Here is a 55822-nt window from a genome sequence, read left to right as displayed (position 1 = left end):
TCCCATGGGATAGAAACTAGGTAATGCTCAAACAGTGAATTAGAGCTCATATAGGGCATTAAAAATATTTTTTTTGTTGTCTGGAAGCATCCATAGATTTTCTTCAGTTGTAATCCATGTTGTTGAAACTAAGTGACTTGACTCAGAAATCTACACATGTCAGTTTATAACCACTGATGAAAGGAATGGAGAATTTTTGTTGACTGGACCAGAATAAAAGGAGAGTCCTACATCATTGTAACAGATGTTTGTGAACTTCCATACATTACACACAGTTTGCTTGAATGTGATCTATTAGAATCTTAAAAGAATCAAGCACCTTGAAGAGAGAGACCATGTTTTTTCATAATAGCTTGGCCCATAATAACTTGTTGCCTAGTAACAGAGTTGAAAGTGACCATTATTCATTGATCCTGCTGATTAATACTTTGGACACTCCTCCCCTACTCCCTCCACAAAATATTAATAAGGGTACCCAAATTGGTGAAAGATAAATTTGCAACCTGCCTACTCTCTTCTATAACTTAATTACTCGTCAGGAACCCTTTGTCAGTGGACCCTGCTATTTTACAATTTTACCCTTTTGAATAAGCCCCCCTCTCAAAATAAAAGACATACAATAGGTTCCCATCAAGCGGGATGATCTTCCTGCAACACCCTAGTCTGTCAACCTGTAGGGGGCATTTCTGAGCTCTGTTTCCCAGGAGCCCATCTCTAGGAAGGGAGCTTTAGACCTGTGTTCCCAAAGCCCCAAATCTTACACAATGATCGGTAGAAAACGGCAATGTAGCTCAGGTGCGTTGTCACAGCATATGTTATTTACAGCCCACAGTTAAAACCACTCAAATGTATCACCTACGATATATAGAAGAAGAAGAGTTTGGATTTGATATCCCGCTTTATCACTACCCTAAGGAGTCTCAAAGCGGCTAACAATCTCCTTTCCCTTCCTCCCCCACAGCAAACACTCTGTGAGGTGAGTGAGGCTGAGAGACTTCAGAGAAGTGTGACTAGCCCAAGGTCACCCAGCAGCTGCATGTGGAGGAGCAGGGAATCGAACCCGGTTCACCAGATTACGAGTCTACCACTCTTAACCACTACACCACACTGGTTCTCATCTCATAGCCTAATCTGGATGATGATACATCCCTCACACAGACTGTGAGTGGCTGGCATGACTTGCTTACAGACAGCTCCCCCAACTTAAAAAGAGCTGCTCACAAGCAACCAGTAGCACCCTAGCCTGTTTTGCCACCTGAGGCAAAACGGTAAGGATGCCTTCCCTCTCCACTTCAGCCCCACCCCACCATCTCGTTTTTTTGGGGGGGAGCTGTGCAGCAGTGGCTTCCGGTGAGATCTTATGGAGCTCTCTCAAATGTTCCGTGAGCTCTTGCAAGAGTTCTCTGAGATCACACAATATCTCACTAGAAGCCGCCACAGCTTCTCTGGCAGAAGCACGGCTGGGTGTTCATAGGAGCACTGGCTCATTGGATTCTGCCACCAGAGGCAGCTACTTCAGTCCACGTCATGCCAGCAGCTACAGGCTATGTAACAGAGAGTCAGACACAAGGACCCAGTAGCAGACCCAGCCGCTAACTCACCATGCCAACATCAGGGGTTCATTAACCTGCTCACCTTCAAATACAATAGATTTTTATTTATAAAGTATTCCTAATGTCCAATACTGAGATGAAAGTCAACCAGGTCTGTGTGTTGAGCACGCTGCATTATGGAAGTGAGTTGTGGGCAACTTACAACCATCAGGAGCGACACCTCAACGCCTTCAACATGTCCTGTATCAGGAGGGTTTGGAGTATCACTATCACATGGCAGGACAGAATTCCAAACAAAGATGTGTTCTCCCAAGCCTATATTTTCAGTATGTTTGCGTTCCTATCTCAACAATGTCTACACTGGCATGGTCATGTTCACAGAATGGAAGATGGCAGGATCCCCAAGGAAGCTGTCAGGCCAACTCTGTGTTACAAAGATGACTGCAAACATGACATGAAGGCTGGCAACATCAACCCTGTCATGCTGGAATCCCTTGCAGACAACCACAGAGCCCGGAGACAGGCAGAGGAGCAATGACCACTGGGAGAAGCACAGAGAAAAGAAATGCAGCAGCAGCTGGATGGCTTCATCTGCCCCAGCTGCAACAAAAGAGGTCTCTCCCGCATTGGCCTCTACAGCCACAGCAGGCGCTGCAACCTTCCAACAGCTTAACCTCACCTGCAAAGGCGTACTCCTCCAGTCTCCCAAGACAGATGGATGCCAACAACAACAACCACCCTCTCACAAAACATCAAGGCAGTGTTCAACAATGTAAAAATCTCTAAATGCAACACAAAACAATCACTAACTGCTGCTCGATAAAACTTTTAAGCTCCATAGGACTATCGGCATAAAAGGTCTTCAAGAAATGCAAATTAAAAGTGAGGATACCTGCTGAATCTGTGCTGGAAGTGTGTTCCACAGCATGGGTCCAGTGACACTAAATACTCGACTTCAGCAATGCTTATTTAGAAGTACATCACTGCAAACAATGCACAAAGTAAGCAAGCTGAAACAGTTTCATTTCCCCCTGCCGCTGTTTTTCTTATGTTTTTGCCTGGTACTCATCACGAAGTAGGCAAAAGGGCATGAGGGAGCTATTGAGTTGGTGTAAATTTAAATATAGATAGAAATAATGGAAATCACTTCCTGCATTTCAGCACTAATCTTTCACCTACATAATATACTTTTATCTCAGTCCAAAGGTAGAAGGCTTCTCATTATCCATAGCAACTCATGCTTCTCCTTTTTCTCTCATTTTAAATTCCTGATGCATCTGTCTTCTTGGTTTATATTAGGATATAGCAAGCCCCAGCCCACCTTTATCAGGATGCTCTTGGAAGAGATCACACGGCTGTCTCTCAAAAGAACTCCAGATCCACCATTGCGCTAACCAGAGATTTTTCACTGCATTGCCAAAGCTGTGCGGTCTAGTATAGATTCTGTTTCACCTTTGACAAGTCCTAAATCCATTCAAGGCACCCTGGCTCAGTTTGGGATTGGTCTGAATGAATCTGGTGCATGCACCCTTAGAATCCACTGCTAATGCCAGCAGGAAAAAAAATGGTACTGTTATTTGGGCACCAATGGGTCTTTAATGGCTTCTGTTTTGCTCATTCAGTTGTTCAAAATAGGCTCTAATGGAGGGTTACTTAAGGTTTCTCAGCAGCACAGCTTCTTAAAAGACAGTTCCTTTTCTAGACATTCCGGAGACTAAAAGTAGAGAGTCTTTTTTGTGAAAAGGCACTCAACAATACAAATGGCAAAATGCACAAAAGCTTTGGAAATTAAACAATTTAATTAATGGTTCTAAGTGTCATAGTTTATTTCATTTCTCTCACTCTTTCTCAATGTGTTTCTGATCTGCTCTGTATGTACAACAGCATTTCCTTCAGCAATGTCAGAAAAAAGATGGTTAGCTATTTTAACATTAATTTAAATGCTGAATTTCAAAAGGGAGCAGTACAGAGCTGAATCATGTCACATATGCACCATTTTTAAAATGTAGCTAATTCTAATAGATCTCATAATTTAGACATCACTGTTATATTTCCATTTTCCATCCCAGTCTTGATCATCTTCATCTTCCTCAATGGGAGATGTTTCAAGCTGAGGGAGTGGCTCTATATCACTCTGGAGAGAATAAGTGCGGAAAAGATCTGATATGGGCTCATCAATGTAAGTTTCGCTCTGTGCACTTTTGATTGAGGTAGTTTCTCTGTTCCCATTGGACTGAATGCTCCTCCTATCTGTATGAGGACTCCTCCCTGAGTGTTGACTCCTATCCTGAAACACACAAAAATGCACAATGCCTATATATGTTTTATATTCCCAGTTAATGTTGCTGGTCCATCCAATTGGTTGCCAAAAAGGTACTACATCTTATATGTTCGTAGGAGTCCCCATGCCCATGCATAGTTGCAGAAAGCCATAACTCCACAAACTTGCAATTTAGCTGAGGAAGCTAAAATAAAGATGCTCAATTTGTCTGGCTAAAAGACCACAGGTAACCTTGAGAGGGGAGGGAATTTCTGAAAGCTACCATCTTTTTCACACTTACTTAGAAATGACTCCTGTTGACACAATGGCTAATCTGTGCCTTACTAATTGCATATTACTCCAAATCTCTTGGGTTCTCTTTGGGCACTGTGGAGTAAGCAGGCAGCTTGGTTCCTAAAGGCTGCTTTTATGATATTCTTCTCAGACTAGCTTGATGCCCAGAAGCATTTTCTGCCCTGAATATGTCCCCTTCCAGGCAGGGCTCAAGAATGGGTGGAGGTGGAAGAAGGGGAAACCAGTAAACTAACCACAATGGGTGGGGAAGCGGTCATGCTACAGATGATTTTGGACTCCAGTTCTCATTAGCCCCAACCAGCATGACCAGTCATCAAGGATGATGAGAGTTGGAGTGCAGCAGCATCTGAATATAACTTCTAGATTGTGCTTGAGGATGTTTATGCAAAACATTCCCCTGTATTTATATGGGATGTTCAGATCTTGTGACATTCACTATGGTCTATCAGAAACTGTGTTAAAACAGAACAAGCGACATTCTGAACTATGAGCTGCTCTGTCTAGAACAGAGAATGAGAGAGAACATGAAAGAAGGGGTGGGGCTTGAATATGAGAAACAGGAAAGTGTGTACTATCCTATAAGGCAGAAGCCCTATTTAGGTGCTCCCGCTACATGCCAACTAAACATGTACTGTAGATGGGGAGGAGAACCATGCCCTGTGGCCCTACCCACAATATTGACATGTCCTATCGGTCCCATGTTGAGTGGGACACCTGCAAAGGAATGGCCCTGCATGTTCAGCTGTACACAGGTGTTCTACATGTTCAGAAGACCTGCAACATCAGGACTGTACAGATAGACACCTTTTGGCTGAATACACAGACATTAGGGCTAGGTTCTAATGACACAGTGATATTGAGGTCAGGACAAGCAGTGAAGTCCTGACTCATAAATTCAGCCCATGCATTTAGTCACATTTGGATGTGACCATGCTATTTCAAGAACTGTTAGTCCAAGTGTTTCCAAGAGTATTTCATGTGCACAGGAGGGAGGAGTTATCAGGCTGCGGCAGCTGGCTGGCAGCAGCAAGGTCAGACCAATATGCTTTGCAGCCCAAGGCAAAGGATAAGAGGACACCTACCCATTCCCATTCCATGCACAGGGGCTGGTTGTGCTGGCAGCTAAATCTTACTTTCTGAGTGATAGGACTGTATTTTCCCCTGCACACACATTGCACTTGTACATCTTCTCTCCACCCACAGCATCAACTGACCTTAGCACTTCATTTTACCTGATGGTGAATGGTACGGCCAGCCTTGGGCAGAATACTAATATTGAACATCATGATCACAGGGACAATGGGAAACAATGATGCTGGTATTTATAGGCTTCAGAACATTATGTGACTACAGGTGTTAGCCCCCTGGTCTTCCAAAATGCACGGAAAATTAAATGTGAGGTCCCAGGGAGAAGATACTATTTCTAAAGCAAGAGTGAGGAAACCCAAGCCTGTGGGCTAAGTAGGACCCACTATGCCTCCCCATTTGGCCCATAAAGCTGTATTAGCCAAACCACACCCACCTGCACAGGAGAAGGGTGGGTTGAAAATCAGCTGGTTGTTGCCTCAGGCATATTACTCCCACCCTGGTTAAATTTTTGAGTCAGATTCAGCCTGGGCTGACAGACCATAGAGAGGCTGCTGTCAGGGCATCCCCCCCCCAAAAAAATTACACTACCGGTAGTTAACAGGGATCCCTGTAGGGTTGCGAGACTCAATAGAGGACAGGACTTCTGTGCCTTTAATTGCCCTGCTCTCTTTTGAGTCTGGAAACCTTAAAGAGAAACCAGCAGGCCCTTTGCTTGGAAATTAAACAAAGGGTCTGCTGGTTTCTCTTTAAGGTTTCCAGACTCAAAAGAGAGCAGGGCAATTAAAGGCACAGAAGTCCTGTCCTCTATTGAGTCTCGCAACCCTACAGGGATCCCTGACACTTGTGCATTTCACACAGTACTCACAATTTAGGTGTTAGTAGAGGACAAAGGGGGAGTATTTCTTCCCCTAGCAGCAAAATATTTGGGGCTGATTCCCTATGGCAGGGAACAGACAGAATGTTCTATGCTACTGGGCTTAATAATTCATCTGGAAAGATCTTTTACTGTTAAAGAAGCCCCTGAAACAAATCATTTACATATGGTAACTCCTAGTTGAAATGATCAGACTGCTTTTCTGGATTAGCATTTGTGGGGTCATTACATTAATCATGGATCTCAACCAAATATTATACCTTTTCCTCATTTAGAGTTACTTCAGCCAACACTTCCTCAGGCAGGTTAATACTAGGTTCTATTGGCACAGTCTCTTCCAAGAGTTCTGGCTCCACTGCATAGAGTACTGCGTCGTGTAAGGTTGGAAAGAACTTTGCTTTAGTAACACACTGGTCAAAAAAATCATGCTTTTCAAGGGTCCTTATTACAGTGGCTATAAGATTAAAAAGAAAGGAAGAATAATTACACAAAACAGCATGATTAAAAGACGTGGCTTTACAACAGCATTAATCATACAAACAATATCCAAAATTGCTAATTTAAAAAGTGCAGCAACTATACTCACGATGACAGGCAGCTATCAGGAGTGTGATACCAATATTCTGAAATGCATGACACAGCTGTAGAAGGGAAACAATGTATTAAAATGGGTGATGTTTTCACTCTCTAGATCAGGGGTGACTAACTCCTGTTTCTGGGGCCTGATTCCATCTCCCAAGCAAATTTTCCTGGCATGCCACCAATATTGGCAACAGCAAACATACCACCAAAACAATTTAAAGCAGAAATGGTGCAGGGGTGGGTAGATAAGTTCAAACTTCTCCACCTAATTCAGAGCCCTGATGGGGGATGCAAACTGCTCGCTTCCCAGTAGGGATGTTGGAAAATTCCAACAAAACCAGGAGTGGGAGCAGAAACTGCCAGTGTTTGCTTATTTGCCCCACATCCAGAATGGAAATCAACCCAGCAAACAATATGTAATTGATTACATTCCTTCCTCCGCTTGGCATTGTGTTTCCTCTGCAATGGGGGTGGCATAACATAGACAGCATAATTTATGCATAAATTATGTAAATTAAGTAATTTTGCTACAGGAGACAGAGAGACAAATAGTTTAGTTTTTTAGTTTAAGAAGCAATGCAGCGGAATGAAAACAGGGCAGAATGGAAAATGATGCCTTCCAACATCCCTACTTCCTAGTAATCAGAGGAATCATTTGATAACATGGTTTTGTTTTGTTTTTCTTGCTTTTGGTATTTTTTTCATGAAAGGCTGTGCACAAATAATGAAAGGCAGGTATACAAATAAATGAAGGAATGAATGGGTGATAAATGGTGGAAAGGCATAAAAAACAGAAAGGTCAAATCTGTAGCCCATTAGGTGAGCAGGAATGTGTTTACAGTCCATATGAAAACCTATGTTAGTGAAATGTATATATTGTTGGGCAATTTGCCACAGTGATATTTGTTCTTTTCTGAGTCATCTTTTCAACAAAATGACTATTGCTTTGATGATGTAACTTCTTTCAACCCCTCTTTAGTTCCTTTTGTTGTTTCCAATTCTTAAGCATTAGGACGTTCATTTTCAATGTTTCATGCTAATATGACTGTACTTGCTTTTTCAGTTTTGTGGAGGTTTTTTTTGTCTCTTCTGACTCAGTTACGGTCTTAATCTGATCTGACCACCTGTGTGGTTCTTAATGTTTGGTTTTTTTTGTTCTTTAATCCTTCCTCCCATCCTTAATCCAGACAGGCTGACATCCTAACATTTTTGGCAAACATCAATTTAGCTTGTATCTAGAAGCCCAAGTTATGCTCCCAGTTTCCCCATCATCTTTTTTTTTTGTAATTGGCATTTATACATAATTCAATTCTTAAGAAACTTATCAAACATTTGGCTACCAAGACATTTCTGCAAGCCTGAAAAACTCACCTGCTGAATGTAAGTGGGCTTGGGACTTAAATGTGTGGCAGGATCATATTGCACATCAATCCTCCTTTAAGTAACTGAAAAGCTATTTTTTAAAAAATATCCCCCCACCATTATGGGTAGGAAACTGGCTATCTGAATCATTCTAGTTTCTCCTAAGACCTAGTTTTGCCACATTGCTTGCAGCTCATCTTGCTTCTACTCTCGTATCCAGAATGCGGCAGCCAGACTGGTGACTAGGAGTGGCTGCCGAGACCACATAACACCGGTACTAAGAGACCTACATTGGCTCCCAGTACGTTTCCGAGCACAATTCAAAGTGTTGGTGCTGACCTTTAAAGCCCTAAATGGCCTCGGTCCTGTATACCTGAAGGAGCGTCTCCTCCCCCATCGTTTAGCCCGGACACTGAGATCCAGCACCGAGGGCCTTCTGGCGGTTCCCTCGTTGCGAGAAGCCAAGTTGCAGGGAACCAGGCAGAGGGCCTTCTCGGTGGTGGCGCCCGCCCTGTGGAACGCCCTCCCATTGGAGGTCAAGGAAATAAACAACTACCTGACATTTAGAAAACACCTAAAGGCAGCCCTGTTTAGGGAAGTTTTTAATCTGTGATATTTTAATGTATTTTAATCTTTGTTGGAAGCCGCCCAGAGTGGTGGGGGAAACCCAGCCAGATGGGCGGGGTATAAATAATAATAAATACGGTAATAATAATAACATGTTCATGTCCGTATATATATATATATATATATATATATATATATATATGTGTGTGTGTGTGTGTGTGTGTGTGTGTGTGTGTGTGTGTATATATATATATATATATATATATATATATATATATATATATGCCTTTGTCTTACTTTTAAAAAAAAGAGCGTGAGCGCAAGAGAGCACTGGTTTAAATTAATACTATAGCAAACTAAAAACCATTAAGCTGCAATAATTCAGGCAACTTACCTCTCGTAATAAATAGGAAGCTTGTAGATCAACAAAGTGCACCATACTGAAGTCTAAAATAATGGTGTGGATCATGTAAGTGGACGTCTCTGATTCAAGTGGGTGCAAATGAGTTGTGGATCTTGTGACAGGAGGGTCTGAGCAAAACCATAACCTGTTGAGATCTTCTTTCCTCTTTACAAACTCCTGTCCTGTTTCCCTTTCTATGTAATGAATCTCAGAAGGGTATCTGCTCTCAATTCTTGACCAGCGTATTAATGCCAAAGAAGAAGCAGATGATATCTCATTAGCTGTATGAACCCGTTTTAGAAGTTTTATTGTGTAAGGTACCTGGAAACGCAGAAGAGATGAGGTTCTAGAGCAGGGTAGGACAATACTCAGCTACATGTATGCATTTTTCCTTTCTCCTGTTAAAATACGTTTAAGAAAAGTATGTATATGGTTGTGTTACAAAGATATGTAAGTGAAAAATACTCGGAGTTGAGTGTTGATTTCATGCTCTTTATTTCAGCTCATGGTCAACAGTGAGTCCATTCCCCCCCCCCAACCTCTGGCTATATACACATTATTTACACAATAGGTCCCGCGTGATTGGCTGATTCAACTCCCCTCCTGGAGCCTGATTGGGCTGTTCCTGCGAGCCAATCAGTTGCTAATTCACTTCCTCCTGGAGCCAGATTGGGCGGCTCCTGCAGACCAATCAAGTTGCTGCCTTCTGGGATCCTACCTGCCTATTGTTCTAGGATCCAAGCTCAATACATAACAGTAAGCATAGGCTGGCTAAAGCAAGAAGAACCTTCATGCACCCAAGACTTCTGCCATTCTCAATTTAGGCTGCAATCCTCACATGAACTTCACTGAACTCACTGAGCCATGCTGCTGAGTGGATGTGCATAGGGAGGCACTGTTAATCATGCTTCTTAGTGCTATCAAAAGCATGTTAATTTTAGAAACTATCTTTGTAAAAACACTATTGCATTGAGTTTAATGTCAGGCAGCCCCAATTATTTCAATAGAAACAGTGAACTGGACGAGAAATGCTGAGCATCTGACCCTGTCCCATTTACTGTGGGGTGATTTTCAACAGGAATTCTGATCCAGGTATTGGATGGGAAAACTAATGTGGATTTTTCATTCTGACATATAGGTTTGAGTGCTGTAGGTTTGCAAAGCCACCAAAGCTCAAATGTCTAAATGCATAAAGTAAAAACCTCGGTGCATTTATAATGGGAATGGAAAACTCACTCTGTTGGCCTAAGGGAGAAGAAAGGAAGTTTTCTCCCCTTCCCTATTCCATGCACAGTATTCCTGTGCAGCATAGAGGCTTTCTGCTTGCACTGAAGCGTCAACAACGAAAAGCCTTTTCTATGGCTCACAGTGGGACCAGCTCCCACCACTACAGCAAGGGAATAGAGGTCTGCTTGCATTAGAGGCCATTAGCTCAATTACACTTGGAGAAAATCATGTAAGCACAGCATAGAATAGGCATCTCTTCTTCACATTTTCCTCCACTGAACATCCAGTTTGGCCCTAAGGAATGCCATGTTTTATATAAACTGATAAATGGAGCTTAGTTATTTTTCATTGAGTGATGCATAGATGTATACACCAGGCAGGTGTGGGCTTTTGATTTAGGCAAGGTGGAAGCAATTGTCTAAGTGACACCTGCATGGGAATTCTAAGAGAGTTCTGTGTAAAACAAACAAAGAAAGAAATCTCTCACCCTGGGTATTGGTTCAGGTGGCTCACAAACACAGGTACAATTTAAATCCTTTTTCTGTCTAACGCTAGACATACTGACTGACATCAAAGCTCTCATTTCATTTTCATCAAGTGGCACAGCCTTCAGGTCCATCTAAAATATAAATAAGGATATGTTATCAGATATGGCCAGCTTTGTCTACTGCAGAGGTTCTGAGTAGGGAGGGCAAACCTGTCAATTTCAGTTTCTCCCTGTCCCAATTTTAAATTTGCTTCTCCACATGTCCACATCTGTTTGTGATTATTTGTTGTTGTCAAAGCCCTCATTAAAATTCATAAGCATTTAGTATTGGTTCTCCTAATACACACTTCAATATACAGCTTTGCCCGATATACACATTTTTTTTGCACAGAAACATTCTCTAACAGAATACATTTTTGTATATTATTTTCACTAATATGTGTATTCTATGCACAATTTGCCCTAGTATATGCACTTTTGTGCACACTGCAGGAGAAATGGATCTCAAAATTCAGAAAAGTGCAATTTTTGAAGGATCTTTATCTGATAATAATTTGGAGGGCACCATTTACCTTATGTAAAATGTAGGATTTGAAATGTTTCATATTTGCAGTTGAAATGGAGGCACAGCACTGGAACATTTTCACCCCCTGAATCTCTATGGCCTAAAAAGAGAAATAGAATCATAGAATCATAGAGTTGGAGGAGACCACAAGGGCCATCCAGTCCAACCCCCTGCCAAGCAGGAAACACCATCAAAGCATTCCTGACAGATGGCTGTCAAGCCTCTGCTTAAAGACCTCCAAAGAAGGAGACTCCACCACACTCCTTGGCAGCAAATTCCACTGCCGAACAGCTCTTACTGTCAGGAAGTTCTTCCTAATGTTTAGGTGGAATTTTCTTTCTTGTAGTTTGAATCCGTTGCTCCGTGTCCGCTTCTCTGGAGCAGCAGAAAACAACCTTTCTCCCTCCTCTATATGACATCCTTTTATATATTTGAACATGGTTATCATATCACCCCTTAACCTTCTCTTCTCCAGGCTAAACATACCCAGCTCCCTAAGCCGTTCCTCATAAGGCATCGTTTCCAGGCCTTTGACCATTTTGGTTGCCCTCTTCTGGACACGTTCCACCTTATCAGTATCCTTCTTGAACTGTGGTGCCCAGAACTGGACACAATACTCCAGGTGAGGTCTGACCAGAGCAGAATACAGTGGTACTATTACTTCCCTTGATCTAGATGCTATACTCCTAGATCCTACTCCTTAAATAAAATTTAAGTCTTTCTTAGTGGAACCTGCAACAAAATGTTGCAGTGTGCAGTGCTCCTGTTCAGGATTCCAGCTGTGCTCTTTTTCAGAATACAGTTTACCATTCCTCTGTAGCCCCAAGAGTCCATCAGCATTCATTGCCCACTAAGTATGCAGAATCACAGCAGAACTGTTTTTGGATGTCTCTCCTCCTCCATGGATTAATTTTTATTTCCACAAACTTTTCCCAGTCCTACCAATACCTTTCTTCTGTGCATGGATGACACAATTTGGCTACATAATTCACATTTTAATTGAGATTATTTGCTAATAAACTGGCACCTTGCAAAGAAGAATAATTTGCACTTTTGGTATGATCTAATACCAGAGGAAGCCAGACATATAAAACAACATTTGGACCATGCAGAGATTGAACAGAGTATCATAACACAACATTTGTGCTACAAATCTGCTTTCATTGCTGATGTCAGGGTCACGAAGCTACAGTTGTTAATTAAATCCTGTCAGAAGGATCACTACGCTGTGTATTTTTCAGAGATGCTAGTGGGATTCCTGAAACACTGTCTTTTCAAGTATGGCTCTTCATTACGAGTCATAAAGGTGGTAATTATACACAGCACCATTCCTGAAATTAATTCAACCTGATGCATCAGCTGCTAGTGTGCTAGTGAAGGGGACTGGTTACAGCAAATAATATTTATTCCCTCCCACCCTTACCTCAGCATAGTCAGAAAAACTGCGATAAATATTGGTGTTTGGAATCTGACCCAGTGTCAACATCTTCATTCTGAAACAAAAAGTTAAGTTAGATTGCCTTCTTAAAAATTGAGTAGAGCCAAACCTTTAGCCAAGGAAAGGAACCATGACAGACACGGATAGCTATCCAACTTTGAATGTAGTTTTAAAGAATGGAATGGTCACAAGCTCCCCTTGAATTATCTTTTTTACTTTCATGTCTCTCCATGGAGAGTGGATAAGAAAGGAGCAGGTAAAATCTGATCCTAATCTTGCTGTAGCATGGAAACAGAGCATTTAGTCAAATGTGCAGTATGTCTCTCCATAAAAATACCGTGTTTCTCATATTATAAGACATGTCTTATATTTATTTTTTCCTCAAAAAAACACACTATGGCTTATTTTCAAGGGATGTCTTATTTTTTTTCCTCCTCCTCCTGCCGCGGCCGGCATTGCTGCTGCGCCTATCACTATGTCTTATTTTCGGGGTATGGCTTATATTCCTTGAATGCTTAAAAATCCTGCTATGGCTTATTTTATGGGTATGTCTTAAAATATGAGAAACAGGGTACATACAATATGGTTACTCCAGGCTCAGTGCCAGACCACAAGTTGTATGAGCATCAGTTACATTTGTAGGGAAGCCATTTTATCATCTTTCTCTCTTTGCCCTTGCCATGCGCAGATCAAAGAAAACAGTGAGGATTTTTTTTTCTAGTTGGCTTGCAGAAACTCCTGCCACTCCACCCACTCACTGTTTTCCTTAGATCATTGCTCAAAATCTTCCCCAATTTGGACAAAGCAATTATTGCCCAAAGCACCCATCTCCAAAGGTTTATACCGTAGGTGACCTTGCTCATGCTGTCTCAAGCCCCAATTGCTTGGGCTCTCTCTTCCTGCTAAACCAAAATATGGTGAGAGGATTTTACTAGTCTTTGCACTGAAGAACAATATACATTGAAGAACAATGCATATTCCAGGCATATTATTTGAACTTCATGGCTTGCTCAAGGGTAAGGCCAGCTGGATGCTAAGTTTGTGTTTTAGTTCGCTTTGCACTCTGCTTGCTTCTCCTCTGCTTCTTTACTCATTATAATATTCCAGGGCCAGTAAACTTGAATTTTAGAATTTGTTGTATGCCTTGAGTGAGGCCACAAATGAGCTAAGGAAGTTAGAGAAGGCATTTTAAATTAATTAACTAAATGATAGTTATATATTATATCTAATCTAATTATATATGGGACGCAGGTGGTGCTGTGGGTTAAAACACAGAGCCTAGGGCTTGCTGATCAGAAGGTCAGTGGTTCGAATCCCTGTGACGGGGTGAGCTCCCGTTGCTTGGTCCCAGCTCCTGCCAACCTAGCAGTTTGAAAGCACCTCAAAGTGCAAGTAGATTACCGCTACAGCGAGAAGGTAAACGGTGTTTCCGTGTGCTGCTCTGGTTCACCAGAAGCGGCTTTGTCATGCTGGCCACATGACCTGGAAGCTATACGCCGGCTCCCTCGGCCAATAATGCGAGATGAGCGGTGCAACCCCAGAGTCGGTCACGAGTGGACCTAATGGTCAGGGGTCCCTTTACCTTTACCTTTAATTATATATAGTTCATATACTTGCTAACTTTAAATTTATGGGATATACTGTACTCTTCCTCAAGAGATTTTGGTGTAGTGCTACTGCAGATCCAGCCTCCCAGTAGCAGTATCACTACTGCTTACCAGGATGGTGTGGCGCAGGCTGTTGGTAAAGTCAGGCCAGCATAGCTGCACCAACAGGAGCACTGGATTGACTCTGCCAACTCAGCAAATAGCACATCCTGGTATTGCTGAGCCTCTGCACCCTCACCATCCTGGAAAGCAGCAGTGGTGCTGCTGCCGGGAGGAAGGTTGGCACCCTTCTGGCTGCTCTTCAACTGACTTCAATATATGGAGAATGTCACAACCCAGCTACTATTCTTTGTAATTATCACAACCTTCTCCTTAGTAGTGGCCCCTTCCCATAGAATTCACCGTTCTAGAAACTTTTCTAATATACCAGGCACCCCCCCCAAACTTCGGCCCTCCAGATGTTTTGGACTACAATTCCCATCTTCCCTGACCACTGGTCCTGTTAGCTAGGGATCATGGGAGTTGTGGGCCAAAACACCTGGAGGGCTGCAGTTTGGGGATGCCTGTAATATACTCTTTCTCCGCACACACTCGCCTGTAGCCCTTTAATACAACACTACCATAGGAGACAGTACCTGTGTGACCGCACACTTATTATGAAGAAGGCAAATCCCATAGAAATTCCCAAGCCAATATCCAGACCAAGGCAGATTACAGACAGAAAGGTCACAATCCAAATTCCCTTTAAGGAAAAATGAAATAGGGGCAATATAAGCTACTTAGCAGGGACAAAGTGGAAGATAAAACAAAGTACAGTGTCAATGCGACAAGACACCCCTCTGCCATTTTTGGTATTCAGTATAAAGAATAAAAAATCTGAAGTACCAGTACTGGTTATTTAAACCATGAAGATTTCATGTTTGAATTTAGGGTACAGTTCTCAAAACTACTAGAACTTTGAAATGATCTATGCACTGTTAACATTACAGAGTCAGGATGGTCTTGGTTTAATAAACAATAATTGATCCAAGAACAAGTAGTGTGCCTATGTGCTCTCTCCTCCTCCTTCCTCCCGTGCACAGCTTCGACAAAGCTATCCTAGCATTTTAAACCACAGTTTCCCATGATGTCCAAAACCAGCATCACATCTTGGTTTTATATACATTACTGGTTTGGAGGGAGCCCTTAAACCACAGCTTCCTGGTTGGGGCGTGGTTACTTAACACCACCAGGAAAAACTTACATACACATCTAAGCTTTGTTTGCAGTGAGGAAAATGTCACAAGGGGGAAGAGTTACATCCCCCACAGTTCCATGGTCCAGATCCACACTGGAACACCCCATGGCTGTGTTGTTGTTTTTAAAGAGATGTTGAGATCTGACAACAGTTCTCTGTCAATTTGTCTAGTTGGATCCCCAAATCATCTTGAGCAGAAGTATATGCAAATATATGTGTGATAGCACATCTACACTGGCAATGAACCTCTGCTGCCATGGTGTAATATTAGGTGATACCCCATTTAATTCCCCTCTCCAACCCCATGTGGATCATACAACACTTACAAAATCATATTTATCTTGCCTCCACAAGAAAGGGATATCCATAAATTTTTCAAGAAATGGGAACATGTTGACCAGTACAATAGCAGCCACAACAGCCTGTGGAAAAACAACAACAACTGGCTATTCTTTTGCCAAGGATATACAGGTCATTTAAAATGGCTTTGTAGGAACAAACAGTTTTATTTGTTTAACAAGCCAATGCTATATCAATATATCATGTTGCATAACTCAAAAGCCTCTACCATTATGTGTACATATTATAATTCTCCTACCACTTTCAGGTAATTTCAGAGGTGGTATTTTCACTAACCTAGTTCTGCCCAAGGTGGATAGTACTATCCCAGGAGATACCAACAATCCCTTGAGTTGCTTCTCCCTACATGTGGTAGAAACAGACCCAGAGAGCTATTCAAGGAAGCAATGAGCTCTGCAGTCTCTCAGCCACTTGCGAAGTCACAGAAAAACATCAAGGAGCCACCTCTCCCCCCACTCAGGATCTTTAAGGTCAGAAGATGTGACTTTGCCAGACTCCACAGACTCAGAAGACAGTCTCAGTGCAGTTCACACCTTCCCCATGCTGTAGGAGCCAACAGAGGCCCTTTTATAATGGAGGTGGGCAAACAGTAAGGAAGCCCCTGCCAACTTCATAGGGCCTCAGCAATCTGCTCCCCTGTGTGTAAATGTTGGAGCCAGTGCCTTCCATGGTGCTCTGTCCAGGGTCCTGAAAGACCATGTTTTGCTTGTTTGATTCTGCTCTATCTGTCCTATCTGCTACAGTACCGGTATAGCCATCTTCCCTATAGCCTCAAAACTGTGACACATTGAATGTGCCAACATTTACATGGCCAAAAGATGTGCCTTTTATATAATAGAATATGAAAGAAATATGTCAAAGGTGTGGAATCAATGTTTACTGAAATAGCATTTCACATTAACTTACATTAGGAAGGTACTGGAAGTAGGTTCCCAGCTTTAACACAACTGCCAACATTAACATTTACATGGCCAAAAGATGTGCCTTTTATATAATAGAATACGAAAGAAATATGTCAAAGGTGTGGAATCAATGTTTACTGAAATAGCATTTCACAATTTCACATTAACTTACATTAGGAAGGTACTGGAAGTAGGTTCCCAGCTTTAACACAACTGCCAACATTAAGGAAACTCCAATGAGAGCTGCAAGCTAATTAAAAATAAATACTGCATTAGAAATGTGTTCTGGTAGTGATGCCTCAGTGGTTTAAAAAATCAAAGTTTTTATCAGGTACAACAGTCCATCTTACTGAGAACACATTCAAAATGGTGACTTCAATGGAGATTAAAACCTTGACATTTCCGTTTGTGTGGCTAGGTATTTTATTAATCTGATAAGAATGTAATAGTATAGAGGAGGCATTCCCAAACTGCGGCCCTCCAAATGTTTTGGCCTACAACTCCCATGATCCCTAGCTAACAGAACCAGTGGTCAAGGAAGATGGGAATTGTAGTCCAAAACATCTGGAGGGCTGAAGTTTGGGGATGCATGGTAGAGAGTCTTGGATCTATAGCAGAAGCTTCAAAAAGCAAAATTATGATGTGCCAATTCCACCTGTCACATACAATAGTTAACCAATTTGCTTCTGGGACCAGTTCAAGGTGCTGATGACTATTACATATAAAGTCTTAAACTATATGGCACTAGGATATAGGAAATAAGGTATCCAAGAGAGGTGTGTAGCTGGCAAGAACAAGCGATAGGACCTTTTTGATGGTGTTACTACAATTATGAAACTCCATCTCAAGGGAAGTCAGATTGGTCTCTTCTTTGCTGTATTTTAGGTGAACATTTTTATTCCACCATGCTTTTAGTATATTTTAATCTCGCCTGTTTTGGATTCTTTTCTTTAGTTGTTTTAATGTTTTGATAATAACAACAATTTTATTATTTATACCCCAGCCACTCTGGGTGGCTTATAGCATATCTAAAAAAAAACATCAAACATTAAAAACCTCCTGATACAGGGCTGCCTTCAGATGTCTTCTAAAAGTTGTGTAATTCTTTATCTCCTTGACATCTGAAGGGAGGGTGTTCCACAGGGAGGGCGACACAACTGAAAGGCCCTTTGCCTGGTTCCTGTAACTTTGCTTCTCGCAGTGAGGGAACCAGCAGAAAACTCTTGGAGGAGGACCTCAGTGTTTGGGCTGAGCGATGGGGATGGAAACACTCCTTCAGGTATTCTGGCCCGAGGCAATTTGGGGCTTTAAAGATCAGCACTAACACTTTGAGTTGTGCTTGGAAATGTACCGGGAGCCAGTGAAGATCTTTTAGGACCAGTGTTATATGGTCCTGGCAGCCACTCCCAGTCACCAGTCTAGCTGACACATTCTGGATTAGTTGTAGTCTCCGAGTCACCTTCAAAGGTAGCCCCACGTAGAACGCATTGCAGTAGTCCAAGTGGGAGATAACCAGGGCATGCAATACTCTGGCAAGACAGTCTGCAGGCAGGTAGGGTCTCAGCCTGCGTACCAGATGGAGCTGGCAGACATCTGCCCTGGACACAGAATTGACCCATGCCTCCATGGACAGCTGTGAGTCCAAAATGACTCTTAGGCTGTGCACCTGGTCTTTCAGGGGCTTGGTTACCCCATTAAGGACCAGGGAGAGTAAGCCACCTTGGAAACCCCCTTTAGGAACAAAAGCCAAAGTACAATGTACTTTCATAAATAATAAAATGTTACTGTGGCTGTGCTCTCAAGTCAACCAAAACCTTTCATATAAGTAACATAGGCAATACTAGAACTTCTCAATATATAAGAAGCTAAAATAAAATGTCAAGATACAGCAAAGTAGTTCTCAGGAAGCCCTGTTTTCATTAAATAAATAACATCCACACTCCATTTTAAATAGGATTATACATGTTGACTCTGAAGCTATTTTAGTTCCACATTCCACAGAGGGGAAAAATAAGCTTTCATCAACAACCCTACTCAGACTTCCACTGAACTCAGTAGAGCTTGTTTCTGATTAAACATGCTTTGGATTGCCCAAAGCAATAGAGGTCTAAAAGAAACGGTGGGTTTCAAAATCAACCAACACACCTGAGTTTTTCCACCTGTCTTCTCCTGAATAACAGTTGTAGAAAGAGCACAACTGACAGCAAAACTTTTAAAAAATGAACTGGTGACATTGCATAGCCCAATTGCCATCAAGTCCTATAGGAGGTAAACAAAAAATAATCACAATCAGATTACAATGGTAAAAATAATTTCTTTTGAAGTATGATGCATTTACAAATCTTAAAGGAGAATGCATAGGTAAAATCATTCATGGGAACAGTGAAAACTATCCAATTTACCCAAGCATTTAATGTAGTCCCGCCTTTTTTGGGGGGGACATGATACTTTTTATGGTTTTATCTGCTGTGTCTTCTGCTTGAAACCTTTCTAATAGCCTTGATTGTGAGCTGCCTAGAGGACCAAATTAATCAATTAAATAAACAAACTAACAAACACTGGTGAATGAGTTCTATAATTATCATGTAACATATCCCACTGTGCGTAGAGAGCTAGTAATAACTTGAGATCTGCATCCTTTCTGCAGTCATCATGCAAAACTACAAGAAATTATACTTAATCTTCACTGCTTTAATCTCCCTGAACAACAAAATCTTCTCAAAGTTTCTGGCATATGAATTGAACTTATACCTGAGTGTGTCTGATGTGATAGTTGTGAAGATTTCCATACTTCTTTGCCACAAAAATGAGAAGAAAATAGCTCACTATGGCCAGGGATGAAGCGTGCAATAAAATCTTTTTCAGGTTTGTAAAGTCAGGAAATGTAGGATGCAGAAATCTGAAATAAGAAAGATTCTGAGTGCCTTTTTCATTTTTCAATGAGCATTCCTGAGAACTCTGCTGAAGATAGTGCCTTGTAGCTTTATTTAGGTAAAGGATTTCTTCTTTCTGTTTAAACACAAACACCTTTACTACTAGGTGGAGATGTCTGTAATGAGAATAATGAGCTAAACCTTGAATGCTGCAATGAAATCATTTTATTGTTAGCTAACTTAGAAGCTTTTGCCATAACATGGGGCACAAATCTTTTAAGCACGAAATAACTGGAGGTGTAATGATAGAAATATCTTATTGAGGCATTTGAGATGGGCTTGTCCAGTGCTTTCTCCATTTTGGCCTGAAGTTGCCATCTGTATTGATCTTGTATCGGCAAAATCCTTTTTATTAGTGGGTGCTCGTGTACTTTCAAATTATAGTCTGTAGTATGGAAGTCCTAATGGAAGGACAACAAAAATGGATTTAATGAGCTCTTGTCGCCACTAAACGACTTGTACTTGAGGCCTGGGATAAATACGCACCATCTACTATAAAACAGACCTTAATGCCCTTGTTGCATTTGAATGCATGTTCTATAAATGTCAACTTTATCTGGATATCTATTCAGACATTTGAATGGCATATATTGTCTTGATCTGTATGTGTAAGATGCATATACTGATGTTTATTGCACTGTGAAGGTGAGCTGATGATTTTGCTTTTATTTTTTGTTTGGGTTTTTTCTCTCTGTTGGCTTTTTAAAATAAATCTGCAATTAAAAAAATCAATAAAATAAACATAAAGTAACTTTTAACAGAAACTAGCCTGGTGACCCAGTGTTGTTGGAGAGGAAGCACCACAATAAATACAAGTTTTCATGAACATGACTGACTCTAGGGGCATAAAACTACCATTATTCTTCTTCTTATTATTAATTCTTCTTATTAATTCTTAATTAAATTTGTATGCCGCCCTTAATCAGCAGATCTCAGGGCGGTTCACAGCATAAAACAGAAGATAAAAACACAAAATATGTAATAAAAGCAAGAACAAAACAAAACAAACCCCCCTTCCTCCCCTCCCACAAACATATTAATCAGCCAAAGGCTTGGTTGAAGAGGAACCTTTTCACCTGTTGTCTAAAGGTGTATAATGAAGGCGCCAGTCCATCCTCCCTGGGGAGAGCATTCCACAAATGGGGAGCTGCCCCCGAAAAGGCCCACCCTTGTGTTGCAACCCTCTGGACCTCTTATAGACGAGGCACACAAAGAACAGCCTCAGATGATGCTTGCAGGGGACTTGAGGTTCATATGGAGAGAGGTGGTCCTAGAGGTTTGGTATCGAAAGCTGCTGGAAGGTTGAGGAGGATTAACAAGGGCACATTTCCCCTGCCTCTCTCCCAACAGAGAGTACTTAATAAAGCAATATATTAAGTTGTAGATTACCAACCTCTGTGGGGCCATTGAAAAAACTCCCATACTGGATTCAGCGTACATATGGGTGTGGGTGGAAAGTATGGTAAACACAATAATCTGTAAAAGAAAATGAAATTATCCAACAGATTATAATTATTTTTCTGCGTACAATGTATAATATCTACCTACCTACCCACCTTGGAGCAGGTAACAAAATACTAACCAAGTTATTAGAAAAGCATCCCTACAATTCCTACATCATGCTCTGATTAAAGTTTGAAATTTCTCAGGAATACCACTTCACCTTCCCTGTTAGGGTCGCCATGTGTGTCCATTTTGTGTCTGAAAAGATGTCTGGTAAGATTTTAGAGATAAAGAACCTTAAGAAAGGAAAGCAGGAGCCTTGAAGGTACCTGGATAGCCAACTGAACAGGCATATTGGCCGCCTGTTCACAACCTTCCTCAATAAGACGATATGTACTGTATTTAAATTATAGTGGCTATTTCTAAATCTGGATATGCATATCCACATTTTATGCAAATCTCTTCTGAGAACGGCCATATCCCTAAGTGCTCCTGTAATGTGGAGCTTCCAACTCCTGTAGAGTTTAATTTCATTAATCCTGCCCTTTCAGTTTTGCCCTATTCCAAAGGCATGAATGGTAGGGGTTTGTAAGTGGCAAAATGTCTGTCCCTAAATGCACCCTTAGCACACCCCAATTTTTATCTCTCTTCTGCGTCTTCACAGGCATCTCTTGTTCCTATCATGGTTTCCATTAGTGTGAGGATGTGGTTCTAATAGCATGCAGATTTTCTGTTGGTGTGGAGTCGGACCTATTTCCACCAGAGGTGTGTGTCCTCCTCCTCATCCTGACCCCTCCCAGCCAGCAGATCTGGTAGTTTCAATTGCTCCATAAGTGTGCCTAGGATTTCAGCCTTAGAGAAGCTGGTGAACCTCTCCTCTCTATACCAAAGCCTAAAGATAATACAAAGGTTCACGGATATTGTTCTTTGGACAGGTTCTGTGCTTAAAACATCACTCGTGTTATTTTCCATCTAGTGAGGAAATGACTGTCTGTGCGGCATAACATATTTCTTATTCAAAGAATGTAAGGTACCTACCAAAATAAGCTCCATAGGAAACTCAACGGGACTATGTTTGTAAGTTATCTTAATGCATTTGCTGACTCTCAGCATTAGTACAGATAGCAAGAAGAGCAGTATACTGGTGGAATTAGCTTTTGGGAGGCCCATGCAATAATACACCAAGTTCTGAGGGGAAAAGAAAATACTCAGCAGGAGGAATTTTTATAAGGGTTAATTAATTCAGTAGCATGGAAATCAAATTCAGTAATATGGAAAATCACTAACATGCACACACAAAATAAAGCAATTGCAGGCAAGTGTGTTTTCTTCACAACATTGCTATACATTTCTGTATATTACAACAGAAGAAATCTGTATTCATCATTCATGTGTCCCACAACCAGGGATGGGGAAGAAATTTGCAGAACTAAAAAGCAGACTCAAATGATTTGATCTAGGTGGGTTATGTTCTAGATTGGATCATGTGTCCACTTCAGAATCTGCAATCATGCTGATCCCTTTACAGGGCGATCTAAGAGCTACCAAACTGTTTCTGTTTCTCTCTCTCTCAAAAAAAAAAAACCCCACCAAATAATTGTAGAGTTGGAATGGACCCTAATCTAGTCCAACCCCCAGCAATTCAGGAATCACAACTAAAGAATCCCTGACAGATGGCTATCCAATCTCTGCTTAAAAACCTCCAATGAAGGGGAGTCCATCACTTTCTGGGGTAGTCTGTTTCACTGCTGAACACCTCTTGGTGCTGTGGTCTAAACCACCGAGCCTCTTGGGCTTGCCGATTGGAAGGTTGGCGGTTCAAATCCCCACGACGGGGTGAGCTCCTGTTGCTCTGTCCCAGCTCCTGCCAACCTAGCAGTTTGAAAGCATGCCAATGCAAGTAGATAAATAGGTACCACTGCTGCGGGAAAGTAAACGGCGTTTCCGTGTGCTCTGGCACTCGTCATGGTCCTCCGTGCGCCAGTAGCGGTTTAGTCATGCTGGCCACATGACCTGGAAAACTGTCTGTGGACAAACAGCGGCTCCCTTTGCCGGAAAGCGAGATAAGCACTGCAATCCCATAGTTGCCTTTGACTGGACTTAACCATCCAGGGGTCCTTTACCTTTTACCTTTACCTTATTGCCAGAAAGTTATTCCTAATGTTTAGTCAGAAATTTCTTTTCTGCAAGTTGAACCCATTGCTTCAGGATTATTTTTTTAAATCCTGTTTTAAAGGCTCAAGAAAGGTTATCCATCTGCCCACAACCTGGAACAGCTATCATGCACAACTTCTGTCAATGCACACTTGGAATTACATAGAGTAGGTCCACCCTGGGAGCAATGGGACTTGGTGGTGCTCCAATACTTTCAGATGGAATTGTCCAAAAGAAACTGACCCAAGTTAAAATATAAAAAGTGAGTGGGATCCTACCTGCACCTAATTTCCATTTATACAGTGCCATTAGACTGTGCATACAGCCCCTGTGTGCATCCAGACTTTACATCAGATGCAAAAAGCATAGCCCTCAGTCACCATGCATTTCTACACAAGTAAATGCACTGGGAATGTTCAAACACTCTAGCAAAATTGTGTAAGTCTGTGCAGGGCAAATAATGGCAAATAAGGTAGATTTGCCTTTAAATGGGAAGTGAATCAATTCCTTCCCCATTCCTACATCCAAGGAGGGAACTGGTACATTTGCAAAAAAAAAAAGGGGGGGGAGTCAATTCACAGACATTTTAACTAGTGGCTTACAACTTTCTGCTTGCAACTTCTTAAACTGATCTCCCTGTCCCCTGCCAAGAAACAGGATTAGCTTTGAGTAAAGGCTGTATTTACTCACGTAAAAAAATGCCAAGGGTCCTGAATGGAAGTCAATTACAATCCCAAAAATGAAGGAGAACTGGGAGATAATAACATGTAGCGCTGCTGCAGTGAGGTAAGCATTGATGAGACTTTCTGATAGATATGTTGTGACAAATCCCAAGCCAATGCAGCATAAGAACAGCTAAAAGGAAGAGCGGCAAAGAAAGAAAATGGCACCTTTAAGGCCCAGCTGTACACCCCAACTTTCTGCAATGCCAAGCCTACTTATAAAAGGTTGCCATATTACTTGCTTAGAGTTAGAGGAAGGCAGGCATTTTCCCAGCTGTCCATTCTGCAAGGAAGGCAGGGAGAGACTGTTCTGGAGAGTCTCCAAATTAGTCCACCCTTTCAGTTGCCTGAAGTAAGTCTATTGTTGCCATCCCCCACACTTTTCAGCAACCTCTTTCTACCATGTTTCTCATAAAATAAGACGTACCTACAAAATAAGACATGGCAGGCTTTTCATGAGTTGATTAAATATAAGACATACCCCAAAAATAAGCCGTTGTGGGGGAGCAGGTCTGGCAAGGAAAGGAAGGCACTTAAGCACCTTCGGAAGAGCCGGCAAGAGGCAACAGCGCGCTTGCTGGCGGCCTTCTTCTTTTCATGCCACTCGCAGTGGCCATCTCTGCCGCTGTGCTTTGGCGCTGGGCGCGTGCCCACAGCCACCTCCACAGCCGCTGGGATCACCATCGCTGCAGCCGCGCTCCTGGGCGTTCTCAGCACTTCCCCCGTGGCCGCCTCAGTGTGTTTGGGGGGCGCAGGGGCTTCCCGACGATCAGCTGAGAGGCGGGCTGATCAGGCGCCTCTTCGCCACCTCTGCAGCGCTCAGGGCGCTCGCCCCCAGTCGCCCACGCAGATCATGGGCTTCACCTGCAGCCGCAGCTGCCTCTCACCAGGCTCTTCGCGCTGCACTGTGCTCCCCGAAGCGGCTCCCGTGCAGCCGCCTCTTGCCGGGCCCTCCGCCGCCGCTTCTCTCACAGCTGCCTCCATAGCTGCTTCCTGCTCCGCTGACGCGGCCGTGCTCCTTGGATCACGGCATTTCTTCTGCTCCCCAGCAGCACGCAAATGGGAGGGCCGGAACCCCGCTGAGCTCCGCAGCATTATTATTGTGCTTTGTTACAAGGGCAGCCTTGCCATTTTTATTTTCTGCTCCCCGGCTCTCCCTGGGTCCCGCGTGGTGCACTGCTGCCGGCTCTCACCGGGACCCACTGGGTCGGGGCTCGGCACAGCGCGCTGTTGCTGGTTCCCGCTCGAAAAAAATAAGACATCCCCGAAAATAAGCCACCGTGGGGTTTTTTTGAGGAAAAATAAATATAAGATGGCGTCTTATTTTATGAGAAACACAGTATCTAACCTCGGATACCATTGCCCCCCCCATCCCAATCCTCATACCTACTTCCCCCCTCCCTTATAATTCCAAATCTCACTCACATCCATACCCCACCCTGCTCTTAACGTCCAACCCTAAAGTAGGGACATTTGCAAATGAGACAAACAGTTGGAATCAATATAATTTCAGCATGGTGGGGGACCAGAGACCCTGTAAGTGCCAGGGAAGGGCATCTGTGGGTGCATGTGCTTCTGCAGGCACCAAGTTGCTGGTCCCTGGTTTAAGTTCTAAGGAGAAACACGAAGGCATTGGAAAATGGTCAGCTATTTAAAGTATCTGCACAAGATATCTATCTAATCTAATACTCAGCTAATGTTAGTATATTTCCTGACCATAAGCCCTGTTCTCATGTTTCCCACCTATTTGATCAAGAGTGAAGAGGGATCTGCTTGTCTTGTCCATATTCTTCTCACAGGGAGTGGAGTGTGAGAATGTGTTCTATATTCATACAACTCTATGTGGGATCCGGAATCCCAATTGTGGCCCCTTTCCTGGTAGCGAGGACAGACCTAGGCATGCATAGCCTCTTCTCATCCAATATAAAATGTATGTATGGATCATGGGAAGGGAAATGTGGTTATTTGGGGGAGGTTACTTACAACATTGAAACTGCCCAATGTACTGGTATTGAAGCCATATGCTATGTCAATTGTTAATTTTACGAACCAGTTTTAAGGAATAGAAAGCTTTCTGCAGAAAAATGTAACATTTCAGAAATGATAACCAATAACCAAGTGTGTTTCCTACCTGTATAATCCCAACCAAAAATGTTGTAGATGCAGTGAAAGTTAATACTTCCATATAATTGACCATAAAGGCTGCATCTGAGAAGTTGGCCATAGTTCCATTAAGTGGCAGTCTTAAGTTGAGATCAAGGGTGTTCTGAAAATTTGCCACCATTGCATTCAAAATGCTGAAAGAACCTGTTACCAACAGAAGGAGAAAACCAAAAGCTAAAAACAAAGCAATTCCAACAGCCACTTTTAAAATTAAATTTATATCCCACTTTTCTACCAGGGACCTCAAGGCATAAAATGTCCATCAATAGGTTTCACAGTAGCAAGGTTGTGCAAAGCTGGTAACAGGCCCAGATCAGATGGGAAATGTAGGCCCCATTTCAATCCCCTTTGCCTCTATGGGGAGATTTGAGTAGGTGCCCTCAAAATTGTTGGCCCATGCCAATTGGACCCCCACTGTTCTGGCCTGCACAGAAGGTATAAGGACAGCCAGTCTGTGTCTACTGTATATGACTGACCTGGGCTGCCAAGAGGTCGGAGCTTTAACCTTGCTCCATTACAACAAGAAGGGGAAACAATTTTCAGCCCAGGGACCACATTCCCTTACGGCAGCCTTCCAGGGGCCACACACCTATGGTGGGCAGGGACAGAGACAAAAGTGGATTGAGCAATGGATGCCACTCTTAACTTTGTACAGTAGGTCACATTACAACCCTTCAACAGCTGGAAGTTTCACACACATTTACCTGTCCGCGTAGGCAAGGAAGAGGCATCATAAGAGATCTAGGACAAATGCCAGCCAGGCAAAAATTGAGAGTACAGTCAAACCTCAGTTTGTGACCACCTCTGTTTGCAACTGCTTCGGTTTCCGACCACCGCGGACCCGGAAGTGTTTACATCCGGGTTCCGCGGCGCTCAGATGCACAGAAGTGATCTACACAGCACACGCATGCGCAGAAGCAATCTGTGCAGCGCGTGCATATGCAGAAGTGCTCTATCGGCATTTCGCGCACACGCAGAAGCGTGCATCGGGAAGCAACTGATTCAGGGAGTGACCAGTTCTGCGGAACGGATTGCGGTCGCAAACCGAGGTACCACTGTACACAGAACAGGACCAGTGAGTGGTCTGGCCTAGGGAAGAATCCTGAAGGCTGGTTAAAGAGGCCCAGAGGGCTGTATTCCGCTCATAGGCAAGAAGTTCCCCTTCCTGGCTCTACAGGGCTACTGTCCAGGGTTGGCATTGTTGGACACCTACAGAAGCCTACGTCCCAGAATATGCCCCACTGGCACTCCTTGGTCCTGCCTCTGTTGCTCATTCTCCTTGATGTTCTTCTGCCTGTCTCCCCTAAGCAAGTGGACATTGGCAGGAGGAGCAAGGAACAATATTCTCCATTCACCTGGCTGCATTGCAACGTGGCCGAAAGGGAGAGGGCGAGTGGATGAGAATTGGTGGCAGCAGTAAAGCGGCAGCTAATTTTTTGGAGCAAATTTGGGAGTGGAGGGGCTACAGAGAGGACAGGCCATCAGCAAAATTCTCCTCCCTTCTTCTTCTACTGATAGAAGCCTCTGCTAGAGCAAAGAACCTCCTACCCACATGGATGTGGCCCTAGATTAATAAAAACAAAGTTTACAATCTCTGTTGGCAAACAGTACATTCCCTAGAAGACTAAAATAGCCGATCAGAACAGTACTCACCAATGGACATATGACGTGAAGTTCCAAATATGACATATGCTAGAGAGCAGCAAAATGAAGAATAAAAACTATTGATAACTGGTAGCGGTAGTCCGGTTATCACTATTCCCGATAGCCCTGAAAGAATGTGTTTTACAAATACTGTAATGTATCAAAAGTATCAGATGGATTGTGTCAAAGCAGAAAGTTCATTAAGTATTGCAAGCAAGCCAAGCCTAGTATAAGTGATAAATTACTCTTATAGCACTTTTCTGTGCGCAAAGTGCTTTACAATGGTCTCAATAGGAGTTTTTCCTTAAGGCTAATTTCAGTGGAAGGGGTGGTTCTAATTTGAATTAAGGAACCTCCCCTCCCCTCCGTGTATGCTGTGGTTCCAATATAAGGGCAACCATGCCCTCTTTAAGTGAATAAAGAAACTTCCCTGGCAGGCTTCCTAGTTGGGCAATTAAAGTAAGGTCTTCTTTTGGCCTCCAAAGCCCACTTCTTCTCCCTCCTGAGTCTCTTTGGCCTCTCTTTCACCATACCTTTAAAGCTCAGCTAATGCACATTAAAAGCACATGACCAAAAAAGCGTGGGGACTGTGATTTCTTAAGGGCATTGGAAATTGTAGCTGTTTGATGGGGAAACCACAGTTTGCAAAATTCTTTGAAGGAAAGTCAGGTGCTTCAAATACACGTTGGATGTGCTTATAGCATTGATCTGCCCTCCCTCTCGGTTTGGCTTTCTCCGTCAGCCATACACAAATAAAATTATGAGTAGCACAACGTTTAATGACTCCCCTTATCACCTAGGAGTCAAGGAGCGGTAAAGGAGAAGATTCTCTAGCTTCCATATTTTCTGGCAGAGGGAACAGTCTGCCAAACAGAGGACTACTTCTCCTCTGGAGTGAGGTAAGGGCAGGGCTGGCCCAGGATGTTTTGCTGCTCCAGGCAAAACTGAAAATGCCCCTCCTCCTCTGCCCAGGTATTCAAAGGAAGCTGGAGAGGAGCAGGTAGTGTGTGGCAGGTGCATGGGTGGGAAGAGGGCGTGGGGTGGGGACAACAACCACATGCTGGCACCAGCAGTGCCCCTCCCAGCTGTCTGGAGCCTGCCACCTTGTGGTGACTGATTCCCCGTACCTCATGGGCAGACCAGCCCTGCATATGGGGGACTCCAGGGCAGAGATGGAGAACCTGCAATCTTCCAGATGTTTTTGGACCAAGCTCCCATCACCCCTGACCAATGGCTGTGTTGCCTGGGGCAGATAGGGGCAGGAGTCTAGCAACATTTGGGGAACCCCAGTTTCACCATCCCAGCCCTAATACTTTTTAAGCTTGTGTTATCATCCAAGGGTGGAAACTCTTAAATATTTCCTAAGGGAAAGGGGAGAGAACTAAAAATAAATAATAAAGACAGCTTGTTTACCTTGAAAAATCTGCACCATCCCTACATTTATGCCAGCATGTATGTCTCCTAAAATCCATTCAGTGACACGATATGAACAAAGCCAGTTTAGAAAGGGAAACACATTGAGAATGAACTTCCGGAAGAGTAGCCACGAGAATCTGAAACAAATTGAAGTGCGCTGTTTCTAAGAAAAAGCTTTGCAACTCATTAATTGGGTGACTTTCTCCGCTAACTAGATCAGCACCTTTGTGGATTAATACTTCTCAGTCCTGTGATTTCATTTATGTTTGGTGACAAATGCCAATATACCTGATGCCTTTAAATTGTGTTAAACTTAATATTAATTTTACATCCGTTTGCGAAAAAGATAAAGAAAAAAGTGAGGGTTTCATTCCAGGAGACAGAAATTCTGAACACATAAACATCGTAAGAACAAAAGAAGAACCTGCTGGATCAGGCCATTGGCTCATCTAGCTCAGCATCCTGTTCTCACAGTAGCCAACCAGATGCCCGTAGGAAACCAACAAGCAGGATCCAAGCACAAGAGCACTCTCCTCTGGTTTGCAGCAACTGGTATTCATGGTTAGTAGCCCCAATAGCCGTATACCCCATGAATTTGTCTAATCTTTTAAAACCATCCAAGTTGGTGGCCATCACTGCTTCTTATGGGAGTGAATTCCATAGTTTAACAATGCACTGTGTGAATAAGTACTTTATCTTGTTTGCCTTGAATCTGCCAACACCCGGCTTCTTGGGATGTCCATAAGTTCTAGTGTTATGAGAGAGGGAGAAAAACTTTTCTTTCTCCACTTCCCTACACAATGCATAATGTTATGCATCTCAGTCATGCCTCCTCCTACTTGCCATTTCTCTAAACAAAAAATCATCAAACTTAATTTATCCTCATGGTGGGGGGTGGGGGGGGGCTGCTCTATCCCTTGAACATTTTGGTTGCCCCTTTCTGAACCTTTTCCAATTCTACAGAATATCCCTTTAGGGGTGAGGGAACCAGAACTGTACACAGTACTCCAAAAACAATCACACCGTCAATGTGTTATCAGCAGGAATTTGCTTTTTTCACAGCTGCCACACACTAGGTTGACATCTTCATTGAGATGACACTGACAGTTCTGACTCCATAAGTGCATATGTGAAATTTAAGGGTCCCCTCCAAAAATGTGCATCAGTTTATCTGGAAAATGTTTTTTTTTAATTGTGCGAACCTTACCCAAATAAACACATTTTGACCTGCAGTTTCAACTAATATACACTTTTTTTGCAAGCAATTTATCCTAATATAATGTATTTTGGTGTGCTATTTTATTAACATATTGATTCTTCTACACATTTCCCCCTAAGGTGCATTTTTGTAAATATTGCTTGGTTGGAGAACTGCAACTTTAGGAAGGATGGCTCTGCTTCAGTTCTCATATTGTTTCAGAAAGCGTGAATTTGATACATTTGGCTTTAAATACGAATTGAATCCTATTTCTCCCCCTTCCCCAACTACAGTACTGTACTTCTCTTAGCTCACAATACATTTGTAGGGAGGAAGGGAGGTGAGCGAGTGGCAGCTGCAGAATGAAGCTACAGCAGTAGGAGCTACAGTGGTGGTGATGGGCCTTTTGAGCCACGGGGCCATTTGCAGGCAGAGTTTTGAAATGTCTGATGTTGGTCTTGGAATTCATCACCTGCCACTATTGATCTAGTCCTTATCCATGCCATTTCATTGCTTTCCTCTCCTTGGGCCACTCCCTGGACAAGTTTAGCTCTGCAGGCAGGAAGAGGGATGGATATCAGAGGCAAAGGATTCAACCACCAGGGTGCTTTCTGTATTCCATTGCATTTTTTTCTCTCTCCCAGCACTTATTTATTTCTCCTCTGAATGCCTTGCTTCAGGAGGAGTTCTGGGATCCTTACATTGTATCCTTACATAAAAGGGCTCTTCTCCACATAGCTCAAGGATTGGTAGTTGTCTGCAATTTCAGTCTAACTATGTGTTTTATTCATGGTGTAAGCTCTACAGGCACAGCTTATAAATAGTGCTAACATTTCTAATATATACAGAAAATGGGGATCTATTGGGTTCAGTGCTTTTGCTGCTCACTTATAATATAAAGTGTCAATGGTAATCTTCAAAGGGATAGGAGTCCCAGTTTACAATACCTGCACTGGATTTTCCGCCTCGTTGGAGGGGTTTCAAATTCCCTGGCGGATGTGGCATAAATCTTCTGGTCATGATCTTGTTGGAATTCTTCTTCATTGTACACTTTTCGGCTGATGTTGTATGTCACCCTCAGTGGCTGTCTCTCATTCGCAATATTCTCATTTGAGTCCATTTAGTCACACTGGTTCTAACATATTAACACAAAAAACAATGAGATCAGGAGAGTTAATCCCCCGCCACTTCATAAGGTTTCTGAAATCAGAAAGTTATAGTTATAGCAGGGGCAAGCCTGATCCCAGAGACTGACGTTCTCAGTCCACAAAGCAAAACCAGGCCAACTGCTGATCAGTGCATCCACCACATAGTGGTGGAAACATAGTTCAAGAGGTTTCAGATATGAAATATAATAGCCTGGTAAAGAGAAGGCCTGATTTTTATTTACATGCCAATAAACATTTGTGGGGAGGGGAGAGGTTTATCTGTACTAGCAGCTCTCTGGTCACCTTGATTGTATATAAAATAATGATTAAAAATTAAAAATACAGAATTTGTTGAAGAAAAAACTAGTTTCCCTAACATGCCTTATAAAACAATGTATTGTCCCATTATTATTACGTATTATTATTATTAAGGTGGCTTTTCCTGAAGTTCCCCACTGCAAATGCATTTAACCTAACTTAACCCAATATATTGGGATGCGGGTGGTACTGTGGTCTAAACCTAAGCCTAGGGCTTGCTGATCGGAAGGTTGATGGTTCAAATCCCGGCGACGGGGTGAGCTCCCATTGCTCGGTCCCAGCTCCTGCCAACCTAGCAGTTCGAAAGCATGCCAGTGCAAGTAGATAAATAGGCACCGCTACAGCGGGAAGGTAAATGACGTTTCCGTGCGCTGCTCTGGTTTCGCCAGAAGCGGCTTAGTCATGCTGGCCACATGACCCGGAAAAACTATCTGTGGACAAACGCCGGCTCCCTTGGCCAGTAAAGCGAGATGAGTGCCGCAACTCAAGAGTTGTTTGCAACTGGACTTAACTGTCAGGGGTCCTTTACCTTTTACTTTAACCCAATATATTATTTCTATAGAATTTGTCTTACAACTTGTGCCTGCAAAGGGTTTCATTTTCTTTTTCAGAACTGAGTTAACAACAAGAGAGGGAAAAATGATATTAGGGGGCTTACATGAAGCCAGACGAATTATACTTTTGTATGTAATATTTAAAAGAACGGAGAATCACTGAGGCAGAAAAAGATGGAAATAATTTTACATGACCTTGTTAATTATTTTAAGATGACCTTGGAGGTTGATAAGCAGATGGTATTTGAGATCTATTGATCTATTTTGTTAAAAAATGTCATTTGTGGTGAATATCCTTTAAAAAGAACCAGTTACACAAATAATGAAAATGTCAACCCTTAATACTTAGTGATATTTGTTCCTGGAAGATGGATTGGCTGGCTTCTAAGAACTATTCAGTACTTCCATCCAGTGACAGAAAACAGAAGTGCTGTTCTTTGTTGCAGTCCTTTCAGTGTAATTGAGAGAATTACATTCATGAATCAGCCAAGAAAGAAATAGAATAGAAGGACCATTAGGCATTTCATTATCTTTTTTTTATCCACTAACACAGATTTTTATTATTATTATTTTTGATCAGCAACAGCATGGAAGGTGCCATTGGGGTGTGTGTGTTTGATTCACTCCTTTTGGAAAATCAAAAAGCTTCTGGATAACCTGCCATCACAACATGAAGAATAAATCATTTCCCACAAATTCTAGATAGTTTTTTTTCATATTAGTGCAACTGCACATGTGAGCTGGTTATATGAGAAACACTGAAAGAGGATAGAGGATAAGTAAAAGGATAAAAAAAATATATTCCATAATTATACTACAACTGAACTTTAAGAATTGGCACCTAAATTTGCTTTTCTTGCCTCCCCCTTCCTCTTTCCTTTTGTGCTGTGTCTTCCAGGCAAGCTGGTGGGTAGGGGGACTTCTTGGCTGAAAAGTGGGGTAAAAGGTAAAGGTAAAGGGGCCCCTGACCATTAGGTCCAGTCGTGACTGACTCTGGGGTTGCAGCGCTCCTCTCGCGTTATTGGCCGAGGGAGCCGGCGTACAGCTTCCAGGTCATGTGGCCAGCATGACAAAGGCGCTTCTGGCGAACCAGAGCAGCACACGGAAACGCCATTTACCTTCCTGCTGTAGCAGTACCTATTTATCTACTTGCACTTTGATGTGCTTTCGAACTGCTAGGTTGGCAGGAGCTGGGACCGAGGAGCTCTGTTGCAGGGATTTGAACCGCAGACCTTCTGATCAGCAAGCCCTAGGCTCTGTGGTTCTGCGCCACCTGCATCCCATGTCCATCATTACCTCATCCTAATTTAATACACCTAATGCATCCTAATTTAATACACATGTGCAATAAGTATTGCTAACTAGGCCTCGATTCTCAGTAATATTGATTCTCAGTAACATTGTGAGTTAGTATGCGTGTTGGGAACCTGTGTAGTGGATTGGCAGGGGAATATGATTATCTCCTTTTTTGGTAACAAAGTAGTATTTGATCATATCAGTCGTTCCCACCTCCAATATACAGAAACTGCTACCCTATCCACGAGGGGTCCTGTTTTGTGGCCCTACTGGTTAGCCCCAACACTGCTGCCTAGTTAAATGTTCATGGTCCTATTTCCAAAATGAGTTGCAGGCCATAGCTGCCAAGTTTTCCCTTTTCTCGCGAGGAAGCCTATTCAGCATAAGGGAAAATCCCTTAAAAAAAGGGATAACTTGGCAGCTATGTTGCAGGCAGAAGAGGTTTTTGCCATCCCCGAGGCAAGTGAATACCTGCTCTTTAATGTGAAAGAGAAAAGGGGATTGGAGGTCCTATGTTGTGTTGCAACAAGAAATTGCCCCCCGCTTTTTGTTACTAGCGACTGACTTATTTTTTAAACCTTTAACTGTTACAACATTAGCCCAGTTTAATATTCCACTTCCTCTTGTTGCTCACTTACCATTCTGGATGATTCAGCTCCTTGATCTGCTACTTTCCTTTTTGTAGCTACGTTACTCGTTTCTCTCTAACAGTTAGAACAGTTTAGAACCTCTGTGTTCTTTTAAATAGCATCAGTGGCAGTCTGGCACTGGGACTGAGCGTTCTGTTGCATGATGTAAACATTTCCCAGGCTTCCATAGTTCCACTTGATGGTGCTAACAGTTGTCAGTACTGTAATGCCTAATTTTCTGCATTAGTTTAGGATTTCTGTTGGAAGATTTTATCCTACAATTTGTCATCCATGTGTGTGCTGGCATGGATGTGTTCTTTGGTTTTTTTCCTTTTTACTCTTAGTGTCACCCTGAAGTTGAGCATTATAGGAGTGAACTGGGAACATACTGCTTAATTAGGTACAACCTCAGAGCCTGCAACTTATACACGTATGTGGCAAAAAAATTAAAAGGGGGGCAGGGGCGGAAAGAGGGCATGGTTCTGGGAAATATGACTTTGGCAAACCCACCTGGCAGAGAAACCAATGGGTTTTGACTATACGCGCAATTTTTACTTTTTTTTTTTTTTACTTTTTGGGTTTTGACTTTGGGCAAAATCCCCTGAATGTAACCTTCGCAAAAGTTGTGGCCCTACTGCGTAGCAATTTCCTGATAGTGCTATAGCTCTGTGCTCCAGTTGTAGGGTGACTTGCAGCCTGTGTAGCACCAAAGTTCACTGCTATTGCCCTAAAGTGAAACTGAGATAACATGACTTTGAGATTTAGCTGAGTAAACAAACAGTCCTCTGGATGAATGGGTGTGTGATTTAGGGCAAATTCCTTCCTTACCCTCAGTGTTTTTGGCCCACCTGACTATAGCGCTGTAGAGCTTTATGTACTTCACTGTTTGGTTAACCGCTATCTTAGCCCTTATACTAAGAACTAAAACCCCAGGGTGGTTGATTCCGGGGCGTCTTTTGCTTATCAAACGTCAAAACTGGAAACCAGGCGTCCAAAGATCGTGGTCTGTGTCACCTCACCGTTTTAACTGCGTCGGGCCAGTTTTTCAGACGACGGCAACCTTCCAGGCTGCTGCAGCCTGCCAGACCTGGCTGGTCAAACACAGTTGGGCGCTGATGTGGATATATACGTCCCCGTGAATGGGACCCTCCGGGCAATCAAAAGGGTCTGGAATAACGCCTGAAATGGTTTCTCTTGAAATTCCGTCGACGCTGCGCCGGGGCTGCGAGATGAATCCCTCAGTTCGCCTTTCGCTTCTCTTCACAGGATCGCTGCTGCGTTATAGCATCGGCCAGAAGTCCTGCTCAGCGGGCAAGATTGCAGGGCGAGGGAGGCGGGGCGTCGCACAGGGCGAGCGAGGGAGTGGTGGGAGAGGGAGAAAGAAACCCTCCGCCTTGGCTACAGCAGAGTCAGTCGGCGGAGGTGGAAGGGGCGCCTCAGAAGTGGCAGGAAAGGCGAGCCGACTCCCACTGCGCCCTCGGGTTGCGTCTGCCTTTCTTCCTCCCTTTAGCGCGGGCGTCTTTCCCCCCCTCTTGCCTCGGGCGCGCCGTTCCTCCTTGTTCTGCGGCACCTTCGATTCCAATTCCCCGCCGCTTCTGAAAGAAGAAGCTGAGCAGCCTAGCCGCGGACTCCGCTCGCTCGGCTGCACCATGAGCGCCGACTGCACGAGTTACATGAATGCCGACAAGGTGCTGGTCAGCGCCTTCAGCTGCCCGGGGGAGGACGGCGAGCCCGGCTCCATCTACTGTTGCGGCTTCCAGGACCTCAAGTATTGTTGCGATGACCCGAACAGCTTCTTCCCCTACGAGCACAACTACATGTGGTGGCTCAGGTGAGACCAGGAGGCAGGCTGGGGGGCTGCCCGCCCGCCTAGACCATAGCTGCCAAGTTCCCCCTTTTCTCGCGAGGAAGCCTATTCAGCATAAGGGAAAATCCCTTAAAATAAGGGATAACTTGGCAGCTATGGCCTAGACCCCACCGAGTCCACCACAGTGCCAAGACCCTTTGGTGTGTCTCTGTGTGTGGAATTAGTGGGATGCGCTCTGCACACGCTCAGAGGTTGCATAATGATTCTGTGCCCGTCTCAGTGATGCCTTAGCACCAGGCTAAGCTTTGGCACTAAGTTAAGCTGAGCCACTAGCAGTGTGTTAATGTGTGTGGCCGGGGTGTGAATGTACAAACTAGTCATGTAACCAAATATGGGGGCTTTCTGGAATCTACACTGGTTGCTCAGAACTTGCATTATTTTAGGAGGGGATTTTTACCCCTCTTTTAGCAACCTTGTAGCAGAAGCAGTGTGAGAGGATCCTCTCTGCAGCAAGACGACTTAACATACAATAATTTCCCTTCATGTGCTTTGAATCATTGTATATCTATTACTGGCAACAACCAGGGTGACAAAAGGATGGGTTCTTTGAGACTCCAATGCGTGCCTTTTCATTAACTCTAATTAATATTAGTGGTACAGAACAGGAGAATGGTACGGTAGTTACTAGCCTAGTCTAATTAATCCAAATGAAAGATTTGTCTCTTTGTAGAAATAACTCATCATTAATAATGTTGTGAAAGAGTTTTCTTAACAAGAATCTGATTTGGTTCAAACTTAATCCAGGTGGTTTTAGGCAAGTCATGTTACGGTATATTCACAGTGCAATCCTATGCATTTCCACTTGGAAGTAAACCCCATTGAATTCAGTGAGGCTTACTCCCAGATAAGTGGGTATAAGCTTGTAGCCTCCATGTTGCATTTGCAATAGGGATAGTGTAGCTGTGGCAAGGATTTGTGCAGCCTTGGAAAAGTCCACCTGAGTTAACAAACTGAGGGGCGGGGGAGGTGGAATCTCTTGTCTAGTCTGTCCTCCAATATATTACTAATACTAATATATTACTCGAAACAAAAAATAAAATAAAAATACATTCCAGTAGCACCTTAGAGACCAACTAAGTTTGTCATTGGTATGAACTTTCGTGTACATGCACACTTCTTCAGATACACTTCTTCGTGCATGCATACAAAAGCTCATACCAATGACAAACTTAGTTGGTCTCTAAGGTGCTACTGGAAGGAATTTTTTAATTTATTTTTTGTTTCGACTACGTCAGACCAACACGGCTACCTACCTGTAACTAATATATTGTTGTTGTTGTTGTTTAGTCGTTTAGTCGTGTCTGACTCTTCGTGACCCCATGGACCATAGCACGCCAGGCACTCCTGTCTTGCACTGCCTCCCGCAGTTTGGTCAAACTCATGTTCGTAGCTTCGAGAACACTGTCCAACAATCTCGTCCTCTGTCATCCCCTTATCCTTGTGCCCTCCATCTTTCCCAACATCAGGGTCTTTTCCAAGGATTCTTCTCTTCTCATGAGGTGGCCAAAGTATTGGAGCCTCAGCTTCACGATCTGTCCTTCCAGTGAGAACTCAGGGCTGATTTTCTTAAGAATATTACTAATATATTACTAATACTAATACACAGAAAACACTTTGAACACTCTTTTAAAAGTCCTATTCTACTAAGTTTATGAGTAAAAGATAAAAAGATTTATGCAATCTGAAGAGAAACCAAAGTATTGAATAAGTTTATATTTTTAAGGAGTGTCAACTGTGATCACCTGGATATTGATTAAAAGAGTATTTGCAAATGACATCTTGTGGGTGGGGTCCTGCCCCCCTGCCCCATCATGTGTTCAGTGACACCAACTGTACATGTATACATCACTAAGCACTGTGGCCAAATAAGCTTTCTGGAGCTTAAAACTGTCATAGTAAGCAATTGTGAGTTTTAAGGATTAGACTTCTGACACCATGTTGAGGTATTTCAGAAAATTAGGCAGACAAAATAGCTGCTGACAAGAACAGTTATTTTATTGTCATGACTAGTCAAAAACAGCAGCACTTTCAATGCTGACGGCATCATTAGGGATGGGATGTCAACTACGGTTGGAATAGCAACATAACACTTAAAGTTCCTCATTACACTCCCTTCTCTGTCATTTTCTTCCTCAGAAGTAACAGATGTCATCCCAAAAGAAGAATATCAACCATCAGTGACTGAATTTAAGTACTAATCTATGCAGGCAGATGGTGCTGCTACATTTCATGTGAGAGAAGTCCACCTCACAGAATACAAAATTTCTACAGCAAAGGCAGTGCTGTGTAGGAATTAAGAAACCTGTGGAATTTCACTTTTTTCATAATAAAAAGTAATAATTTTATACAAAGAATCATTCAAAATAATGATCCTCCACATGCAGTCTGAAGTGGTACAGTCCATTCTGTAACCTTGGGACTCTACCACCTGTCTCTTTTGCATGCGAAGAGACCAGACCAGCAACATGGAATCTAAAATAGGGGGCCTGTGGCAAAACATTTGCTTCAGCACACTACTTCTGTTTTAGTCCATTTAGAACTGAATATCACGATGGGTGTGAGTGACTGACAAGCATATTGTCCTTCCTGGAGCAGAAAGTTGGACTAGATAGCTTCAGTCCCCTTCTCTGTCTATGTTTATCTCCCCGGGAATAGTGAAGGAATGTGTTGTCTGCTGTAAATTGCAGGTCCAGCAACAAAAGGCTAGGTTTTATTCTTGTAGAAGGAAGGTGTACATGCAATGTTTTCCTATAGGCATTTTGCATATCAATACTTCCTGTACCTAATAAATGGGGGTGTGTCAATTTGCATTTTCTTAGAACAGAAAGTATTGATCTGATGTGTAAAGATGTTTCCTATTCTACTTAATTCAAGAGGGTTCTGGAAGCTTCTCTGTGTGAAAGAAACAAGCAGAAGGTTCATGATGTTTGGGTTATTCTTTCAGAGAAGCTGAGTACAGCTGGTTTAAACTGGATCTCTTCATAGCTGCCAAGTCTCCTGCTGAAAAATGTGGGATCAGCAGCGGCATGGCACCGGAAGTCACTTCTACGCATGTTTGGACATGCGTAGACGCAACCTCTGGTGCTGGCGCCACCCGATTTCCAGTGCCCATACATGGGTAGCGCGGCACCAGAAGTCGCTTCTACGCATGTCCGGACATGTGTAGAAGCGACTTCCGGTGCCGCACTACCCATGTATGGGCACCGGAAATTGGGCGGCGCCAGGACCCAAAATGGAGCCTCCCTGGCAGGTAGGAAATCCAGGGGATTTACGGGATTTTTCCCAATCCGGGCTGCCAGCGGGAAACTGTTTAAAATACGGGGGTTTCCCGCGAAAAACGGGAGTCTTGGCAGCTATGTCTCTCATCTCTTATCTTCTGTCAAGGTCATGCTGACTATAAAAGTAAGGCCAGAAGGAGCCTGGGTTTCAGTTTCTGTTTCTCTCTCTTTTCCTTTTGGTTTAGTGTTCTGTATATAGTGTTAAGGTTTAGTCTTATTAATAAGTTATTGTAAGTTTAAGTCAGGCTTCCTCAAACTCGGCCCTCCCAATGTTTTGAGACTACAATTCCCATAATCCCTGACCACTGGTCCTGCTAGCTATGGAGTTGTAGGCCAAAAACATCTGGAGGGTTGAGTTTGAGGAAGCCTGGTTTAAGTTAAGTCTGCTGCAACTAGATTTCTTATGGACAGTGCCAATCCTGATTGTATTGGATTTGTGACCATTATGCTCATTTGCCTTCGGTAGCTGTAAAGCTCTGCTGGATGAAATACAATTGCCTCTGGTCTATTTTTTGGGAATCCTGAAACGTGTTTTAAGTTTTTACTCTGCTAACTATATGTTGGAGTTCTGCTCTGGGTCAGTAACAGTAGAATTTCATGACAATTCAGCTCCCATGAGAATATTAAAGGCAAATCAGTTTTTCTCCATTCTGTCAAAACATCTGTCTTCTTTCATTAAGTACATGTGATGCTGATGATTTCTTGTTCTGTTGTGTTTGACAATGCTCCTAGAATGTCCAGCACATTAAATTTTGTTGCTTTCTTTTCTCAGTGTTGGAGCACTTATTGGCTTGTCAATTGCAGCAGTGGTCCTGCTGGCTTTTATCATCACTGTCTGCGTTCTTTGTTACTTGTTTATCAGCACGAAGCCACAAAGCAAACTGGATAGAGGCCTCAGTTTAAGCTTACAGTCAGCAGGTAAGAGCTCTTCATTCAGCAGAGAACATTCAGATGTTTCCTTAGTAGTTCCAATATTCTTCACCACCTGGGTTTTTAAACTGTTCTGATATCAAGCAGTCTCAATTTTTAGCCTTTCCAAGTCTTCCAAATTCAGATGGGTCAGGCAACATTTATTCCTTCTTGAAGTTGTAGAGGCAAAAAAATATTCAGACAGTATGTAGCAGGAGAACAAGTAGTCCATTGGGCAATAGAACTGTCACTCAGCACAACAGTGAAAAGGAGCAAGCCAATCACAGGGCTTCATTTTTGCTCATAAGGAAAGGAACGGAATGGGTTGTTGCATAGCTGGTTGGAAAAGACATACACCTGGACTGGGAGGACTTAGCAGCTCTCTTAGATCTTGCCTCCATTATGTTGGGGAAGAAGACCTTATCACCATTTGAGAGCTATGGCCTGACCTATAAACTGATCGTCACAGTGTCTTGCTATCAGAAGGCTTATCTGATGAATTTTCTGGTATCAGTGTTCTCCGATAATGTAGTTCATCCTGGCAGTTAGGGGAACATGGGTGATAGTTGACAGATCCTTGAGTTCAAAGTGTGGTCATAATCCCACACTGTTAGTGCCCTGCAACTCCAAAACTGGTGCTGGGTCCAGAACTACATTCAGATGCCGAATCTGATTATCAAATACTGGTACATGGTTGCAACTTTAATCATGGGCATACCCACGCTATACAAAGCATGCAGCTCCCTTGCCCATAACCACAACTGCCTGGTCTGGCTTCAGCTGCAGACTAAAGGCTCCCATTGATGTTAGCAAGTTCTAGTTCGGGCTAATCATCACCTATTTCTATTCCTTCATTACTGCTGATATGCAGAAAATAAGACCAAACAAACTCATATCAAAGCTCATATTGAAAATGTTCATAAATGGCAGGAGCCAGCATTTCTTTAAAAATATACCTCCTGTTCACCTTCTTGCTGAGTATTATAAGCCATGCTGCAGGAGCCACAGATAATTTCTTTCTAATCCTATATAATAAAGTCCCTGTGTCTCTGCGTCCAGTCCCTGTGTCCCTGGGTTTGTGCTACTGTGCATGTGCCCCACAGGCAGCTGTTGGGACTTGGAACGCAGAGACACTTGGAGCGCACGAGAGCAAGAGAGAGACAGATAATATGGCGGCGGCGGCAGCTGGATCCGCTCGAGCTTCTCCCTCCCTTCCCAGCCCTCAGGGCTACCTTTCCTGAGAGGGCAGAGAGAGCGCTGACAGCCACTGAAGCGTGTGGAGGGGGATGTCCGCTTCCTACAAACGGGCCAGGTTGCGAACAGAGCCTTGGAGACCGGAGTCCTCCCTCCCCCCAATCCTCCATACTTCCCCCGTCCTCTTCTTCTTCCTCCTCCCACCGACAGACCCCTCGAAATCCTGGCCTTTTCGTAGCGGGAGCTCCATCTTGGTCCGCTGCCTCCTCCTCCTCCTCACAACCTTCCCTGGCCCATGAGAGGAGTGGTGGGGCCGCGGCTTTCCCTCCCTCTCTGCGCTCGGCCGCGGGGCACAACAGGAGAGTGTGTTTGTTTACTTGCGTTCCTGGTGCGCCCCGCAGCCGAGCGCACAGAGGGAGGAATGGCCGCAGCCCCGCTGCTCCTCTCACATATGTTCTAACGGCCGTTTATTTAACGGGTTCAATGACACTAGTATAAAATATTTCCTGATTCCAACAGAGAGGTCCTTAAGGTGCAATCATATTATAGAGAATTCTGTCAGCTCTCTTATTTCATTTTAATTAGCAAAAACACCTAATCCTTTCTTATTCTTTTATTGGAAAGGCAAGGTTGAGCTTAACAGAAACAGCAAGGTACCTTCTTTGATCCCTTTTTATGTTAAAAGGTTCCTAATGGGGCATTCTCTAGAGATGGCAAGCATATCAGCCTGCTAATTAAGAGATTCTTAGTCCTAGTTGTCTCAGCCTTAGACAACAGACCTACTCAATTCAATTCCAGATGAAAACTTTTATTCTGTGAATTCAAGGGAACTGTATTGATTATCCTCTGAAATTGGAACTAAACCCATCATCAGTCACCAGCTACTTTTCTAGTTATTATTTCAATCTTTTGAAATGGGGAGAAATGGGGGGGGGGCAGTTGTGGTGTTTCATTAAAGCTCTAGCAGCATATATACTGTCAACTAGTGGTGCAGCACTAAAACTGCTAGCACATTTGCAAAGCTAAGCATGGGAGGGGGGCATGTGTTGAGATCCCTGCTGTCATGGTCCGGTTGGCGGGCGGTTGAAGCCCTGGCTGAGGACGTCAGGACCAGAGGCAAGATGGTGGTGTAGAAGCAGGAACAGGTGCAGGGCTGAGGGTCCAACAGCAGGCAGTTGCAGGGTCAAGGAGCCGGGCGGAGGCGAAGGTCTGGGGGGGTCGAGGAGCAAGGCGTCGGCAAGGCGAAGGTCTGAGGGTCAAAGATCAAGGCGTCGGCAAGGCGAGGGTCCAAGGAGCAAGGCGTCGGCAAGGCAAGGATCCAAGGGTCGAGGATCAAGGCGTCGGCAAGGCAAGGGAGCAAGGAGCAAGAGGCCAGATGCAACCAGGCAGGGATAGCGTTGCTGTGGCAAAGAGCTGAAGGGAAATGCTGAGCTTTTATCCCTCCCAGCTCCTGCCACCAGGTGCAGTGAGTTATCAAGTGGCCTCACCTGAGTGGCCACTCCTTGCTTCTCCAGCACAAGCTGAGGCAGGCCCCAGTCCTGCAAAGCACTACAGGCCCCAGAGCCTGACTCCTGCCCATACTCCTGACACCTGCAATGCAGGGAGTTGGATTAGATGACCCCCAGGGCCCCTACTTCTCCTCTGCTTCATGGCCCTGTGATGTAGGCTGCTTCTCCAGATCCTCCAAAGTGGTTTCCTTTAAGAGGGACATGACAAAAAACCCCATCTGGAAGCACCCCCTTTCTGCCTCATATGTTGTCATAACTATGGTAAAACAGTTGGTTTTGTGGAACTTTATCTACCATCAGAAAACACCAGGTCACAGCAGAAAAGATGACTAGCAAAATACATTAATGACCAATTTAGGAATAGCAGTCAATGGACTAGAAAAGGAATAACCTTTAATGTCTGTCTTTGAGAAACAATTGCTTGTGGGTATGCGGGTGGCGCTATGATCTAAACCACTGAGCCTAGGGCTTGCTGATCAGATGGTCAGCGGTTTGAATCCCTGCGATGGGGTGAGCTCCCATTGCTCGGTCCCAGCTCCTGCCAACCTAGCAGTTCAAAAGCACGTCAAAGTGCAAGTAGACAAATAGGTACTGCTCCAGCGGGAAGGTAAACGGCGTTTCCGTGCGCTGCTCTGGTTTCACCAGAAGTGGCTTAGTCATGCTGGCCACATGACCTGGAAAAACTGTCTGCGGACAAACGCCAGCTCCCTCAGCCAGTAAAGTGAGATGAGCGCCGCAACCCCAGAATTGTTCGCAACTGGACTTAACTGTCAGGGGTCCTTTACATTTTTACAGATACAGCAGCAGACATTTTCAAGCCCTCAAATCTAGCTTGGTCTAATTATTAAAGGAACTTCAGAATCAGATAAACTCATTTCCTTTTTTCTCCCTTAAAAGAATGACCTGGGGAAATATCACTAAGTGGCACATTTGGTAACTATGACAACCTTAATTAGGTTGATTTGAAATATATATGTGTGAATTTGAAGTTTTCCAGCTTGTTAAAAATGATTAATATACTGTACTCTTAAGTGTGTTAACCTAAATCTGTTGATACCTGTTCTCATCTCTCTCTTAATTATAAGGCTAGCTGATGATCATAACTGCTTTATCATAACTGGATATCTGTTCATTTCCTTTGAAACTAGTCACTCATGCTTTGAATGTCCCTAATCTGCTGAATTAGAAACAGTAAAGCTGTTGAAACTTTCTACTTGGCCTTTGTAAGTGATAAATCTGAGGCTTTGAGGAACAGCTCACACTCTGCGCAGTAAGTGTTAAAAGGCCAAACACACAGGTTGACTTTGGTGCCTCTGCTTATTAGGGTTGCCAACTTACTAGAATAGTACAAGATGCATTTTAATTGTGACAATAGAGCAAGTTCAGAACCAAGAGGCAAACCCAATTTCAGCTTATGCAGCCATTGCCTTCCTAAACCTTGCTTTGTCAGAAGCTCAGAGATAAGATCTGGAAAGAAATTATGCTAATTCATCCCATCAAGAGTATCTACCAGGAGTGGTTGGGGCAGTGCTGCAGAGCTACCCACCTAACACAGTACAGTAATCAATGCCACTTATTGGGATGATGCAGAGCAGGGCAGGGAAATGTGCAAGGTTGGGGCTGTGCAAGCACACCAATGGATGCTCCCACCAATGTGCACACACAGCCTTGTTCTAGCTGCTGCATTGCCCTGGTAAAGCACCTCCCCACTGTGCTGCCTGCTCTTGCTAACTACCTATGTGGCTGAAGCATCCTTTATTTATTTTCTTAGAGTTAGAGCTCCCTTTTTTCCTGTCATTGGACCCAAGGCAGTTGCCTATCCAGACAGTGATCAGACTCACTTAGCTTCAGCCAGGTGATGGCTTCATGTACCTTCAGACCATACCAGTAGAGCATCCTCATTAGATCCTGTAACTGAAAGATGCCTACTTCATTTCAGGTTGACTGAAAAAGATGTCCTTTTTGTTTTTCAGGTCGAGAGACTAGAGGAAGTTCTCTATGTTAAAGAAAGGTGTGTGGAACAGGACATGTACGGACCAGTTCTGCAAGCAAATAGGTACAGTGTTCTTCCTGTTACAGCCCGCAGTCTCTTCTTTGTAGCTGAGGGAATGTTTGCATTTGAATTCAGGATCGATGATAATTATTTGCTATTTGAAAGGCAGTATATGTGTGTTCAAACAAACCCCTTCACCTGTTCAATGGTGAAGGGTGTGTTCCTGCTACCCTCTTGTGCAGTCATGGAACTTGCAAGATTGTTCATTTGAATGCCTACTTATTTGAATGCCTACTGTGTTATTTAGTCCATAGGAGTCCTTGCCGTCTTTGTGACTTTCCTTGAGCAGGGCCATTCAGGTCAAATATTAGCTTTTGTGAAATGCGGGGATTAGGTAACGTTGGGTTATACTCAGTACTGATGTTCCACTAGTGCAGTAGACTTTCATTCACAAGGGAACTTTCCCCATTCCTCCTCTCCAGGCCCCTGTGCACCCTACAGACATGCCCCCCAGCATCTTTTGAAGGTGCACAGTGAGAGGAGAGGAAGGAGTCTCTTTCTGCCATCCCCTTCTCTCTCTAGCAGACTGCTGGGAGTAGGACAAATCACTCTTCTTAGAGGTCTGAACCGATCACTTGGCAGAGGTTCCCCCCCAAATCCTCCTTTTCTTATTCTGGGGCTAGTCCAAGACATTTTGATGCTTGGGGCAAACCACAAAATGGTACTCTACTCCCTGCCAGGGAAGAAGGGGTGAGGGAAGATCTACATCAGGAACAAAGGGGGAATAAAGATCCCTTTTAGGATCTTCTGCCTCTGGATCCTGTCACCCAAGGCAATCACCTCACCTTGCCTCATGGGTGGGCTGGCCCTGTCCCTACCCCATGAAATTAGGCTGAAAGCCACAGGTTGCTTATGCACTGCTAATGAATTTCACAACTGACAATTGGAAGCATTAAAACTCATTGTGGAATCAGTCATTGAAACATTTTCATGAAAGCAAATATTCTGGGACATGGACCCCTGAGTAAGACAGGGAATAAAGTTTGGGCTAAGTAGTTTAGCATTGTTCTACTTCCTGAATAATGAGTGTGGATTGTTTCCCCATGGGGTCACGAAGAGTCGGACACGACTAAACGACTAAACAACAACAACATTGCAGTAGTAACATTTCATGTGAAAGGTCTGTGTCATAGAGCACATAATTCAGCTGAGACAGAAGGATTTAGCCATTGAGAATAAACACTGATTCATCTGGACAGAAGAAAATTATTTTTTTAGTGCACTTGTCTGTGGATTATTGAAAGGGAGGCAGCACAGTGTTGCTGACTGATCAATGAGGATTTGAACTAAAAATGCAGATAAAAGAAACATGCTTTAGAATGAAATATACTGCATTCCTTTGGTCGGCTTTACAATTTTGTTTGCGAGTTTCAGGGTGCATTTAAAAAAATAACTTTTTATTTGGTTTTATAAATAAGGATCATAATAAATGATACAAATAAATAGATCAAGTCTTCTCATGTCATGTGTAATATTTACAACATATGGTTCATTCTTGTCACGGTCCGGGTTACAGGCAGTCAGAGTCCTGGCTTGGTACATTGGGACTGAGATAGAGGACGGGACGCAGGAATCAGCAGTCCAGGGTCTGCAATCCACGGGTCAGGAAGACAATCAGGAAACCAGGAGTCAGGAAGGCAAGAATCAGAGGGCCAGGATACCAGGAGTCAGGAAGCCAAGGGTCCAAGAGTCAGGAAGCCAAAGCACAGCTAGGTGGGTAGCGAGTTGCTGTGGCAAAGAGCCAGAGGGAAATGCTGATCTTATATACCCCTCCTGGCCCTTCCCACCAGGTGCTACGAGTCTTCTGTCAAGCCTCACCTGTGCGGCTGCGCCTTGCCCTTCCAGGCCAAACTCAGGAAGGCCCCAGTCCTGCAAGGCCCTACCAGTCACAGGGCCTGGCTCCTGCACACACTCCTGACAGTACTCTCCCCCACAGGAAAACGGGGTTCCTCCCCCGGTCAAGGCCCAGGCTTGTCTGGGAACCTCTGGTGAAAGGCCCAAACCTTGGTAGGCGCGTCGACATGGTTGGCCAGTTCCTATGATCTTTCCTTGGGCCCATAGCCCACTCAGTCAATTAGATAGTGGAGTTTGCCACGGAGACATTTCGAGTCCAGGACCTGGGCAACCTGGAACTCCTCATGACCGTCAACTTGGACCAGCAGCGGTGGCGAGGCGATGCGACCCAGAAAATAGTCCGCATAGCAGGGCTTGAGCTGGGATACGTGAAACACCGGGTGGATCTTCAGAGAGGGGGGAAGCTCCAACTTGTGGGCAACCGGATTGATCTGCTGCAGGATGGGGAAAGGTCCCTGGTACTTGTAGTCCAGCTTAGCCGAGGGACGTCTGGTGTGATGGTGCTCCAAGGACAGCCAGACCTTGTCCCTGACCTGGAATGCGGGCCCCTGCTGATGCCGTCGGTCAGCTTGCGCCTTATAATTGGCCTTGGCTCTCTCTAGGTACTGTACCAGGTCGGCTTGTGCTCCTGAATGTGGGAGACCCGATCATTGACGGAAGGTACGAGAGACGCCGCCGGTGTGCAGGGGTGGTGGCATGGGTGGTACCCGAGGTTGGCATAGAAAGGGCTCTGCCCCGTGGAGGCATGGCAGGCATTGTTGTAGGCAAACTCGGCCAAAGGCAGCAGATCCGATCAGTTCTTGCACTGACTAGTCCCTGTGCAAATGAAATCTTTGTTCCACCACTGCAAGGCTGCCCTACTCCATCTCCTGGGGGAGGAGCTGAAGCCATGACACTGTAGCAGCAGTACCTGCAAGAATCATTGTCAAAGGAATGATTCTTCAACATCAACTTCGTTGGACTGGTGATGTTGTTCGGATATCTGATAATTGTCTTCCAAAGCAACTAGTCTATTCTGAACTTAAAATTGGAAAGCGTAATGCTGGTGGTCAACAAAAGAGATTTAAAGGCTCTCTGAAGGCAAATCTTAAAAAATGTGAACACCGACAACTGGGAAACACTGGCCTGTGAGCGCTGCAGTTGGAGAACAGCCTTTACCAAAGGTGTCGTGGACTTTAAAGACGCTCAAACTTAGGACAAAAGGGAGAAATGTGCTAAGAGGAAGGCACACTTGGCAAACCGTCACCAGGATTAGCTCCCGCCTGGAAACCTTTGTTCCCACTGTGGAAGGACTTGTGGATCTAGAATTGGCCTCAACAGTCACTTACGGACCCACTGTTAAGACCATGTCCATGGAAGACAATCTTACTTGGCTACGAGTGATCACCAAAGAAGAAGACCTGCAACCCCCTTTCATGGAGCAGCTTTGGCATGCAAGAGACTGACTTGGAGCAAAAAGGATGGAGAAAGGGGCAAGGCTGTGTACAGTATTTGTACCAGCATTGCTGTGACAAATGAGTGGGGATTTTATACAGGCAAATGGAGTGAAGCCTCATGGTTGTTTTTAGCTGTTGAAGTTGAATCCTTCCTGGCACTCTAACCTTGGGCATTATTGATCTATTGTCCCCAGCAGAATGCAAGAGGGCATTTTCCAACTTCAGCTACTATCTGTTGATGAATCTGTTTGTGCTTGTGGCAGACCGCTGTTGATTTGGCTAAATTAGTGACAAGTTAAATGTGAGGTAGGAAATCCACTAATAGAATCTCCTGCATTTTTGTTTTTGTGCTGTTTTGGAAGTTGGCAGAGTAGTGCTCTGAGGAATGTTGTTTAACCCTTTCTTCCCACGCCCCTTTTCTGATGGAGCTGATCTTCGAAGTAACTGTAAGCAAAACAGGAGCTGAAAGATCCTAATTGTGATGTCCCACATCACATTTGATTTGGCCCTGTGCCAAGATATCTTTGTCATCTTCATGCATTCTTTTAGGGTAGTATTAATCACCTTCTGTGCTTTATCACAGAACTGGATTGTTAACTTAGTGTTCTTTTCTTTTTTTAAAGCCTATACTTATGAAGCATGTGTAGAGCTACAGCTATAGTAGTTAACGTGTCCCTGGGTAGGAAACTGGTAGTGCAATCCTCTAGAAGCAAGTCCAGTTGACTTTAATGGGGCATTCCTAGGTCTAGGATTCTAGTCTGGGATTCACATTCCTGCTTAGCACTTGATCTTGGCTGGGGTAACATTATTTATTGCTTCTAAGGTTATTAGTCACAGAGTTATTGTGCAAATAAAATATGATTGCCCCATGTATGCCATCCTGAGCTCCATGGAGGAAGAGTGAGATTCAAGTATGACAAAGACAAATCTATTCAAAAGTGTGTGTGTGTGTGTGTGTGTGTGTGTGTGTGTGTGTTTAATAGTGGTTTCTGTTTTGTTTCCATAGCAGAAAACTGCATCTTTCAGAACACACCAGCAAAACTGTCTCACAGCCCAACAGAAACGAGTCTCTTGTCTTTAAGCTGGACTGGAAGAATCCAACTCAAGAACCCAAGGAGCACATTGAAAGTTGTTCTATTGCTGCTGTGAATGCTATTAATGCTCAGGGTCCAACCTGGAATCATCCAGGAATATGAAATCATGATTGTCACCATTCATGTACATTGCAGGCCCTGATCCAGTGACAACCTTCCCCCTCTGTTATACAAGTATGTATTGTCTTATACTTGCAGGAATGTTAACTTTTAATTAAATGAGCTACTATTGCTTTTTTTAAAAAAAGTAACCTGTTGCTCATACAGGCCATCTTACATGCCCAAAATGCAAATGCAACAGTATATTTTGATTTGCATAATTTCTGTTAAGAAAGTGATTTTTTGTGCCCCAATATTTTCCTTGAATTATGCATCTGCAAACTTTTGTGTTAAACACATGGTTCTTTCTGAACAAACAATACCCCGTTTCCTAACATTTCATTTGTGTCTTCATTGTCTACTGTGGAGACACATTTTAATGATACCTGAAGGAGCGTCTCCACCCCTATTGTTCTGCCCGGACACTGAGGTCCAGCACCAAGGGCATTCTGGCGGTTCCCTCGTTGCGAGAAGCCAGGTTACAGGGAACCAGGCAGAGGGCCTTCTCGGTAGTGGCACCCGCCCTGTGGAATGCCCTCCCATCAGATGTCAAAGAGAAAAATAACTACCAGATTTTTAGAAGACATCTGAAGGCAGCCCTGTTTAGGGAAGCTTTTAATATTTAATAGATTATTTTAATATTCTGTTGGAAGCCGCCCAGAGTGGCTGGGGAAACCCAGCGATGGGCGGGGTACAAATAATAAATTATTATTATTATCATTATCTTCTCATACATATTATTTATTTAGTATTTCTGCCCCACTCTTCCTTCCTAGGAGTCTAAGATGGCATACAGATGAGCAAAGAATATAAACCAAATCAAAACCTTAAGTACATTATACAAAGTAATATCAGCAAAATGTTTTAAAAGACAGAATTCACAGTACATCAGCAAGGGATTACAAATGATTGCTCACTGACCCTGAGCAGGGTCTCCCCTGCAGCTCTTAGGGTGAAAATAGGCAGATGTTGAGAAGGCACAATAACTTTCACTATATATACTATTAAAGTTAGTTGTGGCAATTCAAATTGCAGCACAAACCAACAGTGCTTCACTCAAGGCATGAGTTAAAGCGCATGCTCAAAGCCAAATTGAAGAGACTCCTCAATGTATTATGTAATCCTAAATAGAAAGATGCAATTAGCAATTAAAACCAGTTCCATTAAATTGGCTTGATAAAATTTAAAAGCAGGTAACAGTTTACTAATTTGCCAGGAGCATTTGAGGCCCACAGGATCTGCTTCAGTGGCTTGTGATTTATAAAGACATCTGTTAGTGACACCTTTGTTCATCGGAGCAGCCGTTTCTCATTAAACCAAGGTTCACAGTCTTCTATGCATCATGTTAATGATAAGCAAGCCTGTTTATCTCACACTATTATTTTTGAAGGCTTACAGTGATCAACTCTCCTATATTATAGACATAAACTTGCATGGGGTGGAAAACCCATGGCTACATAAATAAATATGTCATTCATAGCAGGAAAGGCATATTGTTTAGAGAGCATGGGTAGGCAAACTAAGGCCCAGGGGCCGGATTCAGCCCAATCGCCTTCTAAATCTGGCCCACAGACATTAGACTGTGTCCTTTTATTTAAAATGCATCTCTGGGTTATTTGTGAGGCATAGGAATTTGTTCATTCCCCCAAAAAACATAGTCCGGCCCACCACAAGGTCTGAGAGACAGTGGACCGGGCCCCTGCTGAAAAAGTTTGCTGACCCTTGGTTTAGAGCAGGGCTACATGCCACTTTGAGGGCCACTTCTGTAGTTCTGCTAACTCAAATGAGCTACATTGTTATGCGAACCATAGAAAAGTACCGGTATTTTGATTAGTGTTAACTTTCCGATCATTTCCCCTCCTTTTCTTTCTTTCTCTCTTCTCCATAGTACACTGTCATTTCTTTCTGTATCCCAGAAGTGGGGAGGCTATGCCCTCCAGATGTTGCTGGGCTCCAAGTGCCATCATACCTCATCATTGGTTACGTTGGTTGGAGCTGATGGGAGTTGTAGTCCGGGGTTTCAGGCAGGGAGACATTTAAAGCCCTATCTGGAGATGCTGGGAATTGAACCTGAGACCTTTCTGCATGCAAAGCAGATGCTTTGTCCCTGAACTATAGTCCTTTTCCACAATTTCTTTCTCTCTCTGCACAATCACAGGTCTGCATTTTGTTTGCTTTCCCCAGGTACTGTACACTCAGTTTCTCAACTGCCGCCTCTGTTTTTGCCCACATTCTCCTCCATCACTGAAATTCCATTCATTATCTCTCTGCTCCCCCTCTGTATTTTAATCTACCAATCCTCTCTTTTCTTATTCACAAGTTTGTCTGCATCCACACATCACTTTGTTTTCTTCTCTCTGCACTTTTCCTTTCTATTCCATAGTTTAGGATAAGGTTAAAACACAAAAGGGGCTGAAGCTGATATGAATAGTGGTAGACAACATGCCCCATCATCACAGGTAGGTTTTTTGTGGTAGGTTTTTTTTTAAAAAGTGTCATATTAAATTGATTTTTGGCATGAGAAATGGTCTAGCATCTTATTCTGCATGCTCCAGGCATCATACCAGTACTCCAACACTAATTGCTCCATCTGTCCACTCCATTATTGCCAAAACTCTTTTAAAAATGTAGAATGAGATCTCAACCAATTGTTTTCATCCAAATCCCTAAGGACCTGCTGCTCTTATCTCTGGAAAATGTGCATTCGGCATCATAGAAAAGGGACAACTTCAAAATCTATTGTTGGTAGTCTGCCATGCTTATGTGAATTGTATGCGAATGATTTAAATTGGTGATTGTATGTAAATTAAAATGTGGGAATTTTTGGTTACCCCAACAGCTTCTTTAGTCATATTTCTTTAATCTAAGATGGTTGCATGGCACCCTGTATGCCTCCTTCTGGCATCTCCTGCAGCCAAGCTGGTGCCAAGCTTTGCTTTGGACCACATCAGCAAGGCTGAGAGGGCGGCCTTGTTGTCTGGGCAGTTCAAGACCTCCATACACACTGCCCTGGCTTGTATCTGGGGAGGTCACTTTGGTACTGCTAACGCAGCAGTTTGACTTCACCCCGAGAGGTGCACTCCATTGTCTCTTGAGATAGACAGATGCCAACAAAAGGTCCCAGGAAATCCTGTTGGCATCCCCGCATGTCTGCCTAATGGGTTATCAGGGCTATGTGTGCAATAGGCATGATTTTCCCCCATGAGAAAGGTACCAGCTTTGCATGCAGCCTGTTTATGCCTTTGGTTGTATGCTCAAGCTCTTAACAGTCATTTAATCAGTGACACATTGTAGTCCAGTCTGAATCTCCAACTGAGATTAAGTGGCTGCTTGCTTTCTCCTGCACACACCCCACCCGCCCCAATGCTTTTGGTTTGTTTCCAGATAGTTGCATGGTTTTAACACCTCAAATGTAATTAAATAGGACGTAACAAAGGAGGTTTGAAAAGAGTATCACAAGGAGGAAAATGCACAGTTACCTGTTGGCAGGGTGATTCTTGGGACACAAGCATAATTTTCCTGCTTATTTCTTTTCACTTCCAGTAGTGGAAAAGCAGGTCCCAGATCAACAAATGTAGGATGCATTCAGCCCATCATGTACTGTAGTCTATGTATGGGTGGTTTGTCAGGATTTTTAGACTGCTTTTGTACATCTCAGTGCACACAAAAATGAACAAAATGAAAACAGCATTAAAACAAAGCAGGGAGAGAGAAACACACATATACTTCTCATATTGGATGCTGGATGGTAATCAAGTTCTGGCAAGTTTTGCAACACAATTATATGTGGTGTGACCTTGGGCATTCCATTGTCTCTAGAGATAAGACGGATGCCAACAACTGACACTGGGCAGGCCACTCTGCTGAAGGGGAACAGTAGTTTAGGGTGTGATCACATAACTAAGTACAATGTAGGTGAAAACAATATTCAGTTGGCATCAAGAGGTGGCTGGGGTGCTTGAGGGTTTCCGTTTCTGTGAATTCCTAGGTGAATTGGCCTGATCCTCACCTCCCAGGCCAATGTGCAAATTGAAACATTGTTGTCCTTCAGATTTTGCACTTCTCTGAATTTGATATTTGAGAAGGGGAGCCAGCTGGGAAACCAACAGTCGATACTCTGTGTGTCCACCTCCCTTATTGAACCATCATAAATGTTGTACAAGGGCATTGCCTTGGAGAGAATGCATTTGCTTTGATCAATACCAGTGCCTGCAACCCACTAAAGGCAATTTCTTTTGGTTGTAGAGCTCACAACTATGCTTTCATGCAGGCTGGGTTTTTTTGTTTTGGATTTAGACAGCTTTTCCATATTAATTCATTGAACTCACACTGAATCAATGTGATTGTTTTGATAAATTATCAACGCCACAGTGAGCTCTTTGCACCTGAAGCCACCAGGGTATGCATGCTACATTAAAACCAGAAGGATTAAAAAGCCAGTTTCTGCCAAGCGACTTCCACAAGGGCAGCCCTACCGTTAAGGCAGAGTGAAGTGGTGCCTTCATGTTTTGGATGTCATGAAAGGATAGCAAAATTGTTAGATATAATAGTAATAGTAACAACAACAACAATTTATTATTATTATTATTATTATTATTATTATTATTATTATTATTATTACCCTGCCCATCTGGCTGGTTTCCCCAGCCACTCTTGGCGGCTTCCAACAAAATATTAAAATACAATGGTCTGTTAAACATTAAAAGCTTCCCTAAGCAGGGCTGCCTTCAGATGTCTTCTAAAAGTCTGGCAGATGTTTTTCTCTTTGACATCTGGTGAGAGGGCATTCCCAATTTCTGGGCAGAACGATGGGGGTGGAGATTCTCCTTCAAGTATAATGGACCGAGGCCGTTTAGGGCTTTAAAGGTCAGCACCAACACTTTGAATTGTACTCGGAAACGTACTGGGAGCCAATGTAGATCTTTCAAGACCGGTGTTATTCCCAGTCATCATTCAATTTATTATTGCATTCACACTGCCAGAGAGGCAGAGAGCACCTGTGGGGTCAGTGCTGAAGTAACTTGACCTGCATAGGGATCAGTGCACCATAACCGGGGCTGGGTAGATTTGTTGCTCAGTGATATCTCGCCGCTGCTGGAAGTCAGGTGTTCTAGCAGGGCTCTTGTGTTCTGAGGTGTCATGTTCAGTTCAGTGCTGTTCAAAGGAGTTATGTGAATGCCTGTTCAATACTGCTGAAGTTATTTCATTTCAGTGCCTGCTCTTGTCTGCCATCAGAAGCAATTGTCTGGTGGTGCTTTTCCTCCACTCACAGAGCCATTAGGAGGCTAAAGTGCAAGGCAGCATGATACAATGCAGTGAATATTGGAAATCTGAGGTCAAATTTCCATTTGATTGTGATTGAGTTTGGATGGACCTTCAGCAAGTTGTTTACTTGCAGCTTCAGTCCCCCCCCCATACTGAAAGTAGCGGTTTTATGTCCTAGGGACTGAAGTTCCTCTAAAACCTTGGATGGAACCTCTTCCCCAACTGGTAATATTTTCAGGAATGCATGCAGGAGCCAGGCCCTGTGACCAGTAGGGCTTTGCAGGACTGGGGCTTTCCTAAATTTGTTCTGAAGAGGCAAGGCGCATCCGCACAGGTGAGGCCAATTGGTAACTCACAGCACGGGGTGGCAAGAACCGGGAAGGGATATAAGGTCAGCATTTCCCTTTGGCTCTTTGCCACAGTAACGTGCGTCCTGCCTTGCTGTGTTTGGCTTCTTGACTCCTTGCTTCCTGATCCTTGGTTCCTTGACTCCTGATTCCTGACCCTCAGACCCTTGGCTTCTTGACTCCCGGCTCTCTGTCCCTTGGACCCTTGGCTTCCTGACTCCTGTTCCTGCTCCCACCCCGCCGTCTTGCCCCCGGTCCTGACGTCCTCAGCCAGGACTTCGACCACCCGCAAACTGGGCCATGAAGAAGAAGAAGAGTTTGGATTTGATATCCTGCTTTATCACTACCCTAAGGAGTCTCAAAGTGGCTAACATTCTCCTTTCCGTTCTTCCCCCACAACAAACACTCTGTGAGGTGAGTGGGGCTGAGAGACTTCAAAGAAGTGTGACTAGCCCAAGGTCACCCAGCAGCT

The 55822-nt window shown here is 43.6% G+C and overlaps 3 protein-coding genes across 5 annotated transcripts in view; 2 read left to right on the top strand and 1 right to left on the bottom strand.

Annotated features, from left to right (window-relative positions):
* The window catches only part of GPX7 (glutathione peroxidase 7), a 10494-nt gene extending 10253 nt beyond the window's left edge, over positions 1 to 241 (top strand). Inside the window, exon 3 of the mRNA XM_035123953.3 lies at positions 1 to 241. This exon is cut by the window's left edge and continues 1613 nt beyond it. The gene's annotated coding sequence lies outside the window, so the exon portion shown is untranslated.
* A 3101-nt stretch (positions 242 to 3342) lies between these two features.
* On the bottom strand, positions 3343 to 35598 carry SLC26A8 (solute carrier family 26 member 8). Its single transcript, XM_035124056.3, has 20 exons — positions 35466 to 35598; positions 31449 to 31636; positions 29301 to 29440; positions 27897 to 28013; positions 26212 to 26387; positions 24049 to 24213; positions 22243 to 22392; positions 21155 to 21237; positions 19580 to 19727; positions 18974 to 19087; positions 17001 to 17078; positions 15893 to 15988; positions 14965 to 15071; positions 12708 to 12777; positions 11292 to 11384; positions 10720 to 10851; positions 8997 to 9326; positions 6678 to 6732; positions 6352 to 6545; positions 3343 to 3840 (listed from the first exon to the last, which is right to left on the bottom strand). Exons 2-20 carry the CDS (start codon positions 31619 to 31621, stop codon positions 3586 to 3588), a joined length of 2676 nt encoding a protein of 891 aa, XP_034979947.1. The 5' UTR covers positions 31622 to 31636; positions 35466 to 35598; the 3' UTR covers positions 3343 to 3585.
* SHISAL2A (shisa like 2A) lies at positions 35586 to 52572 on the top strand. 3 transcript variants are annotated; one of them, XR_015951042.1, is made up of 4 exons: positions 35586 to 36277; positions 40364 to 40509; positions 45176 to 45258; positions 49552 to 52572. XR_015951042.1 is itself a non-coding variant. In XM_088674055.1 (3 exons), exons 1-3 carry the CDS (start codon positions 35586 to 35588, stop codon positions 45205 to 45207), a joined length of 870 nt encoding a protein of 289 aa, XP_088530181.1. In that variant the 3' UTR covers positions 45208 to 45332. The 3 variants fall into 3 exon arrangements, 2 of the variants coding, with proteins under 2 accessions (XP_088530181.1, XP_034979944.2); XM_088674055.1 differs by lacking the exon at positions 49552 to 52572 and having other exon boundaries at positions 45176 to 45332; XM_035124053.3 differs by lacking the exons at positions 45176 to 45258; positions 49552 to 52572 and having other exon boundaries at positions 40364 to 40729.
* Positions 52573 to 55822: the final 3250 nt, after the last annotated feature.

This window comes from Zootoca vivipara, chromosome 7, assembly GCF_965207765.1.
Source record: "Zootoca vivipara chromosome 7, rZooViv2.hap1.1, whole genome shotgun sequence".
Lineage (NCBI taxonomy): Eukaryota > Metazoa > Chordata > Lepidosauria > Squamata > Lacertidae > Zootoca > Zootoca vivipara.
The sequence above is the reverse complement of the archived record's forward strand: the minus strand, read 5'-3'. Positions and strand labels throughout refer to the sequence as shown.

Excerpts from the sequence above, each read along its gene's own strand:
- SHISAL2A (XM_035124053.3), top strand. The coding sequence starts at position 35,586 with ATGGGACCCTCCGGGCAATCAAAAGGGTCTGGAATAACGCCTGAAATG. Across the intron at positions 36,278-40,363 it reads AACTACATGTGGTGGCTCAG|TGTTGGAGCACTTATTGGCT; the intron begins GTGAGACCAGGA and ends TTCTTTTCTCAG.
- SLC26A8 (XM_035124056.3), bottom strand. The coding sequence starts at position 31,621 with ATGGACTCAAATGAGAATATTGCGAATGAGAGACAGCCACTGAGGGTG. Across the intron at positions 19,728-21,154 it reads TTTTCAATGGCCCCACAGAG|ATTTCTGCATCCTACATTTC; the intron begins GTTGGTAATCTA and ends TTCTTATTTCAG. Across the intron at positions 9,327-10,719 it reads CACCTGAACCAATACCCAGG|GTACCTTACACAATAAAACT; the intron begins GTGAGAGATTTC and ends CTGCGTTTCCAG.